Source organism: Misgurnus anguillicaudatus, chromosome 19 (genome assembly GCF_027580225.2).
Source record: "Misgurnus anguillicaudatus chromosome 19, ASM2758022v2, whole genome shotgun sequence".
In the NCBI taxonomy this organism is placed as follows: Eukaryota; Metazoa; Chordata; class Actinopteri; order Cypriniformes; family Cobitidae; genus Misgurnus; species Misgurnus anguillicaudatus.
In genome coordinates, this window is record NC_073355.2 from 17,875,188 (window position 1) to 17,947,276 (window position 72,089).

Sequence of the window (72,089 nt, forward strand, 5' to 3'; positions counted from 1 at the left end):
ACTATGTGAACGGGAATGTGTCCGTCTCTCATCCACTTGGTATCCAATTGACCAAAAGACATCTTAAAGGGGTCATATGATGAAAATGTTAGCATTGCCACTTTGTAGGTGTGAGCAAAAATAGGTCATTGAGATTTGGCTTTCATTATGATGTCATAAGGATATCTTATTAGAATAGTGCCGCCCCCTTGGTCTGCACTGTCCAACCACTGCACTGCCGTTTAGTGCAGAGAGAAAGAGAGAGAAAAGAAGGACTTGACAGCACAATTGAGTTTGAATTACAACAAACCACCATCATTGTGATCAGTGTTTGAACTTTATCCGCTCATTTGCATTTTAAAAAACACACCCAAAACGACACATTTTTGGACTTGACAGCACAATAGAGTTTCAATTACAACAAACCACCATCATTGTGATCAGTGTTTGCACTTTATCCGCTCATTTGCATTTTAAAAAACACACCCAAGGCGACACATTTTTGCTCAAACCTACAAAGTGGCAATGCTAACATTTTCATCATATGACCCCTTTAATACCAGGTGTAAACAGTCTCTAAGTTCTGCCATAAATGTGATGTAAAATATTTGCAGTACTATGAAACTCTGCCTGAGACAAGAGACGTGAGAGAAATGTAACTTTCATTTAATTAATTTACGATTTTTCGCTATAATGGTTTGCTGTTGTTGTTACAGGGATTTATTGCATTGGGATTTTCTCTCTTATTGGCATAAGTATTCTGGAGACCATCTTTGTGAGTATTCTGATTGCTAAAGGAGAAGAGACCAAACCAGTAACACCAACAGAAAATGAAGTAGATATAATTCTTCAACATAGTAAGTGTCAACCCAGCACTTAAAGGTGGAGTGCACGATATCTGAAAAATGCTTTGACATAGAGCAGGGGTGAGCATTCCTGGTCCTGGAGGGCCACTGCCCTGCAAAGTTTAGCTCCAACCCTAATCAAACACACCTGAAAATCCCAATCAAAGACTTCAGTATGACTTGGAAATGACATTCAGGTGTGTTTGATTATACATCAACCTTGATTGTAGTAACCACTACATAAGCAAACCACACACCACCTACAATTGCCACAACAACATAAATGAACTTGATTAATTTTAAAGGGGACATATTATGAGATTTTTTTAAAGATGTAAACTTAGTCTAAAATAGGTCTGAGAAAAAGTGTGCCGTTTTGGGTGTGTCATTTAAAATGCAAATGAGCGGATGAAGTGCAACCACTGATCACAATGGTGGTGGTTTGTTGCAATTGAAACTCAATTGTGCTGTGAAATATTTTATCTCTCTCTTTCTCTCCATACTAAATGGTTGTGCTGTGGTTGGATCGTGCAGATAAAGGGGGCGGTATTACCTTATTCTGACATCACAATAAGGGCCAAATTACAATTACCTATTTTTTTCACATGCTTGCAGAAAATGGTTTACCAAAACTAAGTTATTGGGTTGATCTTTTTGACGTTTTCTGGGTTGGTGGAGGCACTGGGGACACAGTTGTGGCACTTGAACATGGAGGGGGTCAGATTTTCATAATATGTCCCCTTTAAAGTAATTCAAAGGACCGGATTATTATACCACCACAGTTACCACAAACATTGCTATGGTGGTTATTTTTAGACATCTAACAGGTCAGATGTGCGTTTTACAGAAAAATAAAATTTCTCAACCAATCAGAATAAAGCATTCAATACCCCTTTGGTATTAAAACATTATACACCTTGTGAAGAAGATCTTTACATTTTGTGCAGCTGTTCATATAGACAGGAAAATCCCCAGTGTTAAATTAATTCTATCAGTGTTAAAGCAACACTATTTGGTGTTTATCTAATCCACACCAAGATCGGTGTTAAAAAAGACTGGTGTTAAAAATATAACTCTGAATCGGTGTTGAAGTTGGTGAGATGGTGAAGTGATGATTGGGACATTAGTGATGAACACCTGCTGGTCATTCAAATCAATTACATTTTGGACATTTTCCTGTTTCTAAGTTTTTGTTTTGATGACTCGTTTTCTGGTGAAAATACTGGAGTGCTAAAGCGGTACAAATTATTAAATGCAATAAATGAATACTGTTGGGTGTATGTCTTCAAAAGCTTTCACGTTTGCCTCTCTATCAGCATCTCTGTTTGAAAATAAAAAGATAACTTGCTAAGTTATTTTCTAATTGGATAAGTTTAAAGGGGTCATATGATGAAAATGTTAGCATTGCCACTTTGTAGGTGTGAGCAAAAATAGGTCATTGAAATTTGGCTTTCATTATGATGTCATAAGGATATCTTATTAGAATAATACCGCCCCCTAAATCTGAACTCTCCAACCACTGCACTGCCGTTTAGTGCAGAGAGAAAGAGAGAGAAAAGAAGGACTTGACAGCACAATTGAGTTTGAATTACAACAAACCACCATCATTGTAATCAGTGTTTGAACTTTATCCGCTCATTTGCATTTTAAAAAACACACCCAAAACGACACATTTTTGGACTTGACAGCACAAGAGAGTTTCAATTACAACAAAACACCATCATTGTGATCAGTGTTTGCACTTCATCAGCTCATTTGCATTTTAAAAAACACACCCAAAACGACACATCCCCGCTCAAACCTACAAAGTGGCAATGCTAACATTTTCATCATATGACCCCTTTAACTTCTAAACAGCTGTCAGAACAAAATACAAGTGCTCAACTATTCCAGCATCCACACGCGTGATTTAGTAGACAAATCTTCTTTCTGACGTGATGTCTCACAAGTCAAATAGACATTTATCACAAAATGTATCACATTAAATTTTAAGGTTGTGTTTGTTATGAGTTCTTTTGAAGTCACCATGACTGTGATTTGTGTTTCCTTTAGTTAGGCATTTGTCCCTTGACCTTCACTGATCTAACTCTCCTCTTTTAGCAATAACAACAATGTTTTAGTAAGACCACTTGTTAATTGCTTCATGTAGAGAGAAAACCTTCCAGACCTTCTCAGTTTTTTTATGTTCTACTCTACAAATCATTTGAAACATTTGATCACAAATTAATTATCAAGAAAAAGGCATATAAAAAAGCTCTATGCAAATGACATAGTATTGAATGAGACTGCCGTAATGCTTTAGTGTGTTTTTTGTTGTTGTTGTTTTTTGCTTAAGAGAGACTTCATGATTTCTGATACAAATCTCAACAATGGTGACAGTTAATGGTAAGAAAGTTGCTAAATTTTGTCATGTTGCAATGCATGATGGGATTTATGAATGAGTTTTCTACAATCCTGGTACCCAGCATGCTGTAAGGACCCACCCACTGGTCCAACGACGGATTCCAATGCCGTGGGAGAAAGGATTTCGTGTTCTGAATCTCTTCCTTTAAGAATTAAAACATTCATTCAAATTTAGTCTTTTGCTCTTATTTGACTCTGTGAAGTTTTCCAATCTGACTCCAAATTGTATAATAAAACTTAATACATTATTAATATTGTTTTAGATTATTGATTATAAATTCCCATAGTCTTAGTTATTCGTTCATTAGGGACCCGATATCGCACAGGATATACGTCGGCCGTTGCGTATATCTCACGGACACAAAATTGCCAGTTCTGAATTTAGTCAGAGGTTGCCGGGTAAACTAATATTTTTATGTCTGGCCGCCCCATGCTTGCTCCGATCATAAAAATAGTTACTTAGTCACGATCATGCAACTTGCTAAATCAGGTGATAAACATAAATCTGAGAGTCCTGGTAAATGTGCTACCTGCTCCATTTAACATCAAAACACTAGTGTGATTATCCTGACATACTTATTTTGCGGTAATATCAGACTCCTTCTAATCTACTGGAAATAACAATTTCTGAAAGAATTAAAATAAATCAATACAATTTCTGAAGAATTTAGAATGAATCAATAATAACAATTTATTTTGCCAAGCAGGTTACACTTAAATCAATCATTTAGTTTCCAAATTCATCACACAAAAATGTCAACATTCACATCTAAAATAAAAGTAGCAAAGTAAAATAAAATCACAAAGTCAAATCATACCTGGCAAGTAAAAACGACACACAGCAGTGCGGGAAGTCTGAATACAGAAGCTTCCTTGAGTCCTTTTCCAATGTTCCTTATATACACCAGTAAAAATGGAAGTTATTGTCAATATGGTATTTTCATTTAGTTTCTCGTGTAGTTTCTCGTGGCCCTAAAGGTCACCAAATGGGATCGTCAGCCATCTGTACTTAAGATTACCTAGAAAAGACACGCCTCTTAGAGGAACAAAAAATATGTTTTAAAGTTAAATCTCCAATATACTCTTATCTTAGACTTAAAGAAATTAGACCTCTTTTTACCCATCGCACCATGACCTTTAAAAAGATATTAAACATGCTATAACAATATTTCCATCATCACAACATATGATATACTCAATCTTACATGTGTTTAGTATATTTTCAGCCACAAGACCTTTAAGAAAGAGGAGAGAGGGGGAGATTTACAGTTCAGTTCCTGGGTATCAGTGACCCCTGTGGAGAGAGACAACACCATCTCTCGGGAACAGACATAGAATGTGGTTTTATTGTTTTATTGTCCAGCTCCAAAAACACACTCTTGTCCATCTGCCCTACATAACTCCACCCCTGGACACGCAGGGACAATTTTAAAATGATCCCTAAGGGGACATCCTTGGATGTTGTGAAGTCCTTATGCATTATTTGTTACTGTAAAAGTCTTTGAAACGCAGGCACCTGTAAAGGTCCAAGTGTTAACACATTGTTGATGGATTCCTTCAACGATCGAATCATATACCTGAAATAACAACACTGGAGTATTGTAAACATGAGAATAAAACCACTGCCAATCACGCATCCACGGAACACCCAGTCCCACCAGGTGTATACATACTGTGCAGACCGTGTAGATGAACTTGACAGTAGCTTTGCCGTTCCTTTGGCCAGGTTTGTTTCCACCTGAGCCTGATTGAGATGATACTCAGTCTGTAGAATAGTCCGTTGGACTAACTCCATTGTTTCAGTCAAAGTCTGTGTGCTGTGTTCGTAGAAGGTGTCCTCCCACCAGGGAGAAACATCTATGTCAAGTGGAATCCTCCCCAGGATATTTATCTGACCCATTGAAAAGTCCTCAGTTACCTCAAGACAAAAGGTATGGTTTGACGGACAGGTCAGACCTCCATAGGTGAAAGAATTCATCTCACTGATGACACACCACTGTGATTGCGAAACCTGTACAGCATCTGCATGACCATGTAATGACTGAACATTAATAAGCTTAGTATCATTAGGAGAGAATGGTTGTAAAGTGTTACAAGTACAAATGACATAACTTGAAGTTTCATGACAACAGGTGCGAGTGGTAAATAAGGTCTCATTTCTTTTCAAAGTCATATAACCTGTTAAATGATCCCATTTAATGATCTGATTTTTTACTACCATGCCTATAGAACGTATAGTTGTGGAATTTTGAAAAATTTGATCTGGGTGTATTAAAGGAAAACTGACAAAAAACCCAATACATCCGGCACATTCATTTCCATTATACAACATCAAAGTTGATAACAATTCTGAATATTTAATGTCCTTCATTTTTTCAGATGCAAACCACCTATGTAAATCCAAAATCTCAATAAGATCATTTAAAGCATGTCTAGGTGTTTTAAGAAGACGTAAGTCTAGAATCTCTTGTCTAGCAACAGTAAATAAATCTTGAGCATATGATCTGCAGGCTAAGTCACGTTCGATGGTACGGGTCTGATTGAATAATGTGTGGCTGAACAATAGAAGCGCCTGCGCTTCAGATCTAACCGCTTTGATAATATTTTCATTACTATTGCTGAGGTGCTGAAAACCAGTGGCCACCTGGTTTGCCAACCATGTTGAAAATTGTGATTGTCCAGTTATTTTGTAAGTGTTGGCAATTGAATTAACTGAGCCGAAGAGACCTGCTAAATTTCCAAGTAGATCTCGTTTAGAGCGTACAGGTGGAATTCGGACAGCTAATCTGCCTTTATAATCAGAGATTAAATCATCGATTCGTGACTGTAGCCATGCATATGTTTTATCACCAGTACTACAATGATTCACATAAGCAGATAAAATATTTGAAATATTATATGTTACATGAGTCATGACTAGATTAACATTATGCAACAAAGTCTTATTGATATTTCCCTTAATAAAACCACCAGGAGGGATTGGATATAATTTTGGACATTGTTTGGGTTTACTATACCCACAAGTGGTTAGATTAAAACAATGCTTTATAGTCCATGTACAATTTTGTGGGCTAGTATAACTATTTACATCAGACTCACATTTGCCCACACAATAGGTTCCTTCTTTTCGGCTAGTCCAAATAAAAGTTTTTGGGTCAGTATCATCCGATACATATGAAGTAAGGTTGAACTTGTAATCTGCAAAACTCATATGTGTGCTGTTGAGTGTTTCAGTATGTGTACATCTGTATACTGCAGGTTCTAAATCCTTTATAGAATAACAAATTTTTGGATCTGTACCATTGTTAGATTTTTCATACAGGGTGCGCATACTCCCAATTGTTGCTCCTGGTTCAATTTTAAGTTGATACCAGGCTGTTATATTGTGTGAATATAGACTTGCGGGGGTGTCACCTGAAATGTTCACTATGGGAGGATAGTTGGAACCTACTTTACAGCAAATTTTTGTTGCGCAATTTGGTTCCGGCATTATACCGGGAGGCCATGTAACTATTTCTCTAGGCGAGATTGTCATGTATGATGTGGATGGCCCCTTTGCCTATTTCCAGACCCATCTCCCACATTTCAGGGTGTGTGCAAGTAATACCCTTTGGCCCAAGTCGATGCAGGTGGGCCCTGACACCTTCCTTGCGTTCGGTCTCCATGGGATCGCTGTGACCACCCTGAAACAGAGACAATGATATATAGTTAATCATTTGGACATGACACATTTAATTATTCGTCAATCCTTTGAACAATTTGCATTGGGACATGTGATACCATCTTAATTTTCCTCTGATGGACACGGCCACAGCGCTATTACAAGTCGCTTTAATTTCATAAGGCCCGTGCCACTTAGGAGAAAATGCATTTTGTTTTACAAAGACTCGTATCATCACCATGTCTCCTTTTGCAAATTTTGTTTTGAATGTTGGATTGAACTGTGTATCATTATTCAGGTCTGACTGTTGTTGTCTCAGCACCGCCTGAGCTTGCAATACTTTCAGTCTTTCCTGCAGTTGTTTTAGCACAGTCTGCTGTGTTGCAACCATAAGATGACCCAGGTCTGCTGGAGAAATTTCTGAATCAATAGGCAACTTCATCACTCTTCCAGTCATAAGTTCATATGGGCTAATACCTGTAGCTTTAGATGGTGTTGCTCGCAAAATAGTTAAAACTGTGGGCAGAGCATCAATCCATTTGTTTTGGTGTTGAACTATCTGTTTAGTGATAGCTTCTTTGATTGAGCGATTGGCGCGCTCGACCATACCAGAACTTTGTGGCCTGTATGGAATGTGAAACTTCTGTTTGATATTCAGCATCTTATTCATGTCTTTCATGATCTGTCCAGTGAAATGAGTACCTTGATCGGATTCAATTTGAATTGGTGCTCCCCAGAGAGGGATGATTTGGTTCGCTAACAACCGTGCCACGGTAGTTGCAGTGTTATTTCTTGTAGGTATAGCGTCTACCCATTTTGAAAATTTATCAATGATAACTAGACAATATCGATATCCACCCCTGGCACTTGGCAGCGGACCAATGAAATCCAACTGCAAAGATTCCCAGGGACCTTTTGGTGGTTCTGGCCTGCGCAAATTGGTACGACCCGGCTTGCCCTGGTTTACTGTGGCACACACAATACATGTACTACACCATCTGTCAATGTCAGCTGTCATCCCTTGCCACCAAAATTGCCTTTTTATCAACTGTAAGGTTTTATCAGAAGATACATGTGAGTAATCATGATATAATTTGATTATTGGTTTCTGTAAAGCCTCAGGAACCACATATTTACCATCTCTCAACACAATGCCTTCATTGACTGTGATCAGCTGATCTTGTTTTAGATGTGACATTAGTTCTCCCTCAGAAGCCCACAAGCTTTGCTGATATTGTTTAAGGTCAATTGGTGTAGTTTGAATTGCACTTATTTTTGCATATGGCTTTTCATCCCAAATGTCACCCTTGATAGCTGCTAATTTAGCCAGCTGATCTACAATGTTGTTATTTTGTTCATGCACGTTCGGGTTTTTGTTTATGTGCGCACGTACTTTAACGACCGAAATGGGAGATTCACGTGTCGTTACAGCGTTCCATATTGCACTTATCGTATTGAAATGTTTAACAGGGGTTCCTGCAGACGTGAGAAATTTTCGCATTTGCCACTGTGTCATAAAGTCATGGACGACGCCGAAGGCATATCGGCTATCGGTTTGAATACACACAGGCTCAGAATGCGCTTTAATGGCTTCAAGCAATGCGACGAGCTCGGCTTCTTGAGCAGACATGTTTGATGGCAGTTTTATTAACACCTGTCGTTGTGCATTTGACTCGGGGAAACTAGGTGTCCATACCGCACATCCAGTATTGAAATGATCATTTTGTTTGAACCTGGATCCATCAATGTATACATGTGTTTGACCTGGAATCTCATGATCATAAACAGGACTGGGCACCTCTTTCTCAGGCAAACATGTGTGCGGATGACCATCTATGTCCCCGAGTATGTGTGGCAAAATGCGTGTGTTTTCGGTTGTTATGTCCCGTGACTGTATGTCAGTTAACCATCTGGCAAGTCTTTGAGATGACACCCCTTTTTATTCTGCCTTGCAACAACATTTGTACTGGCGTGTGCACTGTATGTATTATTATGGATTGAAAACCAACGATGGGTTCAGTTGTGTTTATCATCCAGTGAACAGCCAGTACATGTTGTGTACATGGATCAAACCCCTGTTCGACGGGTGATTTTTTCCTACTGTAATATGCAATTGGACGCAATTTTCCCCCATGTTCTTGTGCTACCACTCCACTTAAAGTGTCTTCGTACGCATCGACTTGAAGGTGAAACGGTTTTTCCGGGTTGGGTAAGCCTAGAGCGGGTGCAGAACACAGACGCTGTTTTAAATTGGTGAATGCCTGTTCATGCTCCTCTGTCCATTCAAGGACATCCGACGGTTTGGTTTTTCCTTTTAAAAGAGCATACACCGGTGTGGCAGTTTTGGCGAAATCTGGTATGAAATCTCTGAGATAGTTTGCAGTTCCTAACACTTTTTGAAGCGCATTTAAAGTGTGTGGACGAGGCAGTTCAGCGATGCATTTCCTTCTATCCTCTGTCAGTGCCCTGTGACTTTGCGTAAGCGTGTACCCTAGGTAGTGCACTTCCTTTTGAGCAATTTGGGCCTTCTCCTTGTTCAATTTAAAGCCTGCCTCGCCTAGCGTTTGCAGAACTTTATCTACCATTTTTAAGTGGTTTTCAAGTGACCCTTCTGTAGCGATGAGAATGTCATCAACATAGTGCACTACTTGGCCTTTCCTTAGTAAGGGTTCAAGCACGTCTGCGACTGCTCTATGAAATATGGCAGGGCTGTTATGCATTCCTTGCGGCATCCTAAGCCAGGAATATTGTATTTGGTTTACTGTAAAGGCCAATTTCCATTGGTCTTCTCGCTTGACTTTGATAGACCAAAACCCATTTTTGATATCAAGTACAGTAAACCATGTGGCATTAGTGGAAATTTGTGTCAATATAGTGGATGGGTTTGCCACTATTGCTGTAGCTTTGGGTATTACTCGATTAAGGCGTTGATAATCAATGCATAGACGCCATTTACCATTAGGTTTAGGCACTGGTAAACAAGGAGAGTTAGTAGTTGAACTGCATCGTCGAACTATTTGCCTCATTTCCAGTTGTTTTACTATCTCATGAACAGCAGCTTCAGCTTCTGGCTTTATGCGATATTGTTTTTGCGGTGGAGGCGGTTCTCCTTCAATGCCAATTTCAAAATCAATTAAGCCACAATCATGTTCATGGGTAGCCCACACGTCTTTGTGTTTGTCAATCAAAAGCTGAACAGGATCTGTACTAGAGATGGACATTATTTTTGCCTTTTTTAATGGCAAACTTTGTTTGGTTGCTTTGTTTGTTTGTAACTCAATCTGTTTTTCAAAGCAATGAATTACAAATCCATGTTTTTTCATAATGTCCATCCCCATCACAGTCCCTTCACTATTGTTTGGCAAATACCAAAACGATTCTTTCAAAACTGCCACGCCTAGGTCGATTAACACTGGCTGTGTTTTGGTTGCTGTCATCAGGGTGTCGCCTATGCCTTTAATTTGAATGGTTTCAGTAGTCAATGGAAAAGGAATATTTGTGCAGGAGCATGCTGCGCCGGTATCAATAAGGATATTAGCTAGCTGGCCTCCTATGCTAGCTCTTATTTTAATCCGGTTTCCGCTTGTGATAATGCTACCTACAGCTGCGGAGGCCACGCACCCCTATTGTTCATCCATATATTTTTCTAGCAAATTTTGTATCTCTGCTCGTAGGCCCTTTTTTGTATCATTTGCAGTTGAGATTTTTTTATCAACTTGCCTGCCGTTATTTGTCAGAGACTTTTGTTCATCGATTAATTGTTTCAATTGTTCAAGCGTCCGCTTATCAGATTGAGACAGTGTTGTCTGATTATCATTAGCTAATTTTAGTCTAAAACAGTTTTGCACAGTGTGGTTGTTCTTTTTACAAAAATGACAACGAGGTTGAGACTGAAATTTATTTCCATTGCCTTCTGCTGTCCATTGTGTCGTTGCAACAGGATGAGGTTGGTTTTGTTTTAGCCTGCTTTCTATTTTAGATGCCCAATCCACCAGTGCTCTATAAGTATTTTCAGGTGGTTCTGCCCCGTGCATTAATGCTCGTGCAATGTGAGTGCCTGCATTATTCTTTATGATCTGTAGTAAGACTTCCTGATCCCTTTCTGCATTTTCCACTCCTGAGTGCTCTTTAAAAGCCACCCACAAACGTTCTGCATAAACTTCAAATGGCTCTCTAGCTAATTGCTTTAGTTCCAATATTTTGTTCCATTCTGCATGCGTTGGTCCTCTTAAGTCCATCAACGCTGCTTTCAATCTTTCATATACATCTGTTTCTCTTTCACCCTCCCCTTTAATCACAATCTCTCCAGATCTGAGGTTTTCGGGCATCTTTGATTTAAGTTCATTTGGGATGGTGAGGAGTGCTATCTGCCACACATCCCTCAGCTCTAAATTGTACACTGACGCCTGTAGCAGTAAATTATCCCAATACGGTTGAAATGGCCCTCTTCTTGGCATTACCCCTACAACCTCTTTATGTCTTGAGCATTCCTCACAAGTTAATGGGCGACTAATTGTAGTTACCTCATCCTCTGCATTGGTCAATGTTTTCAGCACGGCAACATTTACTGATTTCTTAACAATCGTGCCTGTTTTATTTCTCGTTCGTATTGGACTGCGGCCTCGTTGTTCGTTAGCTCGGTTTGATACCGGTTCCGGAGAGCGTTCTCGTCTTATCGGAGCTGGCTCTTGAGCCGCTACGTTATTCTGCATATTTTCTATAAGCGCATTATCCTCATCGTCGCTATCATCTTGCGTGTTACCAACAGAGTTTATCACGGCTTTTTTAACAGCAGCCACATGAAAACCCGCACCGTCGCAGCCATCTTTCGAGCGCTTTGGTGTATTCTTTGTCCAATTTTAGTTTATTTTCAAGTTTTTTAATCTGCGCCTCTAACGCACCGCCCTGTCTTACCCAGGTTTGTTTTTCAAACAAAGACGCATCGATTTGAGTACGAAGCTTCTTCAATTCATCCGACCGGGCTTTTTCTAATTCTCGGATACCCGCAATCATTTGATTTGTTTCGGTTATTGTTGCGAGATCGTTCCGACGAAGTTGATAAACAATTGCTACGGAAATCTTTCTGAATTTCCGCTTATTCTCTAATTTACGTCCTTTTGTGGAATACCATGACAAAATCTGCTCATTTGTCCATGTTATTTCCATTCCTTCAGAGTGTAAACTCATGAGAAGAGGTTTAATTCGTATCGCAAGTGAATCCATTATTTCCTTATCTACACTTTCACTATCATCTCCCTGAAAAGCCATGTTGTTGTAGTTCTAAAACTTATACCCCACCGGATTTCTACGGTCTCCGGTCTATCAATGGGAATAACCGTCCCGTTCTACAAATGTGTCTATATGGTGCACTTATGCTTTCCCTCAACACTTCTAAAAGGCAAAGAAAAATCAACTTACCAACACAGCTGAAGACAGAGAAGTAGCTCAAACCTCATACTCAGCGATGAATGGAATACTTTGTTTTGGATGAGATGTCGCGCTGGTATGACTTCACTCACTCGCGCCGGGACACTCGTTCTGGTGTACACGTCACGCGTTCTGGTGTACACGTCACTTTTTCCAGCGTATGACGTATCACGTCGGGGTCACCAAGCTGTAAGGACCCACCCACTGGTCCAACGACGGATTCCAATGCCGTGGGAGAAAGGATTTCGTGTTCTGAATCTCTTCCTTTAAGAATTAAAACATTCATTCAAATTTAGTCTTTTGCTCTTATTTGACTCTGTGAAGTTTTCCAATCTGACTCCAAATTGTATAATAAAACTTAATACATTATTAATATTGTTTTAGATTATTGATTATAAATTCCCATAGTCTTAGTTATTCGTTCATTAGGGACCCGATATCGCACAGGATATACGTCGGCCGTTGCGTATATCTCACGGACACAAAATTGCCAGTTCTGAATTTAGTCAGAGGTTGCCGGGTAAACTAATATTTTTATGTCTGGCCGCCCCATGCTTGCTCCGATCATAAAAATAGTTACTTAGTCACGATCATGCAACTTGCTAAATCAGGTGATAAACATAAATCTGAGAGTCCTGGTAAATGTGCTACCTGCTCCATTTAACATCAAAACACTAGTGTGATTATCCTGACATACTTATTTTGCGGTAATATCAGACTCCTTCTAATCTACTGGAAATAACAATTTCTGAAAGAATTAAAATAAATCAATACAATTTCTGAAGAATTTAGAATGAATCAATAATAACAATTTATTTTGCCAAGCAGGTTACACTTAAATCAATCATTTAGTTTCCAAATTCATCACACAAAAATGTCAACATTCACATCTAAAATAAAAGTAGCAAAGTAAAATAAAATCACAAAGTCAAATCATACCTGGCAAGTAAAAACGACACACAGCAGTGCGGGAAGTCTGAATACAGAAGCTTCCTTGAGTCCTTTTCCAATGTTCCTTATATACACCAGTAAAAATGGAAGTTATTGTCAATATGGTATTTTCATTTAGTTTCTCGTGTAGTTTCTCGTGGCCCTAAAGGTCACCAAATGGGATCGTCAGCCATCTGTACTTAAGATTACCTAGAAAAGACACGCCTCTTAGAGGAACAAAAAATATGTTTTAAAGTTAAATCTCCAATATACTCTTATCTTAGACTTAAAGAAATTAGACCTCTTTTTACCCATCGCACCATGACCTTTAAAAAGATATTAAACATGCTATAACAATATTTCCATCATCACAACATATGATATACTCAATCTTACATGTGTTTAGTATATTTTCAGCCACAAGACCTTTAAGAAAGAGGAGAGAGGGGGAGATTTACAGTTCAGTTCCTGGGTATCAGTGACCCCTGTGGAGAGAGACAACACCATCTCTCGGGAACAGACATAGAATGTGGTTTTATTGTTTTATTGTCCAGCTCCAAAAACACACTCTTGTCCATCTGCCCTACAATGCATTGCGGCATGAAGCGTTGTTGTTGATTGTCACCATGATTGTGCTTTATAGGCTGATTGTTGATGTCTAAGTGTGTCTGACTTTCACCACAGATTAGATTTGGGTAAACAATAATTAACTCTTCAGGGTATGTGGATCTTTTACAGCACTGTTGGATTTCATGGGAGCCTCACAGGGTTGGCAGAACATAAATTAAACACTTATATTCAGTGATTACTTTTTTATGACATCATTGAAACCCAAGATTATACTTTCATACTAATTAACATAGTAACAGTTATAGACTTCATTTCTCTCAACTTCAAGACCCAGGTACCCAAATAAAGGAAACACTAATCAGAGCAATGGTGACTTACTTTATGAACCAGATTTACAGCAGTTCTTTAGAAGTTAAATCTATCATCCATGTAACTCTGCAAGCAAGTTGTAATTTTAGTTTTCAAACAGAGATGATGATAGTGTTCATTTAACTATGGTGATTTCATCTATTGCATTTAATAATTTGGCTTTCTTCCTCATTTTAGTATTACTTTCTCCAGAAAAAGAGTCAACAAAATAAAAATTTTAAAGGGGTCATATTATGACATATTTTTAAGATGTAAAATAAATCTTTGCTGTCCCCAGAGTGTGTATGTGAAGTTTTAGCTCAAAATACTCCACAGCTAATTTATTATAGCATTTAAAAATTGATAATTTGTAGGCCTGAGCAAAAGTGAGCCGTTTTTGGGTGTGTCGTTTAAAATGCAAATGAGCGGATGAAGTGCAAACAGTGATCACAATGATGGTGATTTGTTGTAATTGAAACTCAATTGTGCTGTCAAGTACTTTTTCCTTTCTCTCTTTCTCTCTGCACTATGGCAGTGCTGTGGTTGGATATTGCAGATAAAGGGGGCGGTAATATTGTAATTTGCCATGCTACCTACCTCACAAAACAGGCAAAATCTGAACGACCTAATTTTTCACACGCTTGCAGAAAATGGCTTACCCAAACAAAGTTACTGGGTTAATCTTGATTACATTTTCTAGGTTGATAGAAGCACTGGGGACCCAATTATAGCACTTAAAAATTGAAAAAGTCTGATTTTCACGCTATGACCCCTTTAAGACAGGAACAATTCCAAAATTGAGTTGATTTGACACGGAATGACCAGCAGGTGTTCACTATTAATGACTCAATCACTTCATTATCTTATTAACTTTAATACTGATTTAGTGTTTTTTAACACCAATCTTGGTGTGGATTATATAAACACCGAGCAGTGTTAATTTAACACTGGTAATTTTACTGTGTATGGTCATGTAAATGCCCAGCCAGCAGTGCTTGGTGGGGCAAATGAAGGCCCCATATGGGCTTGCAATATGAGCCCCAAGCTGGTCTTGCACCCGGGATTCATGCTGGCCCCATCTGACTTAGCCCACATGAACCTTCTGTAGAAACTAAAGCCAATGTGGACTAAACCAAAGTCAAGTATGGGTGTGGTTGGGTTGAAGAAGTGATGAAGTTAATTAGATAATGAAGAGATGGACAAAGTGATGATTGACCATTAATGATAAACACCTGCTGTTAATAAACAGAATCACTAAAGAAAGATGAACAAGAAGAGAATAAAGTTATTTTAAAAGAATAATGTTTGTTCATTGTTACCATGATTGAGAAGTGTGTGTTCAGTGTAGAGGACGGCACAGTGGGTTAGTGCGCATCATTGTTGCCTCACAGCAAAAAGGTCTCTGGTTCAATGCTTACTTGAACTGTCAGATCTTGTAGTGGTTTTATTTTGCATAACATGCAAGTTCATATGGATTTAAATAAATAAATTATATTTACCAGAGCATAGTGTGTAATTTATCTGACATGACTTTTTTTTTTCTTTTTGGCCAACAAGAAAATTTACTTAATACATTTTATTTCAATTTGGCCCAACAAGCTATTTTTAATCAAGAGACAATATTTAATTGACAGATCACTCTATTTTAAGTTCAGTGTAACATTATTAAACAAAAAAGTTTGTTTCCCCAACTTAAATTGGGCCAACTAACAATTTGAGGTGCAACGGGTCACTAGACATTTTTATGTTGGAGAGGCATATTTTTTTACAGTGTACAACAGAAATAAAATGGACTAAAAATTTAACTGAATAAGTCAAATTTAAAGGGGACATATTATGAGATTTTTTTAAAGATGTAAACTAAGTCTAAAATAGGTCTGAGCAAAAGTGTGCCGTTTTGGGTGTGTCATTTAAAATGCAAATGAGCGGATGAAGTGCAACCACTGATCACAATGATGGTGGTTTGTTGTAATTGAAACTCAATTGTGCTGTCAAGTACTTTTTCCTTTCTCTCTTTCTCTCTGCACTATGGCTGTGCTGTGGTTGGATAGAGCAGATAAAGGGGCGGTATTACCTTATTCTGACATCACAATAAGGGCCAAATTACAATGACCTATTTTTTCACATGCTTGCAGAAAATGGTTTACCAAAACTAAGTTATTGGGTTGATCTTTTTAACATTTTCTAGGTTGATAGAAGCACTGGGGACACAATTATAGCACTTAAACATGGAAAAAGTCAGATTTTCATAATATGTCCCCTTTAAGTAGTAATTTTATAAAGGTTTAAATGTTATGATTTCCCATAAGAATCATATACAAAATTATATGCTGACCAGAGCCATTGCTTGTATTTCTTTCTACAGATGGTGTAAAAGACTTGCATAACTCTCTAGACACAGTTACCGGTAGAACTGAACAGATGACATGTACGCCCAAAATTCTGAAGCAGTTCCTCATGGAGTTTCGGGCTTTAACTCATCACCAACAACAACAAAAAGTCTCATCGTGCTGGACCTTAGCAGCAAGAATTGTAAATGTGATCTTTATTGTTCTTTACATAATCACCATTATTGTGTCTCTGTCCATTCTTGGCAAGATTTGGTTTAAATTTTAAAAGGGACATTTCACAAGTTTTTTTAGGATGTCAAATAAATATTTTGTGTCCCAAGTGTAAATATGTGAAGTTTTAACTCAAAATACCATTTAGATCAGATTTAAAAACATTTAAAATATTAAAATTGCCACTTTGTAGCTGTGAGAAAAGTTTACTGTTTTGGGTGAGTCCTTTTAAATGCAAATGAACTGATCTCTGAACTAAATGCCTTCTGACATCACAAGGAAAGCCAGATTTCAATTACCTATTTTGTCAAATGCTTGCAGAGAATGGTTTAACAAAACTAAGTTACTGGGTTGATCTTTTTCACATTTTCTAGGTTGATAGAAGCACTGGGGACACAATTATATCACTTAAACATGATTGTCATGATATGTCACCTTTAACATAATTTTATACGGGGGTCTTCAACCTTTCAGGACGTGTTTGGCCCAGTCCCCTCCACATCCATAGTGACATAATGTGCTGCGTAAAGATAGTGTGCATATTAAACATTAAAGGGAAAGTTTACTGAGAACGTTAGAGAAACAATCCAGATTAACACTTATGGGGCGGTTTTTCGGACAGGGTTTAGATTAATCTAGCACTGGACTTAGATTTAATAGGACATTTAAGTAGTTTTTACAAACAATTCTTACAAAAACAATACTGGTGTGCATCTTCACACAAAACAAGGCACAGATTTAGGATATGTCAGTACAAGTTTTTTTTTTTTTTTTTTTTTAAAGGGGACATATTATGAAAATCTGACTTTTTCCATGTTTGGGTGCTGTGGTTGTGTCCCCGGTGCTTCTATCAACCTAGAGGATGTTAAGGGGATCGGCCCAGTGGCTTGGTTTTGGTAGGCCATTTTCTGCAGGCATGTGAAAAAGTGGGTCATTGTAATTTGGCCCTTATTGTGATGTCAGAATAAGGTAATACCGCCCCCTTTATCTGCACTATCCAACCATAGCACAACCATTTAGTATGGAGAGAAAGAGAGAGATAAAATATTTGACAGCACAATAGAGTTTCAATTGCAACAAACAACCATCATTGTGATCAGTGGTTGCACTTCATCCGCTCATTTGCATTTTAAATGACACACCCAAAACGGCACATTTTTGCTCAGACCTATTTTAGACTTAGTTTACATATTAAAAAAAAACCTCATAATATGTCCCCTTTAAATTAAGGCACCTCAAACATGCATTTTATTCTGGGATAAACCTGCCAGAGCTTTCAATGAAGGGTCTACAGACCCAGACGTTGTGATTCCAGCTACGCTGCTCAAGAAAATACTTTATGAAAAACGTTAAGTTATAAATGCTCATGAAAATACTTTGTAAGTGTAGGCCTGCAAATGGAGGTTGTTTTTTTTTAGTAAAACCAGTTAAGCTCATTATCCAAGAGAAATTCATCCAAGTTTGGGAACATGTTCATGATTGGTGCTCCAGTCAGTAAAATTAACATTGAGTTTTTCATAACATGAGCTGTGATAAGCAGTTCAGATAAGACAGGGTTGCCAACTCTCACTTTCAGGCTCTATCTATCACTTTCACTCTGCCTATAAATCTCACACCAAATAACAAGTTAAGATAAATACAGCGAGAGTACATTCAGCAGACCCACAAAGACCCTCTGATATATGATATGATTGTCTTAATAGAAGTGCGCTTATAACTCTTATTACGGTAATATCACATTTATGTAGCCAGTATGCGGGGCTTATGTTAGTCTGGCAATATTTTCTCCCTTGGTACTTTCCCCTGGTGGAACGATCTTCCTATTGCAGTCCGCTCACCCACGTCTCTTGCAACATTTACATAATAATAATAAAAATAATAATAATAATAATTTAAAACTCATCTCTTCCAAAAATACTTAATACAAATAGAAATTGACTGCATTTCTATCTCTTCTATTTTAAAAAAACAACAACCTTTCTCTCTTATTCAACAGGTACTGTTATAACTTGGTATTTGCACTTCTTGTGATTTGTTTCCTAATCTTTTTAAGTTGCATTGGATAAATGCGTCTGCTAAATTGCTAAATGTAAATCAGGAAAATTTGAGAAATTGCTCTTTCAGAGTGACTTTCTTATAAAAAATGTCTTATGTTATCAAATCATCTGTAAAATTTTATTATAGTTTTATGTTTATCAGTTGTATTCATCTTTGAAAAAAGGATTGTATGTTTGTATTTAATCTCTTCCTGCAATCTAGAAAACTAAACGCTTATTTGCAATGACATTTAATAAATTATTCTTTCCAAAGACCTCTAAGAGTCATGAATTACCTCATGAATTTGTTTTACTGCAGCAATATTTCATACATTTAAAAGTTACTTTAATGCAGTAATCATACAGTATTTGTAGTAACTATCGTTTAGTCATGATATTTGTAGCAAACTACTGTATGGCAATACAAATGGTAATAAAAAAAAAAAAAAAAATATATATATATATATATATATATTTCATCAATACGTTGCAATTATAGACGGTTTCATCGGATGCACGCGATACACGTCTGGATCCGAACCTTACTTCCGGTTTCGTTTTTTAATGGTCTGACTAGTTGCTAAACTGATCTCTTGAACAAATGCCTCGTCCAAAATAACAAATGTTTTGGTTTCCTAGGTAATCTATGTGTTGTTGTTTTTTTTGCTTGTTATATAAATAAACTATGTTTAAAGAACTTTGTTGTTATTTATTCTTAGCGGAGTTTACCGGAAGTTACGTGCGGACTGCTGAAACGGTCTATATGAATTTAGATACATTTATATTCAACATTTGATAGGCCTATATACCATATTATGAAACACATGTCTATATTTTATTAATTATTATTGTAACAAAATGTATCAAATTTAATATATAAGTTGATTTTCTTTAATTGTTATTTTAATAGTGGTTAATAAAGACAAATAAAATGTCAAAGAGTCAGCTGTAATATCATTGCATTTACATTTCAGTGTCAGTGGAAGTCTAGTTAAGCAACAACTGAGGCTTAGCCTGACAGTTAGCCTGCTCCGGACCAGGCTAGTTTCCAAGCATAAGTTTCCATAGTAACCGGGGTTGAACTAGTTCAAGTTTGTTTTATGAAACGAAATCCACCGGCAATAAGCCAGACTTAACAAAATAAGCCTGGCTTATCTAGTTTTATGAAATAGCCCTCAGGATGGAAAACAACAGACAGAAACACAGGGCAAACACAGTCAGGACTCGTTACATAGCCCTCCCCCTAGGAGCGGCTTCCAGACGCTCCACTAGAAACAAAGAATACAAAAAGTCCAGGTGGGTGGTGGAATGGAGGTGGAACCGTGGGAGGGACGGTGGGCTAGGTCCATAAACTCCAAAAACTGGAGCCGAGGCGGGGCCGCGGGCGGAGGCTGGGACCAGGGCTGAGCTGCGGGTCGGAGGCTGGGACCAGGGGGGAGCCGCGGGCTGAGGCTGGGACCAGGGCGGAGCCAGCAGAGCACGTAACCAGGGCGGAGCCGGCAGAGCAGGTAGCCAGGGCGGAGCCGGCAGAGCAGGTAGCCAGTGCGGAGCCGGCCGAGCAGGTAGCCAGGGTGGAGCCGGCAGAGCAGGTAGCCAGGGCGGAACGCGGGATTTTTTTCCCCAAACCAGTTCAGATAGGAGTTTTACTTAAACATGAGCTCAAGAGCAGAAAGAAATTTCATTGGTTCACAAAAATGACCAATGAAAGTCCTCAACCGGAGCCTTCAAGGCAGCTTCTGCAGTGAAGCAGTTCGAGCTCACCGTTGGTCAGGTGAGTAGCGCAGATGGTTAGATAGGAATGTGACTGATTTTGAATTCAGCTCGAAATCTTTCGAGTGTTTAAGTTACGTGTTTCCACGTGTCCGTGGCACGACTTTCTTTTTCGTGCCTGTTTCACGTGTTGGTTACTCAATTGTTTTCCTATTTTCTTACCATTGTTGCTTGGGATTGGGGTTAGAACAACTTTCTGTTACATAAAATGACATCTTAACCTAAACCCAACTCTAACCCCAACATCAAGTGAAAACAGTTTAATTTACTGACAAATAAACGTATAAACCAATGCCATTCTAACCCAAACCCAACTTCATCCTCGCGCGAAAACAGTTTAAAAATAAAAAAACCACAAATCTAACCCCAATACCAAGCGACAAAGGTTTGGAAAAAAGAAAAAAATTGAGTAACCAATACGTGAAAGTGGCACAAAAAAGAAAGTCGTGCCATGGACACGTGAAAACGTGGAAACACGTAACTTAAACGCTCGAAACATTTCGAGCTGAATTCAGAACCAGTCACATTCCTATTTAACCATCTGCGCTACTCACCTGACCAACGGTGAGCTCGAACTGCTTCACTGCAGAAGCTGCCTTGAAGGCTCCGGTTGAGGACTTTCATTGGTCATTTTTGTGAACCATTGTCGCTTGGGATTGGGGTTAGATTTGTGGGTTTTTTATTTTTAAACTGTTTTCGCGCGAGGATGAAGTTGGCTTTGGGTTAGAATGGCATTGGTTTATATGTTTATTTGCCAGAAATTGATGTTGGGGTTAGAGTTGGGTTTGGGTTAAGATGTCATTTTATGTAACAGAAAGTTGTCTTTCTGCCCCTGAGCTCATGTTTAAGGGCTCAGAAGGCTCAGGTGATTCAGTCGGCTCACTCGGCTCAGGTGATTCAGTTGGCTCACTCGTCTCAGGTGATTTAGTCTGCTCACTCGGCTCAGGTGATTCAGTCGGCTCACTCGGCTCAGGTGATTCAGTCGGCTCACTCGGCTCAGGTGATTCAGTCGATTCACTTGGCTCAGGTGATTCAGTCGGCTCACTCGGCTCAGGTGATTCAGTCGGCTCACTCGGCTCAGGTGATTCAGTCGGCTCACTCGGCTCAGGTGATTCAGTCGGCTCAGAATGCTCAGGTGTTTCAGTCGGCTCACTCGGCTGAGGTGATTCAGTCGGCTCACTCGGCTGAGGTGACTCAGTTGACTCAGATGATTCAGAAGACTCAGTTGGTTCAGAAGACTCAGTTGGTTCAGAAGACTCAGTTGGTTCAGAAGACTCACTCGACTCAGAGGACTCACTCGGCTCAGAGGACTCACTCGGCTCAGAGGACTCACTCACTTAGGGCTACTCTAAGGGCCCCGCGCAGGTTTGCTCATTGACAAAACGTTGGCCCTTTAGCGCTGGCCCTGCGCGGGCAGCCCTCACTTAGCCCCCAAGAAGCCCTCATACAGAAAAATCCCCAGAGTTAAATGAACACTGCTGGATGTATATATTGTCCCAATCTTACAGAGTGTTAAAAAGTAACAATGAAGCAGAATTAAAAGCTCTGTTATCCTCTTTCTCAACATCTCTGTCTGAAACCTAAAATTGCATTTCACATCTTGTAGAGCAGGGCTATTCAAATCTTACCCTGGAGGGCCGGAGCACTGCAGATTTTAGTTCCAACCCTGATCAAACACACCTGAGCAAGCTAATCAAGGTCTTCATGATCACTAGACAATCACAGGTGGGTAAGTTTGATTAGGGTTGGAGCTAAACTATGCAGTGCTCCGGCCCTCCAGGGTAAGATTTGAATAGCCCTGTTGTAGAGTAACAAAATGTACCCTGGTAAAGAGAGATGGCCTCCATCCGTCTCCGGAAGGAAGTGCTATACTCTCTAGAAATCTGACCAATAGTCTTACTTTTGATATTGTCTGACTATCCAGGGCCCAGGTCAGGAAACAGACAGATCGGCTTACCCATCAGTCTGTTAGCTGCCTTGACATGTCAAGATCACATATATCCCAGCACATAGAGCCTTTTTTAACAGAGTACCAACACATCTCGACTGTGTCTGTTCCTCAAACAAATAAATACAGAGCACCGTTTACCTCGTCTCGTACAAATCTTATTAACATAAAACTAGAACATAATACATTAACAGATGAAACTCAAATGTTAAAATTCGGCCTTCTTAACATTAGATCACTTACCAACAAAGAACCAATTATCAATGAAATAATTACTGACCAAAACTTACATGCACTCTGTTTAACAGAAACCTGGCTTAAAGCAGACGATTACACCAGTTTAAACGAATCCACCCCACAAGACTATTATTATAAACATGTTCCTCGTCTAATAGGGAGAGGGGGTGGTGTAGCTACAATATACGATAAAATATTCAAAGTAAACCATAAATCCAACCTAAAATTTAATTCGTTTGAAATAATACTGTTAAATATGGAAATAACTGATCGCAACAACAACCGACTTTCGTTCATTTTAGCTACCATATATAGGCCTCCAGGCCACCACACAGATTTTCTTAAAGAAATAGCAGACTTCCTATCTGAGCTCACAGTCACTGTAGATAAAGCTCTTATCGTTGGTGATTTTAATATCCATGTGGATAATCCAAAAGATGCATTAGGACGTGCGTTTATGGATGTTCTAAATTCTCTCGGCATTAAACAAAACGTGTCAGGGCCCACAGATACTCATAATCACACACTAGACTTAATTCTGTCACTCGGACTCAATATTAATGACATCGAAATATCACCCCAGAGCGATGCCGTTTCAGACCATTGCCTTGTGTCATGCACAATACTTCTAGATAGGACCGCTCAGCCTACAACATGCTACAGATTAGCCAGAACAATAATTTCCACCACTAAAGATAGCTTTATTAGCACTCTTCCAGACCTGTCTCAAATGAAACATGTAGCAGATAATCGTGAAGATCTAGATATTATAATAGAAAACCTGAACAACGTCTGCTCTAGCACGTTGGATGCCGTTGATCCCATTCGAAAAAAGAGAATCAAAGAAAAACCGCCAGCTCCATGGTATGATCATCATACTGCAGCCCTTAAAAAAGTAGCTAGAAAAATGGAAAGAAACTACCGAAGCACAAAGTTAGAGGTATGGCGTTCAGCATGGAAAGAGAGTGTTCAACACTACAGACAGGCTATTAAAACTGCCAGATCTACCTATCTCAGTACGCTTATTAAAGAAAATCATAACAACCCTCGTTTTCTATTTAGCACAGTTGCGAAACTGACTAGAAACAAAGAACAAACAGAAATTATAGTAAACTCCAACACAATAGTGATGACTTCATGAACTTCTTTACTAACAAAATTATGTTTATTAGGGAAAACATAGAAACTACGCAAGCAGCCATCACTCTACCCAATAGTACATTTTCCACTAGATTACCAAACGAACATCTTGAGTCATTTAATCCTACTACAATAGAAGAGCTCTCTAAACTAGTAACGTCATCCAAATCATCGTCCTGTATACTAGACCCCGTTCCCACAAAATTACTAAAAGAGGTATTTCATGTAGTGTCAGACACGGTACTTAATATCTTTAACTCATCTCTAGAATTAGGATACGTTCCAACAGCTTTCAAACTAGCAGTTATTAGACAGCTCATTAAAAAGCAAAACCTTGACCAGGGAGATCTTAATAACTTTAGACCAATCTCAAATCTACCTTTTCTTTCTAAAATATTAGAAAAAGTAGTGGCAAGACAGCTACGCACATTCGTAGAAAATAATAATACATATGAAAAGTTCCAATCAGGATTCAGGCCCCACCATAGCACAGAGACAGCGCTGCTTAGAGTTACAAATGACCTCCTATTAACATCCGATCGTGGTGAGATCTCAATCCTTATATTACTAGACCTTAGTGCAGCCTTTGACACAATAGATCACACAATCTTACTCAATAGACTAGAAAACTATGTTGGCATCAGTGGTCAGGTGTTAGCCTGGTTCAGATCGTATCTAACCAATCGATATCACTTTGTTTATGTAAATGAGGAAGAGTCATATCACTCCCCCGTTAAATACGGCATACCTCAGGGATCAGTTCTAGGCCCTATCCTATTCTCGTTATATATGTTACCTCTAGGAGACATTATCAGGAAACATAACATAAGTTTTCACTGCTATGCGGATGATACCCAGCTTTACATCTCGTCGCATCCTAGCGAAACCCACCAGTTCTCTAAGCTAACAGACTGCATTAGTGATATTAGGGACTGGATGGCACAAAACTTTCTTATGCTAAACTCCAATAAAACCGAGATACTTATTATTGAACCGAATAGCTACAAACATAATATGTCAGATTACAAGTTGCCCATAGATGGCTGCACGGTGGTGCCATCTTCCACGGTTAAGAATTTAGGCGTAATGTTCGACAGCAATCTATCTTTTGATAGTCATATCGCCAAAATCTGCCGCACAGCATTCTTCCATCTTAGAAATATCTCAAAAATACGCCATATGCTGTCTGCATCATACGCAGAAAAGCTTATACATGCTTTTATGACCTCTAGAATAGGCTATTGTAACTCATTACTCGGGGGATGCCATGCAAATCAGGTAAACAAGCTACAGCTGGTTCAAAACGCCGCCACAAGACTGCTTACTCGATCTAAAAAGTATGACCACATCAGTCCAATTCTGGCATCTTTACACTGGCTACCAGTTAAATATCGTATACAATTTAAAATATTACTAATCACCTACAAAGCCTTAAATGGCCTAGCGCCTTCGTATATTAAAGAACTACTATCAGAATACAATCCATCACGTAAACTGCGCTCACAAAATTCTGGTCACTTAATTATCCCTAGAATATCAAAAGTGTCTAAAGGTGGTAGATCCTTTTCCTACTTAGCCCCTAAGCTCTGGAATGATTTACCAAATAATGTTCGAGTATCAGACACAGTCGATCAATTTAAATCTAAACTTAAGACATTCTTCTTTAACAAAGCATTCACATAAAATGTCCAGTAAATGTACATTTCCCGCAGTAGTTAGTTTGTCTAGAACAAAGCACTCACATACCTCATATGGGTAATATACTACTGCCGCCATAGTTAGCCTGTCTGGAACCGAGCCGACTTGAACCACTATAATGTTTGACACTTGCATTGCATGTGAACGGCCCCTACGCTAATAGAATTCTGTTTTTCTCTCCCTGTCTCGTCCTCAACCACGAGGACCATGAGACAAACAGACCCAGTTCCGGTTGCTGTGAAGATCATTGCATCACTGATCCACTGGCTGTCCTTCAACGTGATGACCAGCCGATGCCCGACCAACGACCACCGGCTAAACCAGTTTAATTTGCTTACCCGCCTCCTATCCCTACCGTTTCTATATACACAGCAAAATCACTGGTGTTAAAATAACACCCACGGTGTCAAATTTAACACCGGCAAAGTGTGTATATGTGTCCACACTACACTGTGTTAATTTAGTCAAAAGTGTAGTGTTAATTTAACAACACCCATTATATGTTAATTCAACACTCAATATTGTTAAATTTTACACTTTGTTCAACACTACTCATTGTTGTTTCCACACTACACTGGTGTTGGCACAGAAATACAGTGTTAAAAATTAACACTCCTAATTTAAGGTCAACACCAGTGTAATGTGAATTCAACAATGTTAAGTGTTAAAATACTGAGTAATAGCCACTTTTGTTGCTAATGGGTTGTTTCTATAAAAGACAAATGACAAGAAATATTGCAAAACCTCTTTTTATTAAAGTAAATCACATTTAATATTTACATTGATACACACAACACTTCGCATTTAACACTGCTTATTTAAATACCTCAATACAATTAGAAACAGAATACAGTATGGAATAATGAAAGTTATCTTATACCACAGCGCAGTGACATGAAAACCACTTATTATAAGGACTTTAATAAATCAAATGAGAGTTTAAAAAATTAGCCACCCTACTCAAAACTTGAACATTAAAATACACTGCAATTACCTTACTGGCAGGCAGAAATGCTATCCTTCACAATACTAAAGATTTTTCCATAACAAAACAGACATTTCAATTCAAAAGACGTTTCATTTTTCTTAAATACGTTCCAACCTGGTATTTAGTTCTGTAGTTGTTTTACTCATGATGTAGTGGAAGGCTGCATCAGTGGTCTTCATCATGCAGGGAATGGCTTTTTGGTCCAGAATGATCCAAAAACTCTGGATGCAACTTCTGTTCCCAACGCAGAGCAGGCAGGGCTGTGCTGATTCATCCCCCTCAAAGCATGGATTGATGCTCATCACCTAAGAGTGTTTTAAAAGAGTGTATTTGATGAATGTATTTGATGTGTATTTATGAACTTGTATGCATTTACATGGGGAGAACAATGCAAGCAAACTAACTGCTGAATAAACAACTAGAACAAAATACCAAAAAACCTTACACAGCACAATCAGTAGCTTCAGTTGCACATTGACCCTCTCCAGTCTTTCTTCCTTTCACAAATGAAAGCAAGAAGTGAATGAGCCAGGGAAGAGCTGCCACATCACTGTCCCGTCCTAGCAAAACAGAATTTAAACACCATGAGTATACAGTTAAACTTTAAAACCGTAAAAGTAGCAAACCCATGTACACTTACCATATTTTAACTATTGTTGACCAGACAGAGGGTCATCCATATCTTCATCAGGATGTAGTCTTCAATTATCCTTTAATTGTTGTATGTTGGCTATTTTGCAATACATCGCCTCAGCATATTTCTGCAGATTTTCAAAGACAAAAAGAGTCAAGAAAATACCAAAAAGGGTGCAGTTTTAACCGTTATTTGAATCAAAATCATCTCAGTATAACAAATCATGTTAGAGACAGTGTACAGTACTAATGTACTCTGTGTACTCACATAGTTGGTAAGCTCTTATCCTCCAAACTGGGTTAAGAAATAACAGTTCAGAATTCATGGGTATGCCGTATTCAAATATAGTCTGGTAGGGTCCTATCACAAAAAATGACAATAAAGACTCTGAAAACTCAACATTCTTTTTATATTAAAAACAGCACTCAAGACAATATGAATCTTCATTTATACATTTCCAAATTAGTAATCAATTTGATTGCTATTTAATATGATATCAATAGCAAAACGATGTATGAGAAGATAATATATTTTTATTAAAGTTGGCAGCAGGTCATGTGACTTTCTTGCCAGATTAATAACCATAATATGTACAAAACTACATATACTAAAATTGGTTAACTGTTCAGTTATGTTAAATAAAATGATTTATATGTATAAATATATAAACTTACCTTCTGTAATGAATTTATATAAGTATTAGCAGTCGTTTCTCACTGGAAGTCATCCATGTCAGGTCTTCTTTAATAAACTGCCCTTAAAAACAGCATCTCTTCTGAATGATTTGAAGCACTCAGTGTTCACCAAACTAGAATCTATAATGACAGAAAAACAAATGTTCGCCATACACGTTTTACACTTTCGTATGTATTTGCCATTTGCATCTGTCTGACATCTAGCGCCACGAAAAGCTTACAACACACAATGCATCCAATCCAGCAATTCTGTGCATACAAATGATGATATATAGTGAGGTTTTGGTAAAATGAATTGTTGGTTTGGTGATATTTCCCCTGTTTGCATACATCTTAGAAAAACACATGGCAATGCGGTTGCGGTTTTCTCCGTGTTTTTCAGTAATTTGAATAATTAACCGATATCCGTGCACTCACGTGCATGTAAACAACCTCGTTAACTCACGGTATCTAGCCTATATGATTACATCATAACGAGCATCATATGGTGAATAAACGAGCTTTCATTTAACTTAATTTCATACCTTCAATTTGTAGTGCATGTCGCGTTTTATCTTGGTTCAATTCTTTCATTCATATCTCCTGTTAATATTATCCTTCTTGGTTAAAACTTTTAGCTAGCAGTTTAACTGTATACTAAACTAACAAGGGAACAACGTAACACAAGGTAGCTCTGATTAAACTGAACCAAATAACGAACAAAGGGGAAATAAAATGGGAAAAATATCTTATTTAGGGTTTTTGGCATATGGCTGCGCAGAGTCAGACAGAGAAATAACAGTTTAATTTAGTTAAACCAAGTGAATATTATGAGATTTACCTGCTCTCTTCAGTCCTCCTTTGAAAGAAAATGGCGGTAAAATCCCTGACAGGATATGTTTAGTGGAGGCGTGGCTTGATTTACACCGCTCAGAGTGAAATCTGATAACACCCTTGTTTTACACTGACACTGTCGTGGATATAACACTGGCCTAGCAATGGCAGTGTTATTCAACCCAGTCTCACGGCAGTTCGTGACATAGTCACGTAATTTAATCTATTGATTCGTGTTCATGGACACGATTTTCCCCCTTTTTTCGTGCTAGTCAGAACGACTTTCAATCTAATGTATTTCAATAGGAAGTATTTTTCGTGCCTGCACCCATGGGCGGAAATCCCGGGGGGGTCGGGGGGGACAGGACCCCCCCATCTGAGGGTTGTCCCCCCTAAAATATCATTAAAATATGTGTTTTGAAAATATTTTAATGATTTATAATACTTAAAATAGTTGTGTAAGAAGTGAAACAATACAAATGCAAACGGAGCAACAACAAAAAACTTTTAAACATTTTGATTCCCCCTCCCTTGCCTCACAGTGGTTTGGTCCACTGCCCGCGCCCCTTTTACCTCACCACCGACACACAGTCCGGTAGAGAAGAGACGGAGCAGACGCGTTAATCAGCTATATACCTACAATACAACGTTTCCCATCACTTATCAGTTTATCCTCATATGTTTTAAAACTGGACTATTTTGACATGAACATATTTCGTTTTCTGAGAACAGAAGCAGATAAACGATCAAGAAAACAGTTTTATGCATTCATGCAGAGGTGAAAATAACAAATTACATTTACTCACCTTGCTGTAACTGAGTTTTTTTGTGTACTTTTACTTTGAGTAGTTTTTAAAATATGTACTTTACTTTTACATGTTAAAGTATTGTAGGCTACTTTGCTTCAAGTTAAATCATATCCGTTACTGAATAAAAAAAATAAAAAAGTAAGGTGATAAAGATGCGCCACGGATGATTGATTGATGGGCGGGGGAACGCGCAAAAAGAACCATGGAGAGGGACGAGACAGGCGCGGGCTAATGCAGACCCTCAATGCAATTCTTATGAAAGAAACCCCTGGCCATTGACGCAAAGCGATTGTTTCATTCAGGTAGGGTTCATCCTCTCGAGTACGGGTTTGAGTTTGAGAATTGCTGATCGGGTTTTAACCGCTAATTTGCACGACGCGTTTTTAATATGCGCATTATCTTCCGAGGTCTAGCAGCTTCGCGTCAAGTCAAACACAACTTAAGAACGTCCTCGAGAATGCGCAGATCATTAGACATTGAGGAGAGAGAGAGAGCGCGAGAGAGAGAGATTGAAAGACATCAGGTACACAGGTCTGGGAAGCTATAGAATACAATAAACGTGTGAAGGATAAAAGTATTATGGCACTCATCTCATTATATGCTCATTTATGTATATAGTTTAATAACATAATGTATGTTACCAGCAATACATCAATTACAACCTTACTATAATGATTGTATTTACTGCTGACCTCATATTATTTTTGCTTCAAAAGTGCATAACTCACCTGTAAAAATCATTAAATAATTCCATAAATGTTTCTTAGTTATAAAAAAGCTTTTTATTTTATTAACTTTTTGTTATTGCACTTTAATTGTAAAGATGTTTAAAATTAAAACATAGTTTGAGATGTATACATCCTTCCTTCTTGAAGTAGAAACCTCTCCCCGCTGTAAAAAAGTAACTTTTACTCTTAAAATTAAAATGACTTACTTTTTACTTGAGTAGATTTTTAGACCAGTAACTTTACTTTTACTTAAGTAAAATATTATTAAAGTAACTTTACTCTTACTTAAGTAGAATATTTCATTACTCTTTTCACCTCTGCATTCATGTGTATTAAAATTAAATTTGCGTCCGTTCATAGAGAAAGAGAAATGTTTTCTATCTGTACACATTTCCTAGCAAGTACAATTTTGCCTGTATTATTGGTGTCCCCTTCAAAAATTGTTCTTGACAAATTTTATGTTTATTGTCCCCCCCAACATTTAGATGAAATTTCCGCCCCTGCCTGCACCACGTTTTTTTGTCATATTATTTTTTCGTGTTTTTCAGCACGAATTTAATCTAATGTATTGCAATAGTATATACCAGGGAGCTGTATTGTTTTACTTTATTTGTCATTAATTTATTACACTTTAAGCGCTATTTACTCAACATTTAATCAGGAGATGTTTATCCTTCTTTATTTGTTTAATATTCTGCATGATGATCGCCATTGTAAACCATCGTCAGCAGTACATAATTGTTAATTTACGAGACTGCAGAGTTTTGCTACTGCAATCGTTTCCAAATGTTGCCGTTTTTCTGAGAAATATTGATTTTTCGATCGGTTTCGTGTGTCAAATACAAGAGTTAATACTACAGTACCCATGAGCCTTATCGACATCTACTATGGTGAAGGCACCAGCTGAAACTACATGTGGGCCCGCTGCAGATCACAATATTTTCTCAACACATGAACACTAACGTGTGCTTGATAGTTCAACAATACGATGTTATGGCCATCAATTTTGATTGTTTCTACTTTGATTGTAAAAAAAAATAAGTCAGTTTCGGACGCCTGCATTTCCCAGAATCCTCTCTGCCTCCGTTGCTATGGAATCTGAGCCAGTCCTCTTTGCTATTGGGTGATTTCTTCTTCGGTACTCGTAATTGACAGGGATTCTCTCATTACGCGTAAATCACTGTTCAGGTAAGTCACGATGCTTTCGTTTAAAGTTCACTGTTTGTATAAATGTTATACTTCACGCCTTTCTTTTGGCATTAGGCTGACATTGCCATACCCGTACGAAAATTAACCATGTTTTTGTGGTAAAAGTGTAGTAACCACGGTTTGTGTGTATCGATTATTTGCTAAATGGTTTTACTAAACCAAACATGGTTTAACTTCTTTTTCAAATCCATGGTTATTTCTTAACTGTAGTAAAACAATGTTTAATTTTCGCAAGGGAAGTCTAACGTTTCGTGTTAGAGAATTAAAGTCCCAGAAGCTAACGTTAACCTAGTTTAAGTTCCCTGCTGAAAAAACAGCAAGTCCAGCATATGTTGTGTTTTGGTGCTGATTTGCTAGTGAACACCAGCTAAACCAGCATTAGCACCAGCTAAACCAGCATCAAACCAGCATTAGCACCAGGATCCCATGCTGGTCATACCAGCATATGTTGTGTTTTGGTGCTGGTGTGCTGGTGACCACCAGCTAAACCAGCATAGACCAATAATTCCCATGCTGGTTTGATGCTGTTTTTTTCAGCAGGGTTATCAACATTAGGGTAACTTAAAGTGGTCATTGCTTTATTGTGTGAGCTTAATATAGTCTAAAGTTTTAATATTTGTCTTATAATATTTGTAAGAAAATAGGAATCCCCACTATTGGGGTACACTATTTAAGCCGGCTTATATTAGAGCTAATTTACACTACATAATAAACATTTTCTGTTCTCCCTGCAGATCCTGTCAATCGAATCACCTGTTACAACTTAGATTTAACGTTGCTTATTTTATAAACCCAAATGCAATTTTAAGAGCCATTGTTTACTACACAAAGCCATAGTTCACTGACAAGCTGGGCCATATCACATACATATCGCAGGCAATCATTAATGCGAAATTGCCCCGGTTGTCAGGTAACTATGGCTTTGTGTAGTAAATGCTGCTCCATCTGAAAGCAGGTGATGTTGGTGTACTACTAATCAAAGAACCGGCTTTACTGACGAGATGCGCATGACAATCATGTGCGATTTATCGTGCAGCCCTAGTAAGTAGAATTTCTTACATATTGTTGTATATCTCTTTTAATATATTGTTTTTATTTTAGTGGCAATTCTCTTCAGTAAACACATTTTCACTTTAACACATCACAGTCCTAAATTATCTACCACAACAAAATATAAGTGACACTTGGGAATTCTCTGAATGACAATTAACAAATAGACTGCATTCATACTATTGCAGATTCTGTAGTTCATCCAAAGCAACCTATTTAATGATTAACGTTTGGCCTTTATTTTGAATAAATTTATACAGTAGATTGTCACTGTCCAATTGCACAATAGTTACCATAGTAACCAGCCAAACCTACTAACCTTATGATGTCATTTACGTTTTTGCTGTTTTCTTTTAATGTATTACTCTTTCCTGTTTTCACATACTTGGTTATACAAAAGCTAAACTCACCATGAAGTAAAAAATATCCTGAATGACATTAACCAATATTCCATTCAGTAAATACACAATGTTGTCATTGCAGCTTGACAAACTCCATGCTACTGGATACAAGCCAGTTCTGCTTCGTGAAAAGGAGACCAAGAAGCAAAATATTAAGTGTGAGAGATTATCGCCTATTTTTAAAGTCACAGTTCACAGCTTGTGTTGAGTAGGCAAACGATTTGATCAATATTAAATTCTTAAAGGGGACATATCATGAAAATCTGACTTTTTCCATGTAAAAGTGCTATAATTGGGTCCCCAGTGCTTCTATCAACCTAGAAAATGTAAAAAAAAAAAAAAACGGTAACACAAACCATTTTCTGCAAGCATGTGGAAAAAATAGGTCATTGGCTCCCCGTGTGATGTCAAAAGATTCCACTCCTACAAAGTGGCTATTTTAACATTTTATAATAAATTATCTATATGCTATTTTAAGCTAAAACTTTACATACATACTGTGGGGACCCCAAGTCTTATGAAATGTTCCCTTTGAAAGGACAGCTCACTCCATAAAACTGAAATTCAGTCATCAACACCTAAACTCATTGACAGTAAAACGTTGGGAGAGGTTTTTGTTTTTAAATAACCACAAAGTTTGTTAGCACAACACTGGATCTTTTCAAAACATTTGAAGTATTTCAATATTTATCTAACCTTAGACACAGTCAAACAGCACTCCATCAAACCATTCTGTAAGATTTGGCAAACAACAACTTATAAGACAACTGACTCAAACAATTTCTACAGTCCACTGCTTTTACCTGCATAGTATTGTGAGGTTTGAAAGCATTTGCACAAGATTTGGGGATGAAGAATTATATTGTTTATTTTGATAGCAAACTACTATGATTATGTGATTGATCGGTATATCATGAATATTAATTAAGACATGGATAGTTGTGCATGGGGTACTTTTAAGGTAATTTCTATTTATAGCTTGCAGCACACTGGCCTACAATCAACTTGGTAATTTGTGACGTAAGGAATACCGTTTCCAGGTCCACGCCTTCACTGATTTTGAGTGAAATCTAAACAGACATTTACAACATGTTATGGTCCTATAGAATCAATCAAATATAGATTTGCACATATCTAATACATCCAATAGTCTATCGTTCTTTTTTCTAATGAACACAAAGTGTGTTTAACAGAAGAAATACAATTCATAAAGGTTTAGAACAACATGAGGATCAAAAATTATAACAGAATTTTCATTTTTTGGTCAACTATCCCTTTAAAGTCTTATGTTTTAAAACATCCATATGATTTAACCTGCACAGGTTGGACCCAGGATTCCAGTGGCATTATGATCAGCTGGTTACACTACACCTCACACCCTGTGACCCACTGGAGAATGCAAACAACTGGAAGAGATGACAAACATGGTGGAGGGACAGGTGGACGCAGCGAACACTATGGAAGGGCAGCTGGAGCAGGCGAGCACTACGAAGGGCCAAGGTAATTAAGACAGATTTTTAGAGTTGCCATTTATATCTGGGTTTCAAGTACTTAACCTATGGGTTACCTTAACGCTACCTGTTGTCCAGTGTTTTCCCATAGAGCTTTATTCAGGTTAAGGCTGATATATTTTTAGCATCAACATTGCATTGTGTGCATGTGAAATGGTCACATTGCAGGACGCATGAAATCAAGTTGCGAAAATGAACTCAAACATGTCATGTTATAGGGTTTTCTGACATTAAAATAGGTGTCTTTGTCATGTGTCATCAAGACATCAAAAAACACACAATGTGGATTGTCATTTGTAAGTGCAAAAAATCTTAAGTGCAAAATTATTATTCCTATGTATTTTTACGTTAGGAATAATTGATGACGGGCAGTCGAATATTCAAAAATAATGCACATTCAGGGTGGTAATGTGGCATGATGCAAAGTGAAGTATCACATCGCAGGTGTACATTAATTTCAAATAATTCAAAGGACCGGAGTCAATTATTACACTTATACTTGTAGCTGTAGGTGTTAAATATGGTCATAGTCTAGTCTTTCTTGTTTCATAAAGACACAATTGAATGATTAGATGTGCTTATTACAGGCCTGTGACTAGGCTACTTTTTAAGATTTCAATATATTGGGATAATTTGAATATTAAAAAATACTATGAAATGTACTTTGAATGGGTTAACAGAGGAAGATTGACAGCACTAATCTGTACTTACAAGCTGACATGTAACGTTGTATAAATCTGTTCAGCCGCACCAGAATATTTTGCCACTCAGATCAACCATAAAGTAGATTTGATTTTGGTCATGCTTCATTTTTTGTACATGCAATACACTATAGACATTTTTAAAAGTAAAGCAAACTCTTGACACCAGCTGAAACACAGTTACATTGCTTATAGAGCACCCATAACAAAAGGCTATTTTAAAAAAAAAAACAGTTACAGAAGATGTTAAGTATCATGTATACAGTAGATCCTTAATGTCCTTGTTTATAAACACTTAACTTAAAACTTTAAATCACAATAACTATACATGTACTTCACACTTATACATGTACTGCCGCACAGTGATGTTGTTATTGTCCAGTATTTGAAATAAGAAGTTAAAGGTTTATTTGGTTAATGGGTAATATTCTTTCTTCAAACCCACAGGTGTCTACACATGGTCAGCCACAGTCACAAATCTTGCACTCTGTCGCAAAAAGAAAAAGCCAAAAATCTGTGCTATATAAATAAACCTTGAGTTGACTTGATCTGTTTTGTCCACTTTCGACCACTTCATCCTAATTACTGTGAGAAACTGAGCGAGACCCTCTGCTTTCGTTTAAAAGTGAGCGGGAGAATTGGCGGGTTTAAATTGACGCAAACTAATATTATGTCAAAGTCTGCTGCTTGTGGTGTTAGTAAACATGCTGCACAGTGTTTTGTACATGTTTATGTAAGAGCTTTTTCTGATTTTTCAGAGCCATTGATGAAATAAGCTTGCACAACTTTTACATGCTCACAAAATGAAAGCCTACCTCTGAATGTGGTCGAAAGTGGATGAGCCCAAAACGTTTTGAACACTGTTTAAACCTGTGTTTAGTGTAGTCCACTTGTAATCCGATCGACCAGAATGCATCTTAATCTTAGTGCATATAGCTGCATTCAGACTAGCAGTGACTAGCGCAGAGCGACGCGATCTCATTAATTTCAATGCCAGCTCGATGACACGAGCGACAGTGACCTTTGGGGACCGGATTGGGGATGTCCAGCCGAACAACAAATTTAAGAAAAGTTTAAAGCCTCATACATATTACGTGTGACTTTGTTGCTGTGGCGCTCGTCTCTTTCAAATAGGTCGTTAGGGGAGTGTCTAAATCTAGTTGTAATAAACAAATGATTAACGTCCACTCCAGTAACTGACTACAGATGGATGACAGGAACTCAACTGCTTTGCTCTCATTGGTAGTCACTTCAGAAAGTAGCTCATCATTTGTATAAAGTTAAACTTTTCTCAACCTTGTCTCAAATTTGACACACCCATTCAGAAGCCAACGGTCATTGTCAGTCGTGTCGCCAGAAGTCACCAAGCTTCCATTGAAATAAATGAAATTGTGTCGCACTGCTACTGCTAGTCTGAATGCAGCTTAACTTTGTGCAAATGATGAGTGATTTTCTGGAGCAACTACCAGTGAGAGCGAAGCAGTGGAGTTCATGTCATCCGTCACTTATCAGTTACTGGAGTGGACGTTACTCATTTGTTTATGACAACCAGATTTAGAAACACCCCCAAACGACCTCTTGAAGAGACGAGCGACAAAATCGCTTATGTGAATGTACCTTTAGTCTTTTCACTTGTCAGAGCACCGGCAATCAAGTCTATTCCACTAGAGCAGTGTTTTTCAACCCTGCTCCTGGAGGACCCCCTTCCAGAAAGTTTTAGATGTCTCCTTATTTAAAACACCTGAACCAACTCATCAGCCTCCTTCCAGAATGTCTTCTTAACAAGCTGATAAGTTAAAACAGGTGTGTTGATTAAGGAGACATCTAAAACATTCTGGAAGGAGGTCCTCCAGGACCAGGGTTGAAGAACACTGCACTAGAGTAATGCCTTAATAAATTCAACTCTGTTCCACATTTTAGTTGCTGCTTCCTCAAATCCGTTTCGCTTGTCTAATTTAAGCCGTTTCTCAATGTCAAGGATACTTCCTTGGCAGGACTAGTCCTTACAAGTCACTTCCTTCAGAGGCTAGGCGAGGCTCCTTTTAAGCATTCGGAGAACACGTTAAATGGAACAGGCTAGCAAGTGCACGTCATTACGTCATTGGGTGATTGAAAGGTGTGCTTTCGGTGCTGCTCGCATAGGATTGTGGGTGATTTCAGCGCGTGAAGAATACAAATTTGCATCCTTTCCTGTATATGGGATATTTCTCGAATGAAGGACTCAGTCCTTGGCTGAAATTTCGAGGATCCTCGACATTGGAACAGTCCTTCGACGGACGTCGATGACGTAACATCCTCGAAATTCTAGCTTCCGAGGATCCTTCCTTGACATTGGGAAACGGCTTTAGAGTCCCTATAAATTAAACTCCATTTTGTTTTTGTTTTTACTACTTTGCATGATGCACTTCCACAACACGCTAAACAAAGCTTTTAGGTTATAAAAGCATTTTTTTAATATTAAAATGCACCAGAATACAAGAAAATGGTATCTACCCCAGTAAATATTTTAGACCCACACACATTTTTTTGTTTCTGATGCCCATGTTTAGTACCAGACACATATTACAACTAAGCATTTTGTCGTCTTTTTATTAATGAGTTTTTTCTTAGTGGATATATGACTGGACTTTAATCTTCTATCCTACAGGTGGATCAAAGTTTATGCCTGATAAGAAAAAGCTTAAAAGGAGTAAGTGTACGTAAACATTGATGCTTTTGTCAGTGTGTTGACATTGCTATTTTACCCCTGGTTATTTGTTATAGTTCTATTGCTTATTTCTCTAACTACAACAGTCACAAAGGTTAGATAGTCATAAAAGAAATGCATAGTGACCATATGCAGAGTCGAATATAGGATTCAAATACTTCCTTGTGGGTAATAAATAACATTGATATCGTAATTGTTAGGTAGATACTTTCTGTTTTTAGTCTTTTTGAATTGCAGGCTAAGAAGGAACAGAAAAATTCATGATCAGATGCTGTAAATATCAACATTGACCCACTGTGTTAGTTAAACTTAATGCCTATAGCCAAACATAATCTAAAAACCATGCGTAAAATGAAATTCATCTGTTTGCTTTTTTGTTTTGTTGTTTCCTTAATAGGGCAAAGCAGACATATTGGTGGACTGGGAGCCCTGTCCAGTATGGTATGTAATCTTCTGTTTGCTTATCAATTAATGCATGCATTATTTATTTATTTATTTATTCACTTTAACTTTGTTTGTTTTTTATTTGGCTACAATAATTTTCTCATCTGAACTGTTTCACAAATGACAAAAAAGAAACGTATATTTATAAAAGACATGTTATAATTTGTGCTCCACACTTTCTCTTCTGTTTTAGTGATGAGATTTGGACCCATCCCTGGCAGCCAAAGGATTCTCTCCAAATTAATTAAAATAATTAAATAAAAATTGTATTACACTAAAATTCCATTTTGGTTTCTGACTATTTATTACATTTTTCTGTGCTGCATTTGAAGTCATATTTTCCTTCTGTAGTGGTAAAAGGTGGAAATGTTCAAGAAATTCAGGAAATGTGATGCATGGAGTTTCTTTATTCTTTATTCACCAGGAGCTTGAGCATTGCTATTCACCTCTTCATCACCACCACCACCACCACCAGTGTTAAGACTCCAATTGAGGATTCCTTTATATATCATGAATTTCTCTGCACCTACATGTGGTCAATTTGCCAAAGGCTGCATCATTTAAATTTGTTGTGCATCTCAATAATGCATTTGTTTGATCACTCTTTAAGCTTCTAGTGAATAATTAAGCAATAAATAAGCGTTTGGTCTCTTTTACCTGTATCTTTGTGAAGAACCACAAATATTGCAAAAGATAATCCTTTTTGTTTTTACTATTCCATACATCATATTAATTCCAAACACAATATGACGGTGACATGGTTATGAAAAAGCAGAACAAAGAAATAACTTTGCCTTAGGTTGTTTTAAGTGGATGGTTTTGAAATGCCAATTAGAGATAATACTTATAAATATAGGTTACTTATCTGGATCACTATTATATACTAGCATTAAACCGTTTTTGTCACTAGTTAACAACTATTGTGAACTGAAAGTCTTTGTCTGGAGAGTAGACATACCTTTTGAAAGTATTTACTGTTTAATATAAGATCGCTATTTGAATTGTAGGCCTACAGTAACACCCGCCGACATTGACCTTGAATTCAGTTCGTAGGCTACTAGCTAAACTACCCCGAATGAACTGACATACTGCCGTGTTTTTCAACCTGAACATGTAAATACAAAATAATAATTTATGTTTCGGCTGTTTAAACTAAAATATCGATGATTTATAAATAGTAAATCTGTATAACCATATTCACGCTCTGAAAACCGGAAGAACTACAAGTATTATGGCTGATTTGTACGCTTTGTACGAAGCTCTATGGCGCGTTACTCTGGATGTTGTAGTTTATAAGCACATGGGAGACGGCTGAACACTCTACAATATCACCAATAAACTGTCGTCCTCGCTATATAGTATATGTATGTTTTACCTGTAGTAGGTTATTGAAACGCATAGTATAAATACATTTTATAGCCCTAACCCTAATTCAAGTCTGAAGAACTTCAAATATGGACACCGATTTGCATGCTTAGTAAAAAGTTCAAGGGCGTGTCTCTGCTGGGAATTGTAGTCTTTAAATACATTGGTATATTCACCATAATTAGAAAGTGGTAATATAAAGCTGATGGTCCCCCAAGGGTTTTAAGGGGTGGGGAAAACATTAGTGTTGTCAGATTTTAAAAGTCTAATTGTTAAATGGGTGAAAATTGCTTATGGGCTATTTTTACTCCACTTTCGGATGGTGACCAGTAGTGACTATACTCATGTGATAAGTGAGGTCCAGAACTGTGTATAACTATTGGTCTCACATCTGTAGACATTCTTGTTGCTGGATTATAAGCTTTCAACAATGGTAAAATGTTAAGGTTTAAGGGTCAGAATTTAGAAAGCATGAGCCATGTAGAATCTTTACACTCACATATGTTACTCCCCAGGTCAAGACCTTTCCAAGGATGCATTTGGTATAGCTCTATGATAAAATGTTTTTTTTCCTCATTTCACTGATTCAAGCTGTCCCTGGCCTAGTTTCAGAGAGCACTTCGAAGGCCTATTATATACACAAATAAACACAAAGCTTCATTTTTATTTTGTTATTTTATGTAGAAATAGTGCCCAAATTAGTTTGAGTTCTTCAATATGTTTAGTCATGTGACAAAGTTTTAATTCTCATAATTTCTTGGACATGACTTTGCATGCATAGCTTCACAGAACCCTTTGAAAAGAAACTATTTGACATGGCCTGAATTATTACCTTATTTGGATAATGACATCCAAGATCTATGTTGTCTGCCTTAACCAGTGGTTTTCAATCTTGTCCCAGGTGACCCACGGCTATGCATAATTTCTAGATCTACATTAACTGACAAACCAATTTCTGTTTATGGATCTCTCCATAATCTCAGAGCTGATGATCTGAAACCCAGGTGATCCACTCCTCTGCACATTTTGCATGTCTCCCTTATCTGATTTAGATCATCAGCTCATTAAGGGAGAGATCCATTTACAAATCTGGGTTCTGGGTGTGTCAGTTAAGGAAAACATACAAAATATGCAGAGCTGTGGGTCCTACTGATCTAGTTTGAGCTCTACCACTGCTAGAACACTTTCTGCTAGAATCATTACATCATCAAATATAAGCAAAAGCAAGCGGTTTGAAGATAAGTAAAATATATGCCTTAAAGGAAGGGTCACCAGTCTTGCTCCTGGATGGCTAGTGTCTTTGCAGAGTTTAGCTCCAGCCCTTCAGGTGTATTTGATTAGGGTTGGGGCTAAACTCTGCAGAGACACCGAGCCATCAGGAGCAGGATTGTTGACCCCTGCCTTAAAGCATGGGTCCCCAACCTTTTTTGTGAGCAAGGGCTACCACAATGGATAAAACAATTCTGCAGGGCCACTTTTTTTAAAAATAGTCTACTAAAAACTTTTTTGTTTTACTTGATTTTTATTTTATTTTACTTGTTAATGTTTTATAATAGTTTAAAATGTTAACGTACATAAAAGAAGCCAAGCTAATATAAAAATATGTAATAAATAAATAGTCCTGTTTAATAAATAAAATTAAATTAAGGCTATTAGTAGAGTGTGCTTTGACAATTCACAAGGCAACCTTGTTGGAGACCAATGCATGCATTAAAGCAGGGGTGGGCATTCCTGGTCCTGGAGGGCTACTGTCCTGCAAAGTTTAGCTCCAACCATAATCAAACACACCTGAAAAATCCTAATCAAAGGCTGTAATCAAAGGTTTGATTAAGGTTGGCGCTAAACTTTGCAGGACAGTAGCCCTCCAGGACCAGGAATGCCCACCCCTGCTTTAAAGTAATGCATTTATTGTATAATGCAGTCTGTTGTCAAATTAACCAAGATCGCCCATATAAATACGCATAATCACATTTTGTTTTTAACTAACAATGTATGAACAAGTAAAAACATAATATGTTCATGTTTAGAAACACTTTATTTTTTGTCTTTCACAATAAAAGCAGTGAAAATACATGAAATGCAAATTTGTCAATCAAGCCATAAGGCTGAATTTAATAACACTAAACTGTGAAGTTCACTTGAAAACAACCAGCAGAACAGGGGAATAAAGTTATCTATCAAATGTAGTATACACAATATAAGTATAATCATAAAATATAAATGTAGTGTATTTTTCTTTTGCATATATAGTGCTTAATGTACAATGTGCTTATAAGAACAGAACTGATAGTGACAGACACATGGCCAACAAATTATCCATCTTTAAGAAAGAATTTATGATGTTTATCTTCAATGGTGCACAACATTTATGTCCTATAATACACTCAATCAAGTAGAGTTTTCACATTTTGGCCTAAATGTGGTAATAAAGGTCAAAAGGTCAGCAAAGTCATCCTGTTGAATGTGCTTACAATATTTCATATCAACTTACCCGTTATAAAACTTTTACTTTATTATCGATGATTATTCTGATTGGTTGAGCTCTGTTCAAAGCCATTGTAAAACACACCAATGACCTTACTGCATTACATCAATATTACTGCACCAATGCAAGTACATAAACACAATAAAGCAGTGTTTTAACATTGAGTTTGTGATGTGGCTAACAATGCCCATTAGCAACTTTAAATACACAAATTATGAATACACTAGCCAAATATAACATCAGTTCAATTATTACAACTGATAATATCATACGATTGTTACACCTATATTGAGATGTTTGTGCATATTTAAGGAGCATCAACGTGCTAAATAACATGCTTGATAATCTAGACACAGGTTGAACATTTCAACAATATAGGATGCATACAGATTTTAATGTAGTTATCATACTAACACTACACAGATATATGCCAAGTCCTTTTCCTTAAACGCAGTCCTTTGTGCAGTTTCTATCTGGGAAAGCAAGAGGTAGGAAAAGAAGATTAAGTTCAGCTGTTTTAGGTGTGTAAAGGATTATTAATTACACAAAAATGTGATTTCATGTAAAAATAATGGGGAAATTCCATCAATGCAGCTAAGGAAAGCTGTGCTCCCTTAAAAAAGCCTTGCTTAAATTAACATTGTCAGTGAAATGGCTTGAGCCTACAGTTAAAGTCAGTGTAATATAGCAATTACAAGTCCATGTTGACTTTAACCGAGCCAGAATAGGTATGCATTGTGCTCGTGCACAGTGCACATAAGGTGCCCTGAAGAGTTAAGTACATTTTACGTTTTTAGGCAAACAGACACAGCTGTTCCTCAAACAAATAAACTAATTGTTCCCCACTTTCTTTCGTCCAAAACTTGAACCAGCCAATAGTTGACTTAGTTGAATAGTGACTTGACCAGTTGACTCTGTTACAAGCTGACTGTGTGTTGAAAGGCTTGTTCGACTTAATGCGGCGCCGCAAGAATCGACAGCCGGATGACGTCAAAGTATCGCGAAAACGAGACGAAATATGATTTCTTGAATCATTCTCGCGGTACTTTGACATCATCCGGCTGTCGGTTCTTGCGGCGCCGCATGAAGTCGAACAAGCCTGAAACCTTCTAAAACCAGCAGCTGGCAAATTGACAAGCTGTGATGCAGCAACCCCATTAGCTGGCTTGAGTAGAGCTGAGACGAGCCAGTTCATGTTGCTAAAACTTCCCCCTGTTAACTTTTAAAACAGCTTTGTCTTGTCTTGTATCTGGACTGCTGAGGTCACTTTGATCTTCTTTTTCAACATGTAGAAGGACAGAGACCTCAAGACCTAATGCAGTCTTGTATTGTTGAAGGACGACTTGCAACCCTTCTGACACCACTGACGATCTTCTTCTTAAGAGACAGCAAAGTCCTTCATTTCCCTTGTCTAAAATACAAAAGAGATTGTCTTTAATGTAAACTAACTTGATATTAATTTTGCTTTTTGAGGCCAAAAAACTTCAATAGAATAAAACAATTTCACACATTTAAATCTACATACAAGAATGGCTGTCATTTTTCTGTGCATTGTTGCAATGGTACCCGGCTAGATGACTCTGTATAAACCGAGGCAACATGATGGATCACTGAGGTAATTTAATGCAGAAAGACCAAAACCAGAAAAAAGCATTTTGTGTTTCAGCCAATGTCTGATAGGTCCTTTTGGTTAACCGTTTTCATCTTCAATATAGTTGTGCTTAAGTACACAGCAAAATTGGACAGTAAAAATTTCAGTGTTAAACATTTCTGAGTTGAATTGAACACCTAAAGAGTAAATTTAACATATTCAGAGTAAATTGTTGTTCAGAGTTGGAGTTAATTGACAGAGTTAATAATACCAGTTTCCTTACTGTACGTTCACACCGCCACCGACGAGAGCGTTAATGTGGCCGGAAGTCAGAGAAAACATTCGGCGGCAACCAATCAGAAGGTGGAAAAGGATTCTGTAGAACGTATTCGAGTGTCCGCTACTCTTTTTCTATAGCGTTGTTTGCAGGGCAGCCAGAGCGTTTTTTTTAGCAGTCTCCATCAGCGTTGTGAACGTACAGTTAGAGATGCAATTACAGTCCACCCACACATTTCAGTCTTCCGTTTGGGCTGGTCCCCTGTCATTTAGTGAAACTAAATTATTTAAACTCATTTTTAATGCTTCGATTTTAACTGTAATGAACTTTTATAAACTTTTTGTGTTTGTTGTAGAGCCCGACCGATTTATCGTTTTGCCGATTTTATCGGCCGATATGAGCATGTCGCAGATATATCTGTATCGGCGTATAAGCCGCAGATATGCGCCGATATGAACGTTTGCTACAGAACACATTAAATGCATTTGAAAGATGTAAGTACTTGTTTGTCCAGCAGAGTGCGCCATACTGGTTGCTAATGGCGACCCAGATCACTCACTGTAGTGACACCAGCCAATCCCCAACCCCCTTCAGTCAGTCAGTCTCTTCAGTCTCTCAGTTCAGGTGGCTGCAGTCACGCAGTGTCTTCTTCACAACATTTTTACACCTGGTATTAAGACGCGCTTTGGTCGATTGGATTATAAATGGACAAGAGAGACGCATTCCCGCTTACATTTGGTGTTTTTAATCCGTCTCTTTGTCGACTTGCGAGTTAAAACGCAAGCAGGAGAAATGACGCGAGACGGAGAAATGACACGTTTAAACTACGCGCAGCCGTGCACTTATATAACACTATATGAGATTACTGCTGCTTGTGTTGTTAGTTAACACGCTCATTTCAGAGCAATTGATTCAATAAGCTCGCGCAACTCTACACCCTTGCTAAATAAAAGAGGCGGAGCGAAGACGCTTTAGTTTTATTAAAGTCTAAAGTTTGCACGGAACCCTGGGTTTGTGTTATAAAAACGTTGTGCACAACATTAAACATAGCGTACATTAGTATGTGCTCCGTCAAGCATTGTCTTCGTAACTGTGAGTGGCTAACTAATTTGTGAAGTACACAACTTACTGTAAAGCTAATATTAATCAATGACTTCATAAGTTTCTCTTTATAACGTTATTCTCGTCAAAACTGCAAATGATGCAAGTTTTATGTATTTTGTTCTCTTTGTGTTTTAAAGTTATTTATAATAAGTCAAGTTTACTGTTTAGTGCACTGATATCCAACTAATTTTGGATAATAAAGTTTATTGTTAACTTCTTGCCTATAGTACATATCTTTGTCACATCAATATAAGTGTTGGATCACCACATTTGTGAGTGATCATTGCATTGCATTGTATTTATTCATAGTATATTATGTTAAAGTATATAGTGTATTCTATGTACAGTACTTTAGTATAATATACTGTAGTATATACTGAACTATAATGTACACAAAGAATATCGGCCGATATATCGTTATCGGTCTTTTTTTACTCCCTAATATCTGTATCGGCATCGGCCCGAAAAAACGCATATCGGTCGGGCTCTAGTTTGTTGTCCTTTAACCCTAGTTAAACGAACACTGCTGGGTTATATATATATATATATATATATATATATATATATATATAGTCCCAATATTAAAGTGTGTTAAAAAGTAACACTGATGAAGATCTGCAATCTTTTACTTTATTCTCTCTATCACCATCTCTGTGTTATGTGTTATTTTATTAACCCAGGTTTAGATGTTGGCTGTTTCCTTTAAAGCACACACTCCAAAATGGCATGTTTTTGCTCGCACTTACAAAGAGGCAATTTTAACATGCTATAATAAATTATCTGTGGTGTACTTTAAGCTAAAACTTCACATATGTACTCTGGGGACACCAAACATTTATTTTACACAATAAAAAATGTCATAATATGACCCCTTTAACACTTTTGTGAGTTAAAGAAACTGGCATTGTGTTAAATATTTAACTGTGTTAAACTAGTACTACCTAAATCACAGTCTAGCAAAGCCGTATTTGTTGTGAACAACAACTATAATGCCTATTTTATTATGTACAAGCCAAATGTCCATGGTAAACAGAGCAATAAACGTTCTACTCCATCCAAGTTCAGAGACTGAGGGTGACTTCTTTATTCAAACTTTGAATTGACAGGATTTTTATTTAACTTACCCTCCTCAGCCATCTTGTTCTTGAGAGCCACTGCCAGGCTCTGCACACATGTGTAGTCTTGTGCCATCTCCAACACCACGATGCCCCTTTCCTCTTGCAGTCACATTGTCAACATCACTTGGTCATGCAATCGTTTCTTGACTGAAATGTTTGCTAAGAATCAATAACAGTTATATGTTAATTTGAGACAATATTGCATAATAGCATTATGCATACTTTTTACAAACTGATACATAATAAGCAAACCCCAATCAATTAAATGAATATTTTAACACTGACTATGTTGCATGCTTTTGTTCAGAATACTCTATAAAGCAAAACTGTAAATAAATTCTTGACATACCACTGCCATTAAGGTCGCACGGCCATATCTGAGACACACTGCTCTCTCCAGTGAGGGAATGCTCCACCAAAGTCTAGTACAAGATCATTGTATTTCTGTATCTCCTGAAGAAGGAGCTTTTTGCCCTCTGCCAGCTTACTTCGAAGGCGGTGGCGAAGCATGCTGCTGTCTAGAAAGACATGTACAGGGGTTTGTGAACTGTTCACCAAGAAAAAAATGTTACAAGCAAAAGGGAAAGCAGCAATTGAATTTTATGCAAAAATTACAATTTAGATTGACAAAGAGGTAACTGAAAGATCCATTTAGGGGAGGAAGCTTTGTCCACTCCTGCTCCTGGAGGGCCAGTGTCTCTGCAGAGTTTTATTCCAACCCTAATCAAACACACCTGATCCAGCTAATCAAGGTCTTACTAGGCAGACTAGATACTTTGAGGCAGGTGTGTTGAGGCAAGTTTTAGCTAAACTCTGCAGGACACAGGCCCTCCAGGACCGACTTTGGACACCCCTGTCTTAGGAGGTTAAGAAATAGATGATAAGCCTACCATCTTTGGCACTTGTTTAATATCAAACTGAAAAATTCAGATAGTAGTGGGAAGAATATTGGTCTCGCTTACCACCAGCTGCCCATTCTTTCACATCAGAAAGCCATTGTGACGCCACTTCATCTTTGCAATGTAGCTTTGTTTTTAGTTCTGCTAGCCTTGCAGTCTCGTGCTGGATGTCTGTTATTCAATAATCAGGATTGTTGTACATTGTACAATTAACAACAGGCAAAATGCACACAACAACTAAAAGACACACAAAACATTTATATATATATATATATATATATATATATATATAAAAAACTTACTTTCAGATATATTGTGAAAAGTGCCTGTAGAGAGATACTTTTTTATGGTTCCGGCCCATTGCATGCAATGTAAGCATGTCCACCGCTGCCGTTGAAAGAAAATAATGAGGGTATGATGCTCAATATAAAAAGTATGCAAAAATCTTACAAACACTCTGATCACCTGCTTTGGACATATATTTGGTTGTACGGGCACAACGTGAAAGGTAGCTGTTCACTTGCTCCACTCACCGGTGGTTGTCCCTGTTCCTTCCTGGTTCCTACCACTTCATTTAATCTGTGAATAAATGGTGGAAGACTAATTTAAGAATTCAAGACTAATTCAATTCAAATAAATTTAATTTATATAGCCCAATATCACATTTGTCCTCAAAGGGCTTTTACAACCTGTACAAGAAATGGTTATGCCAAAAAGAATCTAAATAGTGTAGTCAAGCCATTAACTTCTATTTCTTATGAATGTACATTACACATGTACATATGAAGCAAAAATATTATACATACCTCACACGTTGTAGCGTGGCTCAAGCATGCATGACATTAAGGAAAGGTTTCATTGAGGTCAGCTCCTGAAGATCAGGAAGGACACTAGCAACTTTCTTCAAGTATGGCCAATATTTGCAAGCCACAGTCTATGAAACACACAACAAACACAACAAATCAAATTAAAGTGATGGTGTCATACAATACAGTATATGGCATTTATCCTAATTTGATTTAGGAGTACTTGGTAGGCAAAAGTAGAAATCAACTCTGAACAAGATTTTTTGTGTAACAACTATTTTGTCAAGTTATGATTAAAACTTGCATTTTCAGTGCTTTTTGTATGGTGTTGACAAATCTAGACACCGCAATGTCTTCAGCCACAAAAACAGGATCACCAGAGCTAAGAAAGAAAAATAGGAAATCCATCAATTAAAGTAAATAAATAAACCAATAAAAATACTGGAATAAAGACCACCTTCTGTTTGGGCAAAAGTGATATAGCTTTCAGTTTCCATCTGCTGAAGCAGCCAACAATTCTAGCGTTCAGGCTTGGCAGGTGAAAGGAGCACCACAGCAGAGCTGGTCTGCTTCAAATGAAGCGTATGAAAACTCCAAGAAGCTGCGTTGCAGTGCATCGCCGTTGATATATCCAGACTGGAAGATATATAAGAATGAAATAGTAATTGTGATATTGTCTGCTTATGGAGTTTTGAATAAAATGATAACATTTAGACTTACTCTTCTTCCACACTTCGTGCGATGCTCCAGCAGCTTTGCGAAGGCTTGTCTGGAGAATCTTGGAGAGATGACCTTGAGTTCTTGAAAGGAGATCAGGAGGTCCAGTATGTAAAGTGTGGTGGTGTTTATTGAAGCTGGTCAATATCCACTCCTCAGAAGGTCTTTCAGGTCTGGGGTCCTTTGCTGTTTGCATGTTTAAAGGGGACATATTATGAAAATCTGACTTTTTCCATGTTTAAGTGCTATAATTGTGTCCCCAGTGCTTCTATCAACCTAGAAAATGTTAAAAAGATCAACCCAATAACTTAGTTTTGGTAAACCATTTTCTGCAAGCATGTGAAAAAATAGGTCATTGTAATTTGGCCCTTATTGTGATGTCAGAATAAGGTAATACCGACCCCTTTATCTGCACTATCCAACCACAGCACAACCATTTAGTATGGAGAGAAAGAGAAGTGGCTGATGCAAGTCAAAACGCCCTTGGAAAAAAAATAATAAAAACATTTACCACATACTATATTTTATAACAGTTATAACATTGTGAATGTTTAAGAGACATCTTATAAGTTTCTATAATCCCAGTATAGCACTCCTTCTGCCTAACTCCTCGAGTAGTATCATTTGCTAATTCACCAAATTGCTTTGCAACAGATTGTGATGTGCTACAGCAAAATCCCGGGAGTTAAATTAACACTGCTCAGTGTTTATATAGGTCCACTCTCCAGGGTGTTAAAAAAGTAACACCGGAGAGAGTTAAAAGCTACAATCTGTGACTTTATCCTCTCTATCACCATCTCTGTTTGAAAACTGAAATTGCATTTTACATCTTACTTGTAGAGTCATTTTCTTAAAGGGGTCATATGATGAAAATGTTGGCATTGCCACTTTGTGGGTTTGAGCAAAAATGTGTCGTTTTGGGTGTGTTTTTTAAAATGCGGATGAGCGGATGAAGTGCAAACACTGATCACAATGATGGTGGTTTGTTGTAATTGAAACTCTATTGTGCTGTCAAGTCCAAAAATGTGTTGTTTTGGGTGTGTTTTTTAAAATGCAAATGAGCGGATAAAGTGCAAACACTGATCACAATGATGGTGGTTTGTTGTAATTCAAACTCAATTGTGCTGTCAAGTCCTTCTTTTCTCTCTCTTTCTCTCTGCACTAAACGGCAGTGCAGTAGTTGGAGAGTTCAGATTAAGGAGGTGGTATTATTCTAATAAGATATCCTTATGACATCATAATGAAAGCCAAATTTCAATGACCTATTTTTGCTCACACCTACAAAGTGGCAATGCTAACATTTTCATCATATGACCCCTTTAACTTAGGTTTAGATGTTGGCTGTTTCATTTAAAGTCACCATTATTGTGATCAGTGGTTGTTTTAGTTGGACTTGACTCTTGACTATTAACTTGTTAGTTTTTTCTAACTGCTATATCTTAGTGTGTTTAAAACACATTGTTATAGCAAAGAAAAAGCAATTGTGTAATTGAATGTTGATGGTTAATATATAATGGCAAACATAAACATTTAAATGAACAGATTTATTGATATAGATTTCCTCCCTCATCAAAAGCATATTTCTCTGTTAATAATGAAATACTACAAATTAAAGGGGTCATATGGTGAAAATGTTGGCATTGCCACTTTGTAGGCGTGAGCAAAAATAGGTCATTGAAATTTGGCTTTCATTATGATGTCATAAGGATATCTTATTAGAATAATACTGCCTCCTTAATCTGAACTCTCCAACTACTGCAATGCCGTTTAGTGCGGAGAGAAAGAGAGAGAAAAGAAGGACTTGACAGCACAATTGAGTTTGAATTGCGGCGAACCGCCATCATTGTGATCAGTGTTTGCACTTTATCCGCTCATTTGCATTTTAAAAAACACACCCAAAACGACACATTTTTGGACTTGACAGCACAATAGAGTTTCAATTACAGCGAACCGCCATCGTTGTGGTCGGTGTTTGCACTTCATCCGCTCATCCGCATTTTAAAAAACACGCCCGGGGCGACACATTTTTGCTCAAACCTACAAAGTGGCAATGCTAACATTTTCATCATATGACACCTTTAAGCTCCAGAACTCTCATAGCAGTTTGTCATTCTGAAGGATTTTGATAGTGTGCACATAAACATTAACCACTAAAAACGTAGATGCACAGACATCATGAATCAGAGTATGAATCTCAACAAGGGTGACAAAGAAAATGGTAAAAAGTTCATTATTTATTCATGCCCCAGTGCATTCTGGGAGTCCTGGGAGAGTTGTAATTTGTTGATACCCAGCATGCATTGCAGCATGAAGCTTTTCATTCTATTGTCACCATCATTGTGATTCATACTCTGATTCTTGATGTTTAATTGTCTACATAACACACCAGTTAATTCTAAGTGTCAGTGTTTAAAATTATTCAGAATGAAAAACTGTTATGAGAGAGCTGTATATCATACTACAGCATCATATTATTAACAGAAATAAACACTTCTAGTAAGAAATCACTGAAGAAATCATTTTTAAAGAGAGTGTTATTTGAAAGTGTATCCTAACAACCATTATAAACATAGAAATGCACTATTGTCTCCTCTTTAGCCACAACAAACATGTTTTAAACCCATGTAATTATAACAGCCAAAAAAGCTGAAAAGTTAAGACTAACTCAAGAGTCCAATTAAAACAACCACTGATCACAATAATGGTGACTTTAAATGAAACAGCCAACATCTAATCCTAAAATAAGAAAATATCTCTACAAGTAAGATCTAAAATGCAATTTCAGTTTTCAAACAGAGATGGTGATAGAGAGGATAAAGTCACAGATTGCAGCTTTTAACTCTCTCCGGTGTTACTTTTTTAACACTCTGGAGAGTGGACCTATATAAACACTGAGCAGTGTTAATTTAACTCCCGGGATTTTGCAGTGTATACAATGCACTTTGACTCTACTGCAATTGTAAGCACAACAATGCCACACTATTGAAAACATCAAAACATAGTGTGAAAAAACATCAAATCTAAAATGGAAATCTAAACTGTGAATTGGTTTTACCATTGATGGTAATTAAAATGACTGGTTTGCCTGAAATCATTATTACGTTTGTGCGTTTACAACGGCGGTCTGGCATCTTGCCGACTGCCAAATAGAAAGAAAACCACTAGTTTAGATTACCTGTTACTGGCTGCAGACACATATAAACGTCTAAATTAGGGCTTTTGTGAGAACATACCTTGTGTTGTGTGCAATATCCATCTTCCCCTTTAATGATGCATTTGGTTGGAAGGATGGCTTCAAAAAACCTATTAATTACACATTCCCTTTTGTGGAGGGGCTGTTTTTTGTGACGTAATAAATCAGGGTCCCCCCACAGAACCACTCTCTGCACCTAGGAAGAAAAAGAAATTAAAGGGGACATATTATGAAAATCTGACTTTTTCCATGTTTAAGTGCTATAATTGTGTCCCCAGTGCTTCTATCAACCTAGAAAATGTTAAAAAGATCAACCCAATAACTTAGTTTTGGTAAACCATTTTCTGCAAGCATGTGAAAAAATAAGTCATTGTAATTTGGCCCTTATTGTGATGTCAGAATACGGTAATACCGCCCCCTTTATCTTCACTATCCAACCACAGCACAACCATTTAGTATGGAGAGAAAGAGAGAGATAAAATATTTGACAGCACAATAGAGTTTCAATTGCAACAAACCACCATCATTGTGATCAGTGGTTGCACTTCATCCGCTCATTTGCATTTTAAATGACACACCCAAAACGGCACACTTTTGCTCAGACCTATTTTAGACTTATTTTACATCTTAAAAAAAATCTCATAATATGTCCCCTTTAAACATTATTTTAGATGAATAACTCATAAAAAAAATAATACACTAAACCAAACTACTCAAGAATTAGTTGGATTCTAGGTTTGATTTTTTTGTATAGGATTGCATAGTGGCTCAATGTTTAGCACCATCACCTCACAGCAAGAAGGTCCTAGATTTACTTTTCTCTTAAATGTGTTTTTATCTGGTTATCCAAGTTTCTCAAATCCCAAAAACATGCATCCTAAACCATAAAGCAGGGCACTGTGCATTAATTCTTAGCAAGCATACTTTAAAGGGAACATATTATGAGATTTTTTTTAAGATGTAAACTAAGTCAAAAATAGGTCTGAGCAAAAGTGTGCCGTTTTGGGTGTGTAATTTAAAATGCAAATGAGCGGATGAAGTGCAACCACTGATCACAATGATGGTGGTTTGTTGCAATTGAAGCTCAATTGTGCTGTGAAATATTTTATTTCTCTCTTTCTCTCCCTACTAAATGGTTGTGCTGTGGTTGGATAGTGAAGATAAAGTGGGCGGTATTACCTTATTCTGACATCACAATAAGGGCCAAATTACAATGACCTATTTTTTCACATGCTTGCAGAAAATGGTTTACCAAAACTAAGTTATTGGGTTGATCTTTTTAACATTTTCTAGGTTGATAGAAGCACTGGGGACACAATTATAGCACTTAAACATGGAAAAAGTCAGATTTTCATAATATGTCCCCTTTAAGTATTTAAACTTTAATATTATTGACTAAATAATATTAAGCTCAAATTAATCAATGCGATTTACCAAATTCCTCATGAGAATTTAGTTTTGCTGAGGGTACAGTTAAGTGGAATCTCCACACTGGATGACAGGAAGCACTCAACCTGTAAAAGTGACTGTAACAGTACACAGAACAGGTTAGGCTATCACTACATACATGATCTTTTTCAACTTATATACAAAACTGTTTATGAAATCAGATGTATTTCTGTTAAGCATTTGGTAAAGACATTACCAAGTACTTGACATGATAGTATACTTAAGTGTTATACTCTATTTTTTATGTGTTTTGTCATATTGAAATGATTTAAACTGTTAATACTCAAATACAATTACAATGTTATTCCGTAATTTGATTTGGTCCACAATTTACATTTCAATTCCTACAAATCTGAAATAATTCAGATATACCCTGTAGCTGAGGCTTGGCGTCACCCTCCTTGCCTCCCCCTCGGCTTGCCCCAGCCAACAAAGATCCTTTTAGAGGTCTGTGAAGGGTCTCTTCTAGGGCATAAACGTTTCGTCTCCACAGCTGCTCTCTATGTGTTGAAGTGAATATTTCTTGTAAGACTAATAAAGGTACAGGACGTGAAAGACATGCAACAACTAAAAGGAAACACAGCATAGTGTAAGTATTGAATAACCTAAATGAGCCTTGGCATAGATTCTCCAAGTCTCTGAAACTCAGGGGATGAAACCTCTCTTTTCCAAAATATATTACCTTATTAAAACATGCCACAGAGCATTATAGGATGTTAGTTGCTAAATAAGTTGCTATTACAATATACCGTATGAAATCTTCAACACTCATCTCTTTTCCATATAATTTATCATTTTTATTTTAAGTTGTCCCACATCCATTATGTTTAAGTATAAACTAACAGGTAAATAAAAACTCTAACCTTGGCTTCAGCTAGAATGTGGTCATGGTTCAGCTCAAGAGCCATGAGCCTCCCCTCTTGGTAGCGGGGATCCTGTTTGTGAGGGGTATATCTGTTGGCCATTGCAAAGCAGACGAAGACAGAAGGACAAACACACAGCTGGACAGACAGGTACAACAGATGCAGTATGTAGAGATAGGTTGCAAGAAATAGACAGAAAATGATAAAGAAAGAGAGGATGGATGGCTCTTAAAATTGCATTTGGGTTTATAAAATAAGCAACGTTAAATCTAAGTTGTAACAGGTGATTCGATTGACAGGATCTGCAGGGAGAACAGAAAATGTTTATTATGTAGTGTAAATTAGCTCTAATATAAGGCTTAAATAGTGTACCCCGATAATGGGGATTCCTATTTTCTTACAAATATTATAAGACAAATATTAAAACTTTAGACTATATTAAGCTCACACAATAAAGCAATGGCCACGTTAAAGGGGACATATTATGAGATTTTTTTAAAGATGTAAACTAAGTCTAAAATAGGTCTGAGCAAAAGTGTGCCGTTTTGGGTGTGTCATTTAAAATGCAAATGAGCGGATGAAGTGCAACCACTGATCACAATGATGGTGGTTTGTTGTAATTGAAACTCAATTGTGCTGTCAAGTACTTTTTCCTTTCTCTCTTTCTCTCTGCACTATGGCTGTGCTGTGGTTGGATAGTGCAGATAAAGGGGCGGTATTACCTTATTCTGACATCACAATAAGGGCCAAATTACAATGACCTATTTTTTCACATGCTTGCAGAAAATGGTTTACCAAAACTAAGTTATTGGGTTGATCTTTTTAACATTTTCTAGGTTGATAGAAGCACTGGGGACACAATTATAGCACTTAAACATGGAAAAAGTCAGATTTTCATAATATGTCCCCTTTAAATTACGTGACTATGTCACGAACTGCCGTGAGACTGGGTTGCCGGGAAACCTCCCCTAAGTTGTTAATACTTTGATTTGGAATTGATGTAATGTTTTCAATACATTTAAAATAAATAAATAATCTCAATTTATAAATGTTTGCAATTTATTCACTTTTATTAGTACACTACCATGTTTTGTAACACACTGTAGGTATGATCCGTTAGCTGGTAAAAGAGCTGTGAATGGATACACTGAGGATATCTCAAATATTAATATGGCTAGTAAATTAGCCAATATAACAGGGCAGGCGTCACGGGGTGGGCATTCGCGGCTTATACCCTAACAAAGTTTTTTAAAAAGGAAAACAAAAGTGAAAGTGACATGGTTGTCAAATATGGAATGCATCCAGAAAGTAGACAACACACGTCCTGCCAGTCATGAACACACACTCGGAGCAGTGGATTCGTGACCGGCTGTAGACTAAACTCCACCCCCGGCGATAATGGTACGATAAGCGCAAACACAGAAATGGAAAATTAGAATAAGTTATAATTTTTCTGTTTGTTCCAAAACCTGAAATTCTAAAGCAACAACCTAAAAACGTAGAATTAAAAATTAAACCAAAAGACAATTATCTCATACTCATGATTGAAAAATGAAAGTTTGCAACCAAATTTTCATTTGATTCATTTTGATGGTGCAAATTGAAAAAAGAACTGAAAAGCGTTACACGGACCAGGGAACATACCTGTATATAAGATCTTTAGATAATGAGATAATAATGGTGCTATCAGGGGATGATCATTTGAGATGGTATTGTCGCTCTTTACTTTCTTAGACTTGCACCTTTACCGTTGCGTCTCTTTCTCGTCTTTCTAAACCAACAGATATGTGTACTGATCTAACGTCGCATCAAACTACATCGCTCCAGCTGCGCACGCGTCACTGATATAAACGCGAGTAAACTTAAACTTTATAACAACTAACAGCATTATGTGCGGGAACTCTTCTCTTAATTTAGCGGCACAGTTTCTTGTGCACGTTTGGAGAGACTTCTGCATGCCAGAGACTCAGACAGCTGCACGAGCACAGAGAGAGCGACGTGCGTGCGAGAGATAGAGAGAGAGACCTCACTGGTGCTTATTATGAAAAATTTCAGAAATTACTCTTTCATTTGTTGGTGGATTATTTCCCGTTTCTCTGTCACACTCAGTCTAACATGCAGGAATGTCAAGTTGACAACAAGCACTTACCCAGCTAGAAATAAAAAGTTCTAAGAACGTTCCCTGAAAGTTCCCGAATGTTCCCAAAAACATTCTGCCAACGTTTAAAGCGGCTAGTTTTTTTTAAGTTCTAGGAACGTTTCTGTTGTCTGAACGTTAGAGTAATGTTACATTTTACCATTTTAACTGTTATGACAATGTCATGTTTTAATGTTCAAACAATGTTTAAAACAACAGCTGTTTATTATATTGACTTATTTAATTGTTATGTAAATGATAGAGAAACATTGCATTTTATTATTTTATAAAACATTATTTCTGTATGCAGTAAATATATTGCTGTAGAAAACTCAATTCGCTTGCTGGGTTTGGATGTTGATGTTTGTTTCATTTTGAGTCACCCTTGTTGTGATTGGTGTTTGTTTTGGTTGGTCTCTTGACACTTGGCTTTTTGCCTGCTGGTTTTTTCCTGGTTGTGTTGGCGTTGTGTTGATGCACCGCGTTTGTTGTGAACATGCCAAGTTGATGGTGTTGTTCTGTGGTTGTTGGTGCATGGTGGTGAAGATCATCACCTAGTTCATTTGCTGATCAAGACTTTGTTTTCTGTCAACAATGTAAATGAGATCCAGCACTTTCACAGCAGTTTGTCATTAAGGAGTTTTAGAAACTTTGGACAAAAAATATCTGCTGTATAACTGGGATGCACAAACATCAAGAATCAGACTATGAATCTCAATCATGGTGACAATTAAATGAAAAACTTCATGCTGCAATGCATGCTGGGTATTAACAAATTACAAACCTCATTCAGGACTCCCAGCATGCACTGCAGCATGGATAAATAAGGATTCTTTTAACAATTTTAATTGTCACCATGGTTGAGATTCATAGTCTGATTCTTGATGTTTGGGCATCACAACTATACAGCGGATGTTTTTTGTCCAAGGTTTCTGGAACTCCTTGGTGACAAACTGCTGTGAAAGAGTTGGATCTGATATACAATATTGGCAGAAAGTGGACTTTTGATTGGTGGGTGAACTGGGTGATGGTCTTTGCCGTTGTGTACCAACAACCACAGAAATACACTAATAACTTTTCATGACAAATGTGGTGCATTACCACAAAGTTAACACAACCAGGAAAAAACTAGTAGGCAAAAAGTCAAGTGTCAAGAGACCAACTAAAACAAACACGAATCACAATAAGGGTGACTTAAAATGAAACATCAACATCTAAACCTAGTAAGTGAATTGAGTTTTCTACAGCAATATATTTGCTGAACATTCAGAAATAATGTTTTATAAAGTAATAAAATGCAATGTTTCTCTATCATCCACACAACAATCAAACAAGTCAACACAACAAACAGCTGTTGTTCCAAACATTGTGTGAACATTAAAACATGACATTGTCATAACGTTTAAAAATGGTAAAATGTAACATTACTCTAACGTTCAGACAACAGAAACGTTCCTAGAACTTAAAAAAAACTAGCCGCTTTTAACGTTGGCAGAATGTTTTTGGGAACATTCGGGAACTTTCAGGGAACGTTCTTAGAACTTTTTATTTCTAGCTGGGTAATTACATTACGCGGAATAAAAAATATGTTACGTCTAACGTTTTATTTCACGTTAAGTTACAACGGACCAATCAGCAGCCATGTAACGTGCAATTAGAGTGATTGACAGAAAACCTGACAAGTTACAAAACAATATGAACTTTTCATATTGTTCATATCTTTTCATCATATGTTTGGCAAATGCAAACATGCTGGTAATTAATATGAAGCAAAAGGTTTGTGCATTAAATGGGGAAATTTAGACACATCATATCTCAATGCTGGCTATACTCACTACCACTCATGTAGACTTACCAATCAGTGGCGTTTGACTGGCAGTAGATGGCAGCTTGTCATTAAGCATCAGCAGTAACACAGATATGGACAGCAGTAAAGTCACTTTAAGGCCCAGCTTCTCAGATTCAGATGCATTCATGAAGAAGGAGGCCAGATCCAGAACAAGAAAACAAAATACTGGAAAAATTAAGTTGATGATATACAGCAGAGGTCTCCTCCTGATAGTGATCTGCAATATAAGAATACAAAATGTATAAACAAATTATCAAAACCACATCATGATGTTACAGCCTGTCTGTCTATTCTGCAGCTCTTAAACTGCCCAGCTGGTGATCATCATGCAGGTAAAAGTGAGCATTTAATGGAGGGTAAATTTAGCCTTCTAATGACTGTTCTCCCATTATGGTCATTCGTAAGGCACTTAAAATACCAGCTTGTAGTAGCCTATACTGTACCATACCGTACTGTACTTAACAGTATAGATGATTTCATTAGATGCACGGATGTTGTCAAGGTTTCACGCCTGACCCAAAGTTAACTTCCGGTCTCTGTTTGTTTAATGGACTAAACTGACCTCTGGAATACCTTATCAAAAATTAAAAAAAATTAGTTTCCACACATTTCCTAAAGACAAGGGGAGACAACAAGCATGGACCAGATAACATTGTATACATTAATTTTACACAGTAACATTGACTCAATGTAGGAGTTCATACACTTTAGCTATGATTTGAACTAAGGTACTGTACTATTCATGCTACTGTATACTATATTCTACTATACTATTCTGTAATACTAGCCTAGAAATCTAGACGCACCCTAGCGGCCGCAAAATATATTTGCTGCCAGGGTTTAGTCTAGGCACTCACAATACACTTAACAGCTCCAAAAAATTTGGTCAGGCCAATCACATTGTGTGTAGCGTCTGTGGGGCGGGCTTAACATGATGACGACAGAGCTGCCTGTGACGATTCCTACTTGAAAACAAAGAATGGCTGCTGCTGCTGGCGAACAGCTTTCTTTTGAAGCGGCTTTGGCCGCGACTCTGGAGGACTTACACTTATGTTTTTCTTTGAGAGAAGAGCAAATAACCCTACTGAAGTCCTTTTTAAGCAAGAAAGATGTGTTTGGAGTTTTGCCGACTGGTTACGGTAAAAGTTTGATATACCAATTAGCTCCACTGGTGGGGAAACGCAGGGGACTCATACGTCACCTTCTTCGTTGCTCTGATTGGTCATAGCGCTATCCTATTGCGTACAGAGGCATTTTGAGGGACAACCTTATATCCCGCCCCTTGCATTGAGCCGTTTGTGTGAAGAGTTGCCAGACCTTACATCTTGATGTAGGTCTGGCTAACCAGGCTACTGTAATACTGTAATACTATAATTATATGGTCACCCCTTTGAAATGTGTGCCCTCATACTTTTTGCCATACAGCAAACCAATCGGTTGGGCAGGCACTGCACAACGCAGAGGTGGGTAATCCATGTGCCATGAGTAAAAGTCCTCTCCAGTATTTTGTTCCAATCACCTTTATTAGCTAGCACAGTTCCCTTTCGAGGAACTCGAGCTGCGTCGCCATAGCAACGCTTTGGGAAACGCCTCGGCGTGACTGATCGGAAGCACGTGTAACACATAATCAACAATTTGATGACTGGATATAGGCTGGATGCCGCGCGGACCAAGGGTATAAGAAGGCATCCCACACAAACACACTCGCTTTTAGTGCCTCAGCAAGTGACTGCGTGTACGTTTGCATAAATCTGAAGTAGGTTTTATGAAGTTCAAGTATGTGTATCTCCCTGTCGGCGCGATATCACAGACAAGGATATGCATGTATATGTGTCTAGAGCGCAGCATGCACAGTTGGCTTTTGAGAAACCTGGCTGTGTGCAATGTGAGCATTCCCGTGCACGTGTTGCGCTCCAGCTTCCCACTTAGAGAAGGATATATCGGGCTCGCGCCATCACGGATCCGGCCCAGCTTCTGTCGAGGCAAAGCGGTGACTGCACTACACCGGTGACATCTGTCTCTCACTCTCTAGGAAGCTTGGGCTCGCGGCTGCAATCCCGCTTCTCAGCAGCGGTTGCACTCGTGGGAGTCGCTTTATGATTTCGTGCAGGCGGCGGTATCTCCGCTTGCACGTAACGTCCGTTCTCTCTCTCTTTCGCCGGATCGGGAAGGCGCCCTGCGTGAGAGCCATATATTTCAGCTGTCTATCTCTGGAGAGATGAATCATCTTTATTCGCCTACTGTTTAAAGCTAAACGTGCAGTCTCCACGTGAAGCATCCTCTTTTTACAGTATGGAGGTATTATATGTACATGCATATAATATGAAAATAATAATATTTTTACGTTTTCTACACCTGTATGTGTAGGCTATGTATGTATATCTGCCTGTCACAGCCTGCATGAGCTGTGTCAAGCAGTGATTTTGTATTTATGCTGAGTGTTGCTTGTACAGCTGTACACAGCATTTATTCTCCTGATCGTCCGCTGGTGCGCCGTCAAGATATGATCTTTTGTGTTACGATTCGAGTCCTTCATCCGCTGAGGCGGGTAACGTCTTCGTTCGTGGCACTCACTATTTCTTATTGAAGCGAAGCAGCTCACACCCCATTTATGGTGCCTGCTTCCCTTCAGTGCCCTCGCAGGGCACACTCACTGCTGTGCGTAGTACCACAGGCAGACGAAATTAACCTTCACCTACACTGGTGGAACTGCATACAGCCGGCTCCAGTGGGGGGCATGTATACATTCTTGTGCAGGAGGCTGTAGAACCTCCACATGAGAGAAATGATGACCTACAGCCATTGCTTTATTGTTTCAAAAAGGAGGGATTTGTAATTTTTCAATGATGCAGCTCAGTCCTATCCTGTGACTGAGACTGTGATTTAATCAGATCCGAGGACTGATTCCTTACATTAGAGCTTATGTCTTCATTCAACACGGGAGGGTTTCCCCGAGGGGAAACCCGTCTCGCATGATCAAAGTCACGCACCGTTTTTTGCGTGCTGTGGTAACAGGAAGAAAGCATGGCTTCTGTCCCAAGGTCCTGTGTTGGGTGCGCGTTGTCGATGTGTGACGCTGACAACAGAAGCGTCCCTCACAGGTTGGTGCGATTATGGAAAGCCAAAAGGGTCAAAATCACTGAAACTCATCATCGGCTATGGCACTGAAATTGCCTTGGAAATTATGGTGGTATGGGTTGGACTCCCATTGCCTTCTAGACCTGAGGAGCCATCATGTGTTTGTCTAGACAGACATCACATCGGTGGTTTCTTAAATGAATCTCTAAGGAGGTCTGCAATCAAAGTCACGCATCGTTGTCTGCGTGCTCTGGTGGTGTGAAGAAAACCTTGGTTTCTATCCTAAGGACTGTTTTGGGTGTGCGCTGCTGGCGTGTGTTGCTGACAACAGGCACATCCCTTACAGGTTGGAGTACAGTTATGGAAAGCCGATAGGGCCAAAATCACAACATTGTTGATTTTGGGATAATGGCATTTGTGGTCTTTGGACAAACTGTACTCGTTGACGACAGTTTAGACCCAGGCCACTTGCATATGGCAGATGCCCTGTAAGGCAAAGCCCATTCCCGGGGAGTTGAGATTCCAGCCAGATGTAGTGAACCACATCTGGAGAGTATTTGGACGCGCAGAGGTGGATCTGTTTGCGTCTCAGGACACCACACACTGCCTAATGTGGTTTTCTCTTCTTTCCCCCAATCGCTCTGCCACAGAAGTTCTGGATAAAGTTTGCCAGAGATCTGGTAGCTGTCAGCTTGGCCTCTGAGGGGGCCAGGCTCGCAGGCTCAGGTCTCCCAACTGAGGTTGTGGAGACCATACTTTACTTCATACAGTCCCAGTCAACTGCCCTGTTGTTGTGGTGCTGAGGTTTCTGCAGGAGAAAATCTCTGCTGGCTTAGCTCCTTCCACTCTAAGGTTTAGGTGGCAGCAGTCTCTGCCTACCATACTCCTTGGGAAGGATGTCAGGCTCCCAACTGAGGTTGCGGAGACCATATGATTACTCCAGAGCTCCCTCAGGGAGCTTAGGCCCTAAGTGGAGAAACTTCACCTCATGGTGTTCAGCTCATGTGACAGATCCAATCACCTGCCCTGTTTATGTGGTGCTGAGGTTTCTGCAGGAGCAATTCTCCGCTGGCTTAATTCCTTCCACTCTTAAGGCTTAGGTGGCAGCGGTTTCTGCCTTCCGTATTCCTTCTGGAAGGACCTCATATTTCGTCTGGACAACCCTCAAGAGAGCTTTATGCTCTTAAGTGAAGAATCTTTCACCTATTGGTGTTTAACTCCCCTTACAAACCCAGTCAACTGCCGTGTTTATGTGGTACTGAGGTTTCTGCAGCAGCAATTCTCTGCTGGCTTAACCCTTATGTGTTGTTGGGGATGTTTTCATCCACTAGAGGGTTTTTTTTACTCTTAATTTGGCCACAACTTTTTCTCTGTTTTATCAAATTGAATGATTTTTGGTGACAAATCTTATATTTACATATATTTTAAGAAAATGCTTTGAATTTTTTTAAAAACTCAACGATGTACCGTGGGCAAATTTACTACCCTTTCGTGTTGCCAGTGGATGAAAACATCCACTAAATTCAACGGCCGCAAAAAGTCATCAGATGAATATCTTTTCCAACTCCCTTTCACAAATCTGTCAATCAACCTCGGCACTGATCAAAACCACCAAATCCTCACAAAAAATCCACGACCTCAACCCCTCAATTGCCAAGTCTACAAGGTGTGTCACTGATCTGGGGAAAAAACACACACAAAACGACTGACCCTCAACACAAAAAGTGATTGTAAACTGAATTTTTTTTAACCTTTTTCACAGTCTTGGGCATGCCAAAGATTGGTAAAAACATTGGCTTTGAAACATTTTTAGTTTTTGTGTAGCATCAGTTTTAATTTTTTTCTCCCTCATTTATTGTTAGTGGCTGTTTTTTCCCCATTGACTTCCATTATAACCACATTTTTTGATTGAAGAGCTATGACACCTTTTTATCATGCATTTTTGAATGTTGGTGTTTTTTCCTTTTGCTAAGAGGTCAAATTTGTAATTTTTACAGTTTATCACAATGTGGCACTATTAACCCTTTAGTAGCCCTGTGCAAAAACAAAGCTTAAAGGGGACATATTATGAAAATCAGACTTTTTCCATGTTTAAGTGCTATAATTGTGTCCCCAGTGCTTCTATCAACCTAGAAAATGTTAAAAAGATCAACCCAATAACTTAGTTTTGGTAAACCATTTTCTGCAAGCATGTGAAAAAATAGGTCATTGTAATTTGGCCCTTATTGTGATGTCAGAATAAGGTAATACCGCCCACTTTATCTTCACTATCCAACCACAGCACAACCATTTAGTATGGAGAGAAAGAGAGAGATAAAATATTTGACAGCACAATAGAGTTTCAATTGCAACAAACCACCATCATTGTGATCAGTGGTTGCACTTCATCCGCTCATTTGCATTTTAAATGACACACCCAAAACGGCACACTTTTGCTCAGACCTATTTTAGACTTAATTTACATCTTAAAAAAAATCTCATAATATGTCCCCTTTAATTTCTGACTTGTACATTGAGTTATATGGAGTATAACTCCATAATAAAAGAATATTATTATTGTGTGTGTGTGTGTGTGTGTGTGTGTGTGTGTGTGTGTGCGCGTGTGCGTGTGCTTGTGTGTGCATGAAAAAAAGATATTCTGTAAAAATCTTCTCTGCATTAGACATTAGATTTATGAACATCATTATTATGAACACATAAGTGTTTAGTCATTCCAACAGGACTTGCAGCATATCACTTGTTGCTCTCTGCAAGTTTGTCTGGAGGGACAGCAACTCATGCACGAGGGAGGTGAAAAGCTGTTTAGGAGAAGGCTTTCCTAGAAGACCTGGGAAAATCTCTGCAGCAATATTGAGGAGAGAGCATCACCCTCGCACACCAGTTGCTGCACTGGTGAAATCCACAGACACCAGCAGGCACCAGTAGCTCAGGAGTGAAGAGGGGAACATGCAATTAGTGCAAAGAACAAACATGTCAGCACTTGCATCTGTTGTGGTGGACACACTTTCAGAGAGCACCAAGTGATATGCTGCAAGTCCTGCTGGAAATACTGAACACACACACCTGCACACATACGCACTAAAAGTTAGTTTGATTGTTTAGTTTTCCATCCATCCTCTACTCTTGCTTCATTGTTCAATTTATTTGAAGTTGTTTTTGTGTTCATAGTAAATGATGTTCATAAATTTTTACAGAAAATCTTTCTCACACATTCATTTTATACCATACAAACTGTATATTCTATTCCCCTTACCCACCCCATTCCTAACCCCAACCATCACAGAAACCCTTCTACTACTTCATATTTTCAAGAAACATCATTTTGTTTGATTTATAAGCTTGTTCCCAGCTAGAAATAAAAAGTTCTAAGAACGTTCCCTGAAAGTTCCCGAATGTTCCCAAAAACATTCTGCCAACGTTAAAAGCGGCCAGTTTTTTTAAGTTCTAAGAACGTTTCTGTTGTCTGAACATTAGAGTAATGTTACATTTTACCATTTTTAAACGTTATGACAATGTCATGTTTTAATGTTCACACAATGTTTAAAACAACAGCTGTTTATTATATTGACTTGTTTAATTGTTATGTAAATGATAGAGAAACATTGCATTTTGTTATTTTGGAAAACATTGTTTCTGTATGCAGTAAATATATTGCTGTAGAAAACTCAGTTCACTTGTTGGGTTTGGATGTTGATGTTTGTTTCATTTTGGGTCACCCTTGTTGTGATTAGTGTTTGTTTTGGTTGGTCTCTTGACACTTGGCTTTTTGCTTTCTAGTTTTTTCCTGGTTGTGTTGACTTTGTGTTAATGCACCACATTTGTTATGAACATGCCAAGTTAATAGTGTTATTCTGCGGTTGTTGGTACATAATGGTAAAGATCATCACCTAATTCATTTACTAATCAAACGTTTATTTTCTGTCAAAAATGTAAATGAGATCCAATGATTTCACAGCAGTTTGTCATTAAGGAGTTTTAGAAACTTTGGACAAAAAATATCTGCTGTATAACTGGGATGCCCAAACATCAAGAATCAGACTATAAATCTCAATCATGGTGACAATTAAATGAAAAACTTCATGCTGCAATGCATGCTGGGTATTAACAAATTACAAATCTCATTCAGGACTCCCAGCATGCACTGCAGCATGGATAAATAAGGATTTTTTTTAACAATTTTAATTGTCACCATGGTTGAGATTCATAGTCTGATTCTTGATGTTTGGGCATCCCAACTGTACAGCAGATATTTTTTGTCCAAAGTTTCTAAAACTCCTTAATGACAAACTGCTGTGAGACTTGGATCTAATATACATTATTGGCAGAAAATAAACTTTTGATTAGTAAATGAATTAGGTGATGATCTTTACCATTATGTACCAACAACCACAGAAATACACTAAAAACTTTTCATAACAAATGTGGTGCATTAACACAAAGTTAACACAACCAGAAAAAACTAGCAGGCAAAAAGTCAAGTGTCAAGAGACCAACTAAAACAAACACGAATCACAATAAGGGTGACTTAAAATGAAACAAAACATCAACATCTAAACCTAGGAAGTGAATTGAGTTTTCTACAGCAATATATTTACTGAACATTCAGAAATAATGTTTTCTAAAATAATAAAATGCAATGTTTCTCTATCATTTACAGAACAATTAAACAAGTCAATATAATAAACAGCTGTTGTTTTAAACATTGTGTGAACATTAAAACATGACATTGTCATAACGTTTAAAAATGGTAAAAATGTAACATTACTCTAACGTTCAGACAACAGAAACGTTCCTAGAACTTAAAAAAAAAACTGGCCGCTTTTAACATTGGCAGAATGTTTTTGGGAACATTGAGAACTTTCAGGGAACGTTCTTAGAACTTTTTATTTCTAGCTGGGTTTCCTCATTGGGACATCAATATGTCCCCACAATGTCACATAAATACTGGTATTCCTATCTTTTTTTTTACAATTGTTCCCCTCAATGTGATAATTACCAGTTACACACCAACACACACACACACACACACACACACACACAAATATGATTTTATTATGGAGTTATACTCCATAAAACACAATGTACAAGCCAGAAATTAAAGGGGACATATTATGAAAATCTGACTTTTTCCATGTTTAAGTGCTATAATTGTGTCCCCAGTGCTTCTATCAACCTAGAAAATGTTAAAAAGATCAACCCAGTAACTTAGTTTTGGTAAACCATTTTCTGCAAGCATGTGAAAATATAGGTCATTGTAATTTGGCCCTTATTGTGATGTCAGAATAAGGTAATACCGCCCCCTTTATCTGCACTATCCAACCACAGCACAACCATTTAGTATGGAGAGAAAGAGAGAGAGACAATAATTCACAGCACAATTTAGTTTCAATTGCAACAAACCACCATCATTGTGATCAGTGGTTGCACTTCATCCGCTCATTTGCATTTTAAATGACACACCCAAAACGGCACACTTTTGCTCAGACCTATTTTAGACTTAGTTTACATCTTAAAAAAAATCTCATAATATGTCCCCTTTAAGCTTTGTTTTTGCACAGGGCTACTAAAGGGTTAATAGGGCCACATGGTGATCAACAGTAAAAATGACTATGTAGGACAGGTGGACAAGTTTTGGTTTTGGAGCTGGACCATAAAACAATAAAAAACACATTCTGTGTCTATTTGTGAGAGACGTGTTGTCTCTCTCCACAGGGGTCACGGATACACAGGAACTGATCTGTATTTCACCCCCTCTCTCTTCTCCTTTAAGGTTTTGGTTACTGGAAATATACTAAACACATGTAACATTTGGTATATCATATGTTGTGATGCTACAAAGGTTTCATCTTCATGTTTGGTGTTGTTTTAAAAGTCATGGTGCGATGGTTAAAAAGGTCTAATTTCTATAATGCTAAGAGAAAGTATATCAAAGTTTAAAACTTAAGACATAATCTGTACTCCTGTGATGGGTGTCAACTCATGAGGAGATCTAGATTACAGATGGTTAACAGTCCCATTTGGTGCTCCTTCAGGTCACGAGAACCGACCAACCAAATCCTGTTTTGAGATTTTATTATTCTTTGTCTCATTCTGTGTATATAAGGTGGCTTGGCAAGAGACTCTGGGAAGTATTCTTTAGCAAGAATCTTCCCCACACTTTGTGTGTGTGTATTCAAACATTATGGAAGTATTCTTTAGCAAGAATCTTCCCCACACTTTGTGTGTGTGTATTCAGACATTATGGAAGTATTCTTTAACAAGAATTTTTCTAAACCATTTTGGGTATATTATATTCATGATGGAAGTACTCTGTAGCCAGAGTGTCTATTGCCAGGTATGACTTTGTAACTTTTGCAACTGTTGATCATTTTAATTAATTGGAATTGAATCAAATTCTGTATGATATTGTTTAATTTATGTTTAAAGCTGAAACCTGCCTGGTATAATAAATTGTTACATTTGATTCATCTGAATTCTTCAGAAATTGTATTGATTTATTTTAATTCTTTCAGAAATTGTTATGATCAGTAGATTAGAAGGAGTCTGGTATTACCGCAAGATTATCGTGTCAGGATATTATCACACTGAGGTTTTGATGGTCGAATGGAGCATGGGGCACATTCATTAAAACTCTCAGATTTATGTTTATCACCTGCCTTAGCAAGTTGCATGAGCGTTAGACTAAAGTAACTATTTTTATGATCGGAGCAAGCATGGAGCGGCCAGACATAAAAATATTAGTTTACCCGGCAACCTCTGACTAATACCAGACTGACAATTTTGTGTCCGTGAGATGTACGCAAACGGCCGGCGTATGCTCTGTGCGATACCGGGTCCCTAATGAACGAATAACTAAGACTATGGGAATTAATAAATAATCAAACATCTAAATTATGATCAACAGATAATTGGAATAATGCACTAAATTCTTAATATATTAAATTGGAGTCAGATTATAATTTAAACACAGAGATCAAAGAAATTAATTTAATCATGATATGGAATTATTCTTCTAGAAGCGCTGAGGAAGGAACGAACACGAGTCCCCTTCACCCACTCCACTTGCATCCGTCGTTGGGCTTGTGGGTGGTACCTTACAGCTTGGTGATCCCGACGTGATGACGTATACCACGGGACGTGATGACGTAGTACACCCGAACAAGTGACGTGGTACTCCAGGAAGCTTTCCAGCGCGACATTTCAACCATAACAGAGTATTCCATTCATCGCAAAATAGGAGTTTTAAACGTCTAACTTTCTGTCTGCAGCTGTGTTGGTAAGTTGATTTTATTTGCCTATTAGAAATGTTGAAGGTGAGCATAAACGCACCCGTATGTTGTAGAATGGGACGTTAAACTCCCATTGAAAGTCCGGAGAAGTCCGGTTAGGCATGAACATTAGAATAACAACACAGCTGTCAGAGAAATAATAACATTGCGGATAAGGAAATAATATATTTCCTCGCGCTTCGAATCAAACATCATCTCCTGTGTTTACACTCAGTAGGAGTGAATATTACATGGACTAATGACTAAATGTTATCGTGGTACATTACGCAAATTCGTAAATTTGAGTCTAAAAGTGGAAACATCGCCGTGGCGATTATCTGTTTGCTTCGTGGAACGATCTCGCAACTATATCTGAAAACCATAAAGTATTAGAATATCCGTGATTAATAAAAATCCAGTCGGGATGACAAAACTCCGTGCCCAAGTCAATGCGTCCATGTATGTAAACAAACCTGCGCAAAACAGGCGATATTAACTCTGTTAATGGAAATACACAGCATGACAACAGCAGTGGAGATGAGAATAAATTCCATTTGTTAGCAAATTAAAGATCTTTTGTTGGTTAAAGCACAAAAGATAAATTTAAAATGGATTAACATCTTCCAAATTTTATTCTGGTTCTCAAATAAGGGTTAACATTGAATTAATACAGTAATAACTACATTTAAACTCCCTGTATGAGATTTTATGTTGTTCACAGCACATGTGCAACATTGAAAGGAACAAACTCCTTCAGAGCAAGAATTAATTTAATTAAAGGGATGTTGTATGAATTTAAACTACAGTGTAAGTTAAGGTGTTTGCATATGAGAAGTGAATTTCAGGTTTACATGATTGATATGACAAGAGCAAATGTTCATATTAATCTTTATAGGATCAGAAATGCAGCAAACTATACAGTTTACATACTATACACGATGAGTTAAGGAGATCATTGTAATTATGGAGAATGAAGGAGGGATGGAAGTGTATAAATGATTGAAGGCAGCATTGTTGGGGTTAGAGGTTCAGTGCATGCAGTGTGGAACTAAATGTTGGATATTAAGCAAGTAGGGAGATAGAGATTTGTAACAAATCGATTGATATGGATTGATTAGGAGTGATTTTGTGAAGAACACTCAGAACTGGATAAGTGTAGATAGAATGGAACTTGGAAGTTTTGTTACAATTCCTTAATTAATGCAGGATTTCTCATGGTGTAAATAAGGTAAATTGAGCTAAAGCTTTGACTGATGCACAGCAAAATAATGATGAAACTGCTAAAATGGTCAATAAAACACCTGTGATCAGAAAGTTTCACCACTGAGATCAAAGGGCTTTAACCCCCTCTCAGAAAAGATCTGCTGTTTCTCCTTGTTTCAAGGGAAATATTTTAGCTTGGTTGTAACAAATAAAATACATCATTATTTTCTGTGAATCAATCAAAGTGATTTAAGGCAATGATTAACAACATGATATACAGTACAGCGGTGTTAAAAGTTCTAGGCTTAGTCCTTTCTTTATGAGGTTATGGGAATTGTCAAATAAACAATTTAGTCCAGTTGTCTAGAGATTGTTGAAGCTGAGTCTTTGTTTCTCTATGAGATTGTGGTAATTGTTAAAGAGCAATTTGTTGTCTAATTGTCTAAAGATTGTGAAAGTCATAAAAATAGAGCTTATAGCGGAGTCCTGACATCACAGCAGGAATATAGAATTCCTGTTTAAAGTGAATCAGTGGGAGCTAGTAAAAGTGTTTTTAGACTTATGTCTTCAGGCTAAAAGTTTATGACTTTAAAACCTATAACAAAAATTGTGCCTTACGTCCTATTCATTGATTACTTTTCATATCCAAATAGAATAACATCTAAATAAGACTTAATGAGACCTTAGCTGAAAACATGAGAAAATTGTGCCCAATTCCAGAGGGTCACAAAAAACCCCAGCTGAGCAATGAGTTAAGTTCTGTACCCAGTATGTGCTGCGGTGCATTGCATCCTAAAAACAACAAAGAGTTGTTGCCGTTAGTAAACCTGTTAATGCAGCTGCTACTGCAGGGTCAATTCACAGAAATGTGCTCTCAATTTGGCAAAAGTACCATCATTCTAGAAGCCCTTGAGACCAGTTATAACATTTATTTTAATTAATATTATTTTTAATATAATGTAATTTATATTATAATTACATTATAATATATATTATATTATAATGGCCAGACAGGCCTAATATGGTGAAAAATGATGCATTACATGCATTTCAAACTTACATGATTAAGACCCACAAAAGGCCCAGGGAATATTTAGATTTTGATTTATTTGGTCCACTATCTCGTGCCAAAACGGGGGTATGTGTATGCTTTTGCTTGTGGTTCGTTATGTTTGTTTTGTTGTTTGTTGTTGTTTGTTTGTTGTTGTTTATTGTTGTTTGTTTGTTGTTGTTTGGTTTTGTTTTTTGCTTTGCAGGAACACTGATAATATCATGGCACAAGATAGCAAACCAAACAACTCTTTTATAAGTTTGAAACATCAATTTAAACTGAATCTGATCAGTCAATGTACTTTTATAGTTGGTTAAAACTGTGGGAAATGTTAAATCATCAGAAATTACAGTCCTACAGGTCACAGAGATTGAAAAGTTTAATAGTGTGTACCATAACCAGACATCACAGCAGTTAAACATATGAGCTGACGGTACTGAGAACAACTCAGAGTAAAGCCATTTAAGTTTAAGATTAAAATTAAAGTTAATCTAAAAATTTTCCCAGCAAAACTGGGACTTCTTATGCTCATAGTTTAAATGCAAATGCAGTTTATGGTGTTATACACACTCAGACTAAAACAACATAGTCAAATATAACAGAAAATTCCCAACTTAATCTGGCCTCTGAAATTAATTTGCAGAAAGTAATGATACAAATCTTCTTATCAAGAAGAATTTACACCCTAATGCATTGCTGTCATTGACAGCTGTGTGGTAGTGACATCATTTTAAACTTAAGATGATGCCATGTCTTAATGCAAATTGCCCAAACTTATAGAAATTAATGTTTCTTTGTCTGTTATCTTAACTTTTTTCCTTTCAGGTGGATTACTATGACTCCTTAAGAGTCCTGACACTAGAGACGTGTCTGAGCCCAAATACAGGCACAAACCAAAAATGCAGGAGGTGGGTGTGATAATGCTTTGAGGGGTCATACACATCTCACAGTAATTAACTACTATATTCATTATATGACCTCCCGATGTAGCATCGGAACTAAAATTTTGCAACACAGATTATTTTCAGTTAGAATCCACCCACTTCCAGGCATGAGCATGTAATGCACATATTTTCACCATTGCAACAACATAACACTGCGACCTGGTATAAGTTTTAAAACTATCCAGGCTTAAACCATCACACATATGTATGATTAATGACTTACAATCCAAACTCTAGAGTTTGTCATACATGCAAACCCATTTAGCATCTCACACATAGGAGAGAAAATTAAAGGTCAACTTATGATTTTAATTTCATGGTAATATAAACTATTGGGTCAATTTTCTCTTGAACTACATGAAACATTCTAGTGTGCATGGAACATATGTATGGTTATAGTCACACATCAATTGTTTTGTCTCTGATTGTACAAATACAGGTAAAATAAG

At 37.7% G+C, this 72,089-nt stretch overlaps 1 protein-coding gene and 6 long non-coding RNA genes across 8 annotated transcripts; 2 read left to right on the forward strand and 5 right to left on the reverse strand.

The window, feature by feature from the left end:
* Positions 1-4,464: 4,464 nt before the first annotated feature.
* LOC129434482 (uncharacterized) lies at positions 4,465-6,905 on the reverse strand. The gene has a single exon (XM_073856623.1). It carries the CDS (start codon positions 6,760-6,762, stop codon positions 4,714-4,716), a length of 2,049 nt encoding a protein of 682 aa, XP_073712724.1. The 5' UTR covers positions 6,763-6,905; the 3' UTR covers positions 4,465-4,713.
* Positions 6,906-25,912: 19,007 nt separating this feature from the next.
* Positions 25,913-27,975, reverse strand: LOC141351025 (uncharacterized). The gene is made up of 5 exons (XR_012359169.1): positions 27,850-27,975; positions 27,443-27,535; positions 27,182-27,302; positions 26,987-27,101; positions 25,913-26,846 (listed from the first exon to the last, which is right to left on the reverse strand). It is a non-coding gene; the product is annotated as an uncharacterized lncRNA (long non-coding RNA).
* A 2,776-nt stretch (positions 27,976-30,751) lies between these two features.
* On the forward strand, positions 30,752-33,058 carry LOC141351026 (uncharacterized). Its single transcript, XR_012359170.1, has 3 exons — positions 30,752-31,408; positions 32,164-32,470; positions 32,963-33,058. It is a non-coding gene; the product is annotated as an uncharacterized lncRNA (long non-coding RNA).
* Positions 33,059-38,196: 5,138 nt separating this feature from the next.
* LOC141350765 (uncharacterized) lies at positions 38,197-38,526 on the forward strand. Its single transcript, XR_012358896.1, has 2 exons — positions 38,197-38,240; positions 38,437-38,526. It is a non-coding gene; the product is annotated as an uncharacterized lncRNA (long non-coding RNA).
* Positions 38,527-43,365: 4,839 nt separating this feature from the next.
* Positions 43,366-46,605, reverse strand: LOC141350822 (uncharacterized). Its single transcript, XR_012358968.1, has 3 exons — positions 46,533-46,605; positions 46,190-46,342; positions 43,366-43,504 (listed from the first exon to the last, which is right to left on the reverse strand). It is a non-coding gene; the product is annotated as an uncharacterized lncRNA (long non-coding RNA).
* On the reverse strand, positions 46,600-48,808 carry LOC141350821 (uncharacterized). The gene is made up of 7 exons (XR_012358967.1): positions 48,609-48,808; positions 48,346-48,524; positions 48,193-48,270; positions 47,889-48,016; positions 47,548-47,661; positions 47,146-47,253; positions 46,600-46,701 (listed from the first exon to the last, which is right to left on the reverse strand). It is a non-coding gene; the product is annotated as an uncharacterized lncRNA (long non-coding RNA).
* Positions 48,809-49,062: 254 nt separating this feature from the next.
* LOC129433725 (uncharacterized) lies at positions 49,063-54,997 on the reverse strand. 2 transcript variants are annotated; one of them, XR_012358969.1, is made up of 5 exons: positions 54,111-54,995; positions 53,620-53,747; positions 53,233-53,324; positions 51,839-51,994; positions 49,063-49,087 (listed from the first exon to the last, which is right to left on the reverse strand). It is a non-coding gene; the product is annotated as an uncharacterized lncRNA (long non-coding RNA). The 2 variants fall into 2 exon arrangements; XR_012358970.1 differs by lacking the exon at positions 53,233-53,324 and having other exon boundaries at positions 54,111-54,997.
* Positions 54,998-72,089: the final 17,092 nt, after the last annotated feature.

Excerpts from the sequence above, each read along its gene's own strand:
- LOC129434482 (XM_073856623.1), bottom strand. The coding sequence starts at position 6,762 with ATGACAATCTCGCCTAGAGAAATAGTTACATGGCCTCCCGGTATAATG.